General features: G+C 41.6%; 3 protein-coding genes and 1 pseudogene across 3 annotated transcripts; all 4 read right to left on the bottom strand.

The window, feature by feature from the left end:
* Window positions 1-35,729: 35,729 nt before the first annotated feature.
* LOC127131503 (putative calcium-transporting ATPase 11, plasma membrane-type) lies at window positions 35,730-36,727 on the bottom strand. Its single transcript, XM_051060419.1, has 2 exons — window positions 36,611-36,727; window positions 35,730-36,479 (listed from the first exon to the last, which is right to left on the bottom strand). Exons 1-2 carry the CDS (start codon window positions 36,725-36,727, stop codon window positions 35,730-35,732), a joined length of 867 nt encoding a protein of 288 aa, XP_050916376.1.
* An 81-nt stretch (window positions 36,728-36,808) lies between these two features.
* LOC127131501 (calpain-type cysteine protease DEK1-like) lies at window positions 36,809-37,897 on the bottom strand (annotated as a pseudogene).
* A 19,172-nt stretch (window positions 37,898-57,069) lies between these two features.
* LOC127131500 (putative calcium-transporting ATPase 11, plasma membrane-type) lies at window positions 57,070-58,067 on the bottom strand. The gene is made up of 2 exons (XM_051060418.1): window positions 57,951-58,067; window positions 57,070-57,819 (listed from the first exon to the last, which is right to left on the bottom strand). Exons 1-2 carry the CDS (start codon window positions 58,065-58,067, stop codon window positions 57,070-57,072), a joined length of 867 nt encoding a protein of 288 aa, XP_050916375.1.
* An 81-nt stretch (window positions 58,068-58,148) lies between these two features.
* LOC127131499 (calpain-type cysteine protease DEK1-like) lies at window positions 58,149-59,266 on the bottom strand. Its single transcript, XM_051060417.1, has one exon. The coding sequence runs from the start codon at window positions 59,235-59,237 to the stop codon at window positions 58,149-58,151; it is 1,089 nt and encodes a 362-aa protein (XP_050916374.1). The 5' UTR covers window positions 59,238-59,266.
* Between the last annotated feature and the right edge of the window lie 12,823 nt (window positions 59,267-72,089).

Below are 72,089 nucleotides of genomic sequence, written 5' to 3'. Positions count from 1 at the left end.
AATATTCCACTTTTGGGCTTCGTACATATTCTTCGGGCTAGAACATGTTGTAACGACTCCTCAATTGGGCTTGCTGGGGAAATAAAGCTTGTAGGCGACTTCACTGGGGAATCTTCAAATTGAGCCTTAGGCTGGCTTAATGGAACACGATTCTCAGGCTGAATCTTCGAAATGAACTTCAGGTCGGATCACTGGAACACGATTCTCCGGCTGAATCTTCGAAATGACCCTTAGGCTGGATCACTGGAACACGATTCTCAGGCTGAATCTTCAAAATGAACCTCAGGCCGGATCACTGGAAAACGATTCTCAGGCTGAATCTTCGAAATAACCCTCAGGCTGGATCACTGGAAAACGATTCTCAGGCTGAATCTTCAAAATGACCCTCAGGCTGGATCACTCACGCTTGATCCTCTGGCTGGATCTCATGACCTTGGTTGTAAAGTAATTCTTCAGTCTGCTTGGAAGAACCTATTTATCAGCTTATGTGTATGCTTGATATGATATGCATGCAAATGCAAATGTTATGCATGGTGTTAAAAGAAATCTGCTTGGGGAAGCAAACTTCGGTAGGGAACAGATCGCTGTATCAATCCTTGAATGCTCTGTGGGGAATGATCCGTCTGCCGGGACCAATGAGCCACCAAAAATAAATTGGCTGCTTGAAAAGTTGACCTTGCGGGGGGAGTATCAACTATGGAAACTTTGTTCGGCGAGGCTCTGTGAGGAGAGTCTGTGGGGAAAACACTTCCTGGGGAAATGTCGTAGGAAACGACCTTTGCTGGGGATATGAACTTGCTAATCGCCCTCAAGCTGGGGATTAACAAATCTGTTAAAAATAATCTGCTGGGGAATGAGATGAACACTGGGAACACCACCCTCTCATCTGTTGGTTATGCAACCACTCCGCTGTTGCTAGGAAGATACAGTCTGACACTGTCAACTCCGCTGGGGATATATAGTCTGGATATTGTCAACTCCGCTAGGGAACATGCTCTGCTGAGGAGAGACTTTGTCAACTGCTTGGGGATGAGGATTCATGACTTGGCATCCGGTTCCTGTGACCTGTAACCAAAAATACACGTATGCCTCGGGGGAATTACTCGGTTTGAATTCACCGTCCGGGATTAAGCACATTCAAAGCAATTTTAAATGTTTTCCTGTGCAAATCATCTGCAAAAGCCACCATTATGTTCATATGCAATATGTTTTATCAAAAATTCGGACTTTTTGCAAACAAACTGATAAATGAAAAATAAAGAGGCTCTTTAACTGAATTATTCGACTCTTACTGGGGAGAAAATTTGTGCCAGGAATAGGCGAGGGTATCAGGAAGCTGATCCCTGAAAAGAGGTGATCGCTATAAAAAGAGAACTATCCTAATGGCAATGTGGAAACGGGGTCCCACTGAGTTTCGACTCTGCTATGGCTCGTATGTCCTCAAGACGCTCTGCTCATCTTGCTTTCTGAAGTGGATGATTAGTCGATCTTTAACCTTCGAAGATTGCCGGATTGAATGAAACGGTGATATAACACTGATGAACTCAGATCACAGTCATTCGCTTATTCCCTAACTTTTGCCTAGATCGCCCCCTTTTCAGGTTTTCAATCCACCGGGATACCCATTTTTGCCTGAGCCGCCCTTTTGGGTTTTCGACTCACCGGGTGTACTCTTTTTTATATCCCTAATTTTTGCCCGAACCTCTTTATTCTTTTTTTTTCTTTGGTTCGTCGGGATGCCCTTTTTTTGCCTGGACCATTCTTTTTATCGTCCAGCGGGTCTATTTTATGCGAAGTATATTTTTTTTTTAACTGCGTCTCAGTTAATAGGGGACGGGGATCCTTCGCCATCCATGGTTGTTAGCATCAAAGCTCTGCCATAGAAAATCCTTTTAACCACGTACGGACCCTCATAGTTCGGTGTCCATTTGCCCCTGTGATCTGTGTTGGGAGGAAGAAATCTTTTGAGTACCAATTCACCGACTTGATACCCCCGAGGGCGTACTTTCTGACCAAATGCTTTCTTCATTTGTCTCTGACCGAGATACGTCAATTCTGGGTACGTAGTTCCAGCATAGCACCATTTCCCGTTGGTTTGATTGATGACCAAAGCTGAATCCCCGTATACATCCAGGGTTTTAATCTGTATATTGACGGCTTCCTCAAGTCTTAGGATACAAGCTTCGTATTCGGCTTCATTGTTGGTGCAAGGAAAAGTTATTCTAGCACCAAATGGCATATGAACCCCCTTCCGGTGTGATCAACACTACACCAACTCCGCGACCATTGACGTGGACCGCCCCATCAAACATCATAACCCATTTGGATTCAGGGTCAGGCCCCTCCTCCGGGAGTGGTTCCTCTCAATCTTTCGATTTGAGAAACATGATGTCCTCATCAGGAAAGTCAAACCTCATAGGTTGGTAATCATCAATCGGTTGCTCTGCAAAATAGTCTAACAAGACACTTCCCTTGATGGCTTTTTGTGAAGTGTATTGGATGTCATACTCTGTCAGTATCATTTGTCACTTAGTAACCTTTCCGGTAAGTGCTGGCTTTTCAAAAATATACTTGACTGGATCCATTTTTGATATCAATAGAGTCGTGTGAGTCAACATATACTGTCTTAGTTGGCGAGCAACCCATGCCAAAGCGCGGCAAGTTTTCTCGAGCAATGAGTATCTTTGTTCACAGTCGGTAAACTTTTGCTAAGGTAGTATATTGCATGCTCTTTTTGACCTGACTCGTCATGCTGACCGAGCACACAACCCATTGACCTTTCTAACACAGTCAAGTACATGATCAACGGTCTTTCCTCTCGGCCTGTAGACTTGCCCCGATCTTGATCTCTTTCTTGTCGTCTGCGGTACCGATGTTGACGGTCTCAATCACCTCCTGATAAGGTGTAATAGCTCGGTCCTCCTGTTTCAACAATCTGGCTAACCCTTCAGGCAATTCATAATCTTCCTCAACCTCTTCTTCGGCTTAATAGATAGGATTGTCGAAGTCATACTTGGCCATAGCAGTGTCGTTAGTAGTGAGATCCGGGTGGTCAGCTCTGCATGATGGAGGATCATGCTTTACCTTAGAATGAGAGATTTTTTTTTTGGAAAGAAAGAAAAAACGAAAAAAGAAACATTGCCATTTTTTTTTGTAAAAGTAAAAAAAAAATTGAAAGAAAGAGAACACAAAATTGTTTGCAAAAGCCGTCCATTATTGATGATAAAAATAATTGCGAAATGTAACTAAGTGGATGGCCCTACAAATGAGCCGTTACACCTTGGGCAAAGTGTAAGACTTTATTATGCATGTAATAAAGGAAAACAATAAAAATCACTCTTTCAGTAGAGTAACCCGGACGACTTTTTCAGACGACCAATTGTTGAGCTTTTCTCCTGGGACACACGGGCGAATCCAGCTATCTAAGTCACAGTCGCTGTCAGCCTTGTCTTCATCTGCAGCATTGACGATGTGGGGAGAAACCAAACCCCCGCTGGAGAGAGTACCGGTTTCATTCTTCTGAGATCCCAGAGCATACCCCAATCCAAACTTGTCTTCTTTGATGACTGGCTCCACAAATTTGCCCCAGCCTTGGGCATTACCAGCTTTAACCACTTCGACAGCTTGCTTGTATGAAGAGATAGAAGTCCCGACCTTCTCAAACTCAGGTGAAAAGACAGCTTCGGGCGCGACCTCATTGATGTTTATGGCTTCGAAGCCCTGACACAGCATCTCGTGCATCTCGCCGTTCATCTCTACATACTTAAATGTAGACAAGTGGCTAACAAAAATATCCTCTTCACCACAGACAGTGACGACCTGACCTTCTAGTTCATATTTGAGCTTCTGGTGGAGGGTAGAAGTAACAGCACCGGCAGCGTGAATCGAGGGCCGACCTAGCAGACAGCTATAGGCAGGCTGGATATCCATCACATAAAAGGTACTCTTGAATACCTGCGGTCCAATCTTAACTGGCAACTCAACTTCGCCAAAGACAGCTCTCTTAGAGCCATCAAAAGCACTCACAACTAAGTTACTTGGCCTTAGGATGGTGTCATCGCAATCCAACTTCGTTAAGGCTTTCTTTGGAAGAACATTCAGAGAAGAGCCTGTATCAACCAAAACATGGGAAAGCACCACCCCTTTGCATTCCATTGTGATATGCAAGGCTTTGTTGTGATTCCTGCCCTCAGATGTCAGGTCATTATCGGTGAAACCTAGCCCCCGGCTAGCGTTTACATTGGAAACTACCGACTTCAGCTGGTTAACAGTTATCTCTGGTGGAACATAGGCCATACTCAGTACTTTCAACAAGGCTGCTCTGTGCGCCTCAGAGCACAGCAATAGTGAGAGAATGGAGATCTTTGAGGGTGTCTGATTTAGCTGGTCGACTACCTTGTAGTCACTTTTCTTGATAATCCTCATAAACTCATCCACTTCCTTCTCGAATGCGGTCTTAGGAGGATCTTCCTCAGTAGTAACCTCTTCGGCGGCCATCTGTTTCCCTTTAGCCTTGGCAGCTGCCTCGGCTTCAGTATTCGCGCGTAATGTTGATGGTGCAAATAGGCGTCCACTGCGAGTGAAGCCACCAACCCCTCCAACATTGTCTACAGCGGAGCTACCAATGTCAATGTCTTCTTCGTTAACTTTCTGCCCCTGGCAGTAGATATCAGCCCCATAGTGCCACGGGATAGCACTGTCTTTCTCATACGGAACGGGTCCTGGTATTGTGATGGTGATCGGACCAACCAAAGTCGGTTGAGGGCTGTCAGAGTAAATTGCAACTGGTGCTGAACTTTCGATGTTCACCGCTGCTAGTTCTGTACTTTCTGGGAAATATATTGTTGTCGGAGCGAGTCTCTCGGGAACATATATTTCTTCAGGAGTGAAATAAAACGTCACCGTCGATACATCATTCTTCACTGGACGGGCCTGATCGAACTTAAGACAACCTTCATCTATCAGTTGCTGAATACCCCTTCTCAAACTGTCACATCCGTTTTCGGCAGATTGACAATTTCTGCATTCTTCCCCACAGCCCGGGAAAATCTGTCCTTTCAGAAGTCGGTCTTTAACCACCGATAGCGAAGTCTTCACCTTAGTCACATCAGAAACCAAATTCAAAGTTTCCCCACTATCAACAGCATTAATCCTCTGCCCGCCGTGAGCCGGCATCGGGTTCTGGATAACATTAGGCACCAGAGCAAAATTGATAGCCTGGGCATCTCTCAAATCTTGTACCTTTAAATGGAGAGCCTTGCAATTATCTGTAGTATGGCCAGGTGCGTTGGAGTGAAAAGCACATCTGGCGTTGACATCATAACCTCTAGGCAAATTATTGGGATCGATTGGTAGAGCCAGAGTTCTCAATGTAACCAGATTCATGTCAATCAGCTTGGGAAGTAATACTGAATAAGGCATTGGGATTGGCTCGATGACCCGGTCCGTCTGCCTTGGACGTTGTTGATAGTGTCTCTGCTGACCCGGATTACCTCCTTGTTGTTGATTGTTGTACCTGGGTTGTTGTTGCAGATGATATTGCTGTTGAGGAACAAGTGTTGGAATAGTGACTGCGGCCACTTGATCTTGATAATAATTAGGGCGTCCTCTACCCCTGCCTCTGCCGGCATACACAACGCTTGCCTCGCCTTCTTTTCTTCGCTGACCGTTACCAGCAAACGGTCTCTTGGGACCTGATGAATTGGAAGCACTATTGTCTTGAATTCGGCCCATCTTCAACAGACTCTCGATTCTTTCTCCAGCAATTACTATCTCTGCAAAGCTGATTGACGGGCAAGCAGCCAATCTCTCAATATAATTGCCTTGAAGAGTGTTCATGAACATGTCCGCCATCTCCTTTTCAGACATAGGGGGTTGGACGGACGCAGCAATCTGTCTCCAACGCTGAGCATACTCTCTAAAGGTTTCCTTGGCAGTCTGAGACATACCTTGCAACAAGGTCTGATTTGGAGCCATGTCCAAGTTGTATTGATATTGCTTGACAAAAGCCTCTGCCAAGTCTTTCCAGCTCTTGATGGTAGTACGAGACAAATGAGAATACCATTCACGAGAAGCTCCAGTTAGGCTGTCTTCAAAATAGCACATCCACAGCTTTTCATCTTCCGTGTGAGCTCCCAACCTTCCCAGATAAGATTGGAGATGAGTGCGTGGGCAAAAAGCCCCGTTGTATTTCTTAAAAGTAGGGGGTTTGAACTTGTGAGGAATCCTTACTCCCTGAACCAGACCAAGATTTGTGACATCAAAGCCTAAGGAATTTTGAGACTCCAAAGATTTGAGCTTCTCAGCAAGCTCATCCATACGGCGAGTGGTCTCGAGGGCCTCGTCGTGCAAAGAAAATTGATCATACTGATAATCTTCAGTAACGGGGCGCCCGTTAATCCGAATTCCTTGATTCACATTGTACCTTCCGCCAATACCATTTCCAACATTCCCTGTGTTGCCAACATTACCCGGGTTTCCATCAGCATTTGTGTTACCCGTGTTACCAGTGTTCACAGGGTTATCAGCGTTCCCAGGGTTACCAGGGTTTCCCTCAGCATTTGGTATCTCCACCTCCGGATCGGGTCTCGGTTGCTCAACCAATTCCCTCAGTTTTTCCTGGCCTTCTGCCATACCAGTCATCAATGTCATGAACTGATCCATCCTTTCACGCATATCAGCCAGCTCTTTCTGTACTTGGTCCATCGCTAGCTGTGGACGATTTTCCTTTGTCGGGTACCTGTGGACTCGCTTGGGACCAATAACTTCCTGATACAGGGAACAAACATTAGACACTGCGGTGACACCTGCAAAACAGACAAGGGTTAATATGCATGGTATGTGATGCACTGCTTGTTCAATTTTAAGGCACCCCCATTTTGAAAGTGAATACCCTGAAAATGAATAAGCATGAGATGTTGGATGCAAATATGCAGATGATGTTATGCAATGCAAAGGCATGTCAATCAGAATTGATGGATCCGCTTGAACATCTGTCAGGTTGCACTGCCTGGAGAGAAATTCACTGAGGAATATAATACAAGCCAAAAACTCTGCTCCAGAAAACCGGGTTGGTTAGAGGTTAAGGTTTCCTGAATTTAGCCCGCCCCTCAGTGGTAGGTTCTAAGAACAGAACTTCGTCAGCTTCAGCCCTTCAGTCGCGAATAATACGTTTACCACTGAAGGTTTGGTATTATTACGGGACAAAAGACCTCCATTGACTCCCCTCAACAGGACATTCTAATAGCAAGTTCCCAGTCTCGGGATCCTCGAATTGAGCAGCGAGAATGCGCCTACCAGAGCTAACATACTCACGTCTCGGAGGAGAGGCCTCGACTGAGTTCTCGGGAAATGGTCACCAGAGTCGACGATTTCTAGAGGAACATCCTGCCGTTACGGAACACCCGTAAGACATAATATATCCAAAAGAAACCTCGTCTGGGTGTGGTTCTTCACGAACGACTTAACGTAGCAACACGCCATGCAAGCCTAATGATTATCCATTCTAAAACCTGTGTGTACACTGAAGCCTAGGTAATGGGCTTATCTCTCATAGAACACCCCATCCCAACAAACAAACAAACTGATCCAACAGATGCATGCAAGCAGGTAAGCAAATAAAGGTACAAAAGCATGAACAGCCAATAAACAAGAAATCACACAAGCTAGGAGGGACTCGCTTAGGGAAGATGGACCAGCAAGAGGTTAACTTCTTTCAGTCCCCAGCAGAGTCGCCAGCTGTAGCAACCTGAAAAATACAGTGCGCGAAAAAACAACTGGCGAAAGAAAATGACAGAAGAGTCGCCACCGTGCGTTATTCATCCCAAAGGAGGGAAAGGAAACGCTCGAAGTAAACCTGAAAAAGGAAAGGACAAGACGGGGTCTTGCAACCAAATCTTGGGTTCGGGAGTCAGTTATGCGAAGGGAAGGTATTAGCACCCCTACGCATCCGTAGTACTCTACGGGATCCACTTTTGTAATTCTTGTCTAAAGGGTGTGGGTTTATCTAATGTGTTATTTACTAAAAAAAGGGGGTTAAATGAAAATGACTCGTGCGGATGTCGCATCCACTGCATACGTATCTCATCTAAATATGAGAATCAGAGTCTTCGTAGCTCGGCTATCTAGGGGTTAAGGGTAATTGTGCTCGCTAAGACATCGCGTCTTATGCCTACGTATCTCATCTGGCCTGAGAATTAGAGCAAAACGTAGTTCGGCTAACTATGGGGTTATGGATTGGGTTTTGGACGAACGACGTCACTATGCAATATACCGGATGCTCGACCTTTAGAGACTTACTCGCCTGTAGTAGAAGGAGTTAACGTGTTGCTTTGGGTTTTAGGGTTTGGGATGCTCAAGGGCAAAAAGGCAGTCCTTGACGAAGGAACTGCGCTACCTGCAGGGATACGAACACATACAAAACAAACATGTATAAAGTAAATGTGCCAACAAGGGGCTCAGAAGTAAATAAACAAAAGAAAACAAATGCCTCCTATCGAGGTCTTCCAGCTAAGAAAGCGATAAAATGCGGAAAAGAGGTAAAAGTACCACACGGATAAAGATCCGAAGTAACAGCAATTAAAGGAGTAAGAAACCCAGGGATCTCCCAAGCTAATGCCATCAAAGAAAGGTGAGTCAGTACAGGTAATCGGAATGAACCTCCAGGGGGTATCCCACAAATAAAGTGGGAAAACCACGCAAACCATCTCTGCAAGAGTCTGTGAGCCCTCACAAAAACTCAACAAAAGGGTTAGTGAAACACGATAAGCATTTTTTTCATGGATAACAGTATGGTTTCAGAAACCTCAAACCCTGTGGCATACATTTCAGAAATCATGTGATTAAACATTCAAGGCATAGGTTTCACCCATTCATGCATAATTAAACCCGTGGGCAAAAACATAATGAAATTCATCCATCATACCTCTTACATTCAGATGATCCAAATTAAGAGCATAAAATCATGGGAATGAGGCAAACCTGATGGGAGAGACCGGTTGAAATCAAATGGCACGGCTGGGTTTGCAAGGCAATGTTAGGGTTTGCGTGAGATGAAAGTGTGTGAGTCAGATTGAATTTTTCAGAGCTGCCTGGGGGTTGCTCTGAGTTCTCTGTCAGGTTTCTCTCCAGGTTTTGTCAAGGGTTTTGTTTCAAGGAAACCTCAGAGTATTTTTCTTCTCTTCCTTTTTCTCAAGTGAAGCCTTGGTATTTATAGACTGAATTTCATGGTTTTGTGGGCTCAAATGAGAGAGACCCAAGTCCAAAATTTTCTATTATATTTTATTTATTTTTTATTATTATTTTTATTTATTTATTTTATTTATTTGTAAAAAAATTCTTGGATCTAATTCTGATTGACATGATGAAATGCAATATGAAATGCTAACTGAATGCATGAATGAGGAGGGCAAATTTTGGGGTGTTACACATACATGGACCATGATGTCACAATTGAGCAGTTTGATAGCATTGTTGCAAATATAACCGCTTGCAATAATTTGAGCTTCTGTGATACTGATCTTCCCGGGGAGGGAAAAGACCATAATTTGGCTTTACATATATCCATGAATTGTAAAGACGATGCCTTGTCTAATGTGTTGGTGGACACAGGGTCATCACTCAATGTATTGCCAAAATCCACTCTTGCTAAACTTTCATTTCAGAGGCCTCCCATGAGGCAGAGTGGAGTGGTGGTGAAGGTGTTTGATGGATCGCGTAAAACTGTGATCGGTGAATTAGAACTCCCGATCAAGATTGGACCTAGTGATTTCCATATCACTTTCCAGGTCATGGATATTCATCCATCTTATAGTTGTTTGCTTGGCAGACCATGGATTCATGAGGCAGGCGCCGTGACATCCACCCTGCACCAAAAGTTGAAGTTCGTGAAGAACAAGAAGTTGGTGGTGATAGGGGGAGAGAAGGCTCTTTTGGTCAATCATTTATCTTCCTTCTCCTATATTGATGCTGAGGATGGGGTTGGGACTCCGTTCCAAGCCTTGTCTATTGCTGAACCTTCGAGGAAAGGACTTTCTTCATTTGTCTCCTATAATGATTCTAAGTTGGCCATTGAGCATGGTGCAACTATTGGTTTGGGGAAAATGATCAAGTTGGAAGATAACAAGTCTCGGGCTGGCATAGGGTACTCTTATGGTGTTTCCAATGATCTTGGGTTGTTCCAGAGTGGAGGTTTCATCCACACCGTTGAAGATCAAGAAGTTACTAATTGTTGAAGATGATGAAGAGGAAGACCTTGGCAACTTTGTCATACGTGGAGGAATCTGCAATAATTGGGCCGCTGTTGATGTTCCAACAGTTATCCATAAGTCAACGTAATGTGTTCATTTTGTTCAAAAACCCTTCTCTCATGCCAAAAGGAGAAGTGAAGACATTGTTGGCATAATTTGATTAATACAATGATATTCATTCAATAATCACATGTTAAATGTTTGTTTTCCTCAAATTATTTTTCCTTTTTGCTTTTTGCATGAAATTGGTGATCACCATAAAACCCTAAAAAGAGAATAAAATCAACTTTTCATCTGCATAATGATTTTCCTTGTTTGAATTCTAAAATCTCTTTTATACTCAAAATCATTATGCAGGTTAATCAAACCCATTGAACATAATGATCCAACGCCATCTCCCAACTTTGAGTTCCCTGTATTTGAGGCAGAAAAAGATGATGTTGAAGAGATTCCTGATGAGATTAGTCGTCTGCTTGAGCACGAGGAGAAGATCATTCAACCACATCTTGAGAATCTGGAAACAGTCAACTTGGGATCTGAAGACTGCGTTCGCGAAGTGAAGATTGGGACACTCCTTGAAGAGTCTGTTAAGAAGGGGTTGATTGAGTTACTACGAGAATATGTCGACGTCTTTGCCTGGTCGTATGAAGACATGCCTAGTCTAGATACTGATATCATGCAACATTTCTTGCCATTGAAGCCTGAGTGTGTGCCTGTGAAGCATAAGCTCAAAAGAACTCATCATGATATGGCAGTGAATATTAAAGAAGAAGTTCATAAGCAAATTGATGAGGGGTTTCTGGTGACTTCTACATATCCTCAATGGGTGGCCAATATTGTGCTTGTGCCTAAGAAAGATGGAAAAGTCCTAATGTGTGTTGATTACCGTGACTTGAATAAAGCTAGTCCGAAAGATGATTTTCCTCTACCACACATTGATATGTTGGTAGACAATACAGCTAAATTCAATATCTTCTCATTTATGGACGGATTTTCCGGTTATAATCAGATTAAAATGGCACCGGAGGATATGGAGAAGACAACATTCATCACACCTTGGGGAACATTCTGTTATCGAGTGATGCCCTTCGATTTGAAGAACACCGGAGCCACGTATCAACGTGTTATGACTACCCTGTTTCATGATATGATGTACAAAGAGATCGAGGTGTATGTTGATGATATGATTGCAAAGTCGAAAACAGAAGTTGAACATGTAGAACACTTATTGAAGCTTTTCCAACATTTGAGGAAGTACAAACTCCGCTTGCATCCGAACAAGTGTACATTTGGAGTCCGTTACGGTAAGTTATTGGGCTTTATTGTCAGTGAGAGAGGTATTGAAGTTGATCCTGCCAAGGTCAAAGCAATACAAGAGATGCATGCGCCCAAAACCGAGAAGCAAGTCTGAGGTTTTCTTAGCCGCTTGAATTACATTTTGAGATTTATATCCCACATGACTGCCACATGTGCGCCTATATTCAAGCTCCTCCGGAAAGATCAGCATCATGATTGGATCGAGGATTTCCAAAAGGCCTTTTATAGTATCAAAGAGTATTTATCCGAGCCTCCGGTTCTGTCTCTGCCTGTTGAAGGGAGACCTTTGATTATGTACTTGACCGTACTTGATGATTCCATGGGTTGTGTCCTTGGTCGGCAAGATGAACCAGGAAATAAAGAATATGCAATATACTACTTGAGTAAGAAATTTACTGACTGTGAGTCTCAGTACTCAATGCTTGAGAAAACATGTTGTGCTTTGGTTTGGGCTACTAAGTGTTTGCGCCAGTATATGTTGAATCATATAACTTGGTTGATATCCAAAATGGATCCAATCAAGTATTTCTTTTAGAAGCCTGCTTTAACTAGGAGGATTGCCCGTTGGCAGATGTTGTTATCTGAGTATGATATTAAGTATCGAGCTCAAAAGGCTATTAAAGGTAGTATCTTCGCTGACCATTTGGCGCATCAACCAATTGAAGATTATCAGTCAGTGCAGTACAACTTCCCTGATGAGGAGATTATGTATTTGAAGATGAAAGATTGTGATGAGCCTACACTCGATGAAGGGCCAGAGCCTAGTTCCCGATGGGGTATGATGTTCGATGGTGCTGTCAATCAGTATGGGAATGGTATTGGGGCAGTGATTATTAATCCTCAAGGCACACATTTTCCTTTTACAGCAAGATTAACTTTCAAATGCACAAATAATATGGCGGAGTATAAGGCTTGTATTATGGGTTTGGAAGAATGTATTGATCTTAGGATCAAACATCTTGATGTTTATGGCGATTCGGCCCTTGTTGTTAATCAGATTAAGGGTGAATGGGAGACGAATCAGCCTGGCCTCATCCCATACAAAGATTATGTGAGGAGGATTTCAACTTTCTTTACTAAGATTGACTTTCATCATATTCCCCGAGATGAGAATCAGATGGCAGATGCTCTCGCTACGCTTGCTCCAATGATTGTAGTCAAGTATTGGAATGAAGTTCCAAATATTATCGTGATGCGCTTAGATAGACCAGCTCATGTGTTTGCAGTTGAGGAGGTGAAAGATGATAAGCTGTGGTATTATGATATCAAATGTTTTCTTCAGAGTTAGACTTACCCGCCTGGGGCATTTGTTAAAGATAAGAAGACTTTGAGGAGATTATCCGGCAGTTTTTACCTTAATAGTAATGTGCTTTACAAGAGAAATTTTAATATGGTTCTGCTCAGATGCGTGGATAGACACGAAGCAGACCTGTTAATAACTGAAGTCCATGAAGGTTCATTTGGTACTCATTCCAATGGACACGCTATGGCAAAGAAGATGTTGAGAGCAGGCTACTATTGGCTGACAATAGAGTCTGACTGCTGCAAGTATGTGAAGAAATGCCACAAGTGTCAGATTTATGCGGATAAGATTCATATTCCCCCGACACTTCTGAATGTTATTTCTTCACCATGGCCTTTCTCCACGTGGGGAATTGACATGATTGGCATGATTGAACCTAAGGCGTCGAACGGTCACCGTTTTATTCTCGTAGCCATTGATTACTTCACCAAGTAGGTTGAAGCGGCATCGTATGCAAATGTGACCAGGCGGGTGGTTGTGAGGTTTATCAAGAATCAACTCATATGTCGATATGGTGTGCCAGACAGGATCATTACTGATAATGGATCTAACTTGAATAATAAGATGATGAAAGAGTTGTGTAGCGAGTTCAAGATTGCACATCATAATTCTTCTCCCTATAGACCCAAGATGAATGGGGTTGTTGAAGCTGCTAACAAGAACATCAAGAAGATTATTCAGAAGATGGTTGTTACGTACAAAGACTGGCATGAGATGTTGTCATTTGCTTTGTATGACTATCGTACATCTGTCCGTACTTCAACAGGGGCAACCTCTTTCTCCCTTGTATATGGCATGGAGGTTGTGCTCCCCGTGGAGGTTGAAATCCCATCAATAAGAGTATTGATGGAAGCTAAGTTGGCTGAGGCTGAATGGGTTCAGAGTCGTTATGACCAACTAAATTTGATTGAAGAGAAGAGATTAACTGCCATGTGCCATGGTCAGTTATATCAGCAAAGGATGAAGAAAGCCTTTGATAAGAAGGTCAAACCTCGTGTGTTCCAAGAGGGTGATCTCGTGCTCAAGAAAGTCTTGTCTTTCGCGCCCGATTCCAGGGGCAAGTGGACTCCAAATTATGAAGGTCCATGCGTTGTTAAGAGAGCCTTTTCAGGCGGTGCTTTGTTGCTTACAACTATGGATGGGGAGGATTTCACTCGTCCTATGAATTCAGATGCAGTCAAGAAATACTTCACCTAAAAATAAAAATAGAATAGCTCGTTAAGTTGAAAACCCGAAAGGGCGGCTTAGGCAAAAATGAGCGTCTCGGTGGATTGAAAACCCGAAAGGGCGGTCCAGGCAAAAGTTAGAGACATGAAAAAGGTGAATATATATCCCGCTAGATTGAATACCTCACCCTGGGGCAATCTAGGCAAAAATTAGGGATTTGGCAAGTAACTGCATCCTGACAAGACGTTGTTCTACAACTGTCATCTATCGAAGATTCTCGCTCAGTCATCGTCAACTGAAGCTTCAAAAATAGTGGACTCAGAGTTGGTGGAGAAACGGTCATTATGTTCAATGTAGCCCTTTTTCCATGTATATCACCAATTTCAAATTTGTAAAGATCCATGGAGTCTCGCCATTTGCGGACTACCATTCTATTAAATAAATTTGAGCCTTATCCAATTCTTTACACCCTTATTTGTTTCTGTTTAACAAATGTTTGCATGTTTTAATTGATAAATATCATTGTTTTAAACAAATAAAGTTTTATAAAACTGTTTTAAACAAAATGAACATTCACAATGACTGAAAGGATAAGTGGAACGTCCTCAGTGCTTTCCCAAGGATAGTATGATCACCAAAGAGTAAGACATTCGTTCATATTTTGGCACTCTTATATCCTCTTCATCATTATTATGGTTGTCTCCCCAGCGAGCACAGAAAGAATGATACATCATCAGCTTCCCAGAGAGTCTGGTATGAGAGGTTCTCTTTGATGGCGGTGGACTGATCCATCTTGTTGGATTGCTTTCTCCTAACAGAGGTTGTGCATACATGCTTATTCCCCCGCGGAGTCTTAGCAATCCATGTCTGGTTGTATGGTTGATCTGTGGATGATCCTTTCTGTTCCAGTTTTTTTGCCTTGATCTTTTAGAGACGTGTATCCCTCTATGTCAGGCACTAGCATTTGTGTTTTATCAATTATATGGTTGTCACCCCTTTGAGTGGGCTGACTTAAAATCCCTTATAGATTGATAAAAGTTGATATGCTTTTCTACTCACGAGGAGGTTTGTCTTTCCCCAACATGAGTAGAAGTCCTCAGCGGAGTAAGCATGTGTTCCCTACAAAGCTATCTTTCAGACAGTTGCTTCCTCAGCAGGAAGTTGCCTAAGGCAATCGATGTAGGGCTTGTTTCCCTTTTCATCCTCGGCATGTCACGTGTTGACAAAGGATTCATTTTCGATTCCCTCAGCCAAGGCAGTTCCTTTAAGAATGCCTGCAATTTATCCCCAGTAGGGTTCCCTGATCCGAGTTTGGTAATCTGCATCCCCTCCGAGTCTAAATGTTTCTTCTAGTATTGAGAGATTATGTGGAAAATGTGTTTGTTTCTTCCCCAGTGGAGCAAATTGCTCTTTCTCCCCTTTTAGCAGAGTTTCCTCTCCAGCGGATAGAAGGGAGTGTTTTGATCGATGTGTATCTGGTTGGTGGTTGTTCCCCACAGAGTTCCATATCGTTCATTGATTAGCTTCCCCAATAGAGTTTCTTCTCTGATGGATCTTATTGATATTCAGCAGCTTGTCCCCGAGAGAATTGATGGAAAGTCCCCGGCAGGTTCTTCTGCATCTTCCTTATGTCAGGATTATTGGCCCCTGGAAGACTCCTCTTGTGTAGAAATTTGTTTCTTGCAGTTGGAAGCTGTGACTTTGCCTGTCCCCAGCTGTGATCGATGTCTTCCAGTGTTTGATCATCCTCACCAGAGCTGAGTTCTCCTGTAGGCGTTACCCTTCTTGTTGAGATGTTATGTCGGATGTCCGTTCGTGATTCTTAGACCTGTTTGTGTTAGATATGTCTGTCTGTCAGCATTAATCACACACAAATCATGCATATACATACATAATCATAGCATTCAGATATTCATGATTGCATTCTTTGCCATATATCTTTGCTTGTTATCACCTGCTATTGGTGAATTGTTCTTCCCCAAGTAGATGTTGGTGTCTGATCTCTCCATATAGAGTCATCCCCATAAGCAGAAAGTGTTTATCTTTCTTTCTTTCTTCCCCACTGAGTTATGTCCTCGTGGATGATTATTGTTCCAGTTTCCTCCCCAAGTTGTGTATTGGGATGGGAATTATTCCCCTGAGTTATATCCTCATCGGGTTGAGTCTTATTTGATTATGTCTTTCTAGTTTGTTCCTAGATTGATGTCCTTTCTTGTTATTCCTTGCAGTTCCCTGTGGTTCAGTTGTTCAATTGCTCAGTAACCAGTAATTGTTCATCTTCTTCCCCAGCGGATTTTGTGGCCTTCTACCCAGTAACCGGTAGTTGTAAGTCTTATTTCTGTGGTTTTCTACCCAGTAACCGGTAAATGTAATCCCCTATTTGTTGGTTATCTTTACCCAGTAGCCGGTATTGATATTCCTTCATTTTTGAGTATACCATCCAGTAACCGGGGATATAGCTCTTGGATAATTGCTTTTGTTAGGGAATTTATCCCTTGCGAGTCATCTTTCATTTACCACTATTTGGTAATGACTGTTTCTCCTTCCGTTTGGTCATCATTTTATACCCAGTAACCGGTATCCTGATGTCCTTTCTTTTCGGTCGATTTATCCTTCATTAACCCAGTAAGCGGTTGTGGATAATCTTCCATGCGAGTTGTTATCTACGTTATGACGGTAATAGATAATATGTCTCATGCGCTCTTCAGTTGAATTCTTTTTTGTCCTCAGTCGAGTAAGATTCGTATTTCCTTGTGGAATCGAATGTCCATCATGTAAGTCGAGTTTGCTTTTTCAGCCCTCCTTTCGGATGATGAGTGTCTTGGATTTGTTCCCAATTCATGCTTGGTTGGTCACCTATTATATGCCCAATAATCGGTATCCCTGGTGTTCCTTCCTGCTGCTCCCTATTATGACTTTTGTCCCCTGTGGAGTCAGATTTTTCCTGAGTTGAGATGTGCCTTTTGGGTCCTCCTTAGATGTTCGGATGATTGATATCTCTCACCCTTATACCGGTCTTAGATACCCTTTCTCCCTGAGCGTGTTGTTCTCTCACCCAGTAACCGGTGTTTTAATAACATGTCTCCCTGTGAGTTTATTACCCAGTAACCGGTAATATCTCGTTGTTTCCTCCTCAGCTGAGTTCTTTGTGGACATCCCCGTCTGAGTCCGAATTTTTATCCGATGTATCCTTTATGGATAGTTTTGCTGTATTGGCATATTCCCCAATACATGCATCTTTGCGTCAGCTTGAGTCTTTCCATCGATTTATTTTCGCGGAATCCCTTTGTATCTCCCAGCAAGTTTTCAAGTCGTGACCTGCTCACGCATTTTACCTTATTTCCCCCTAGAGTCTCTGTCACCCTAGTGAGTGTGTTACTCCTATGGATTTTTTCAGTTTCTTCTGATTTCTTTTCCTTCGTGGCAATCATTCACCATGAAGAGTTTATTTTACATGCATACATTTGCATCATGAGGTCTCTTAGGGACCAAAATTCGTCTCTCTGTTATTATTTAAGCCCATCCTACCTCATCGAGACGAAGATTTTAACCTTCATATCTCCGGCTAGAATGACCTTAAATAGGGGCATCTGTAAGACCCTAATTTTGACCATAAGATCCCTCATGGCATCATATCATTGCTCAGTGCATTGCCTCAAGGATCATAGCATGTTTGGCTCCTTACCCTTAGGGCTGGGACTTGTGTGAGTGGTTTGAGACCACCAAGCATGCTTGTATTATATATTATTGCTTTTATTATTTTAATTACTAACCAAAAGCACAAAAATATGTCACTAACTCTTTTTATTTTGAAGCTCAAGTGATCATGTGCTCCCATGCTTCTAGGAGGCTCCTAAGCTCAATATAATGGCTAGATGAAGATGATAAAAAGCATGACAATGGTCCACAAAGTTCTTAATCATCATATATGTATCCCAAGTATCTTAATTTTCCAATTTGATCAAGATAACCCAAAGGGCTTGAGGATTGTTTCCTAAGGAAACCCTAATTCAACTGTGCCTTACTCATGAAGCAACCTCAACCTATGATCAAATTCAATCAAGGGAAGTTCTTTCATTCATTATTTTATGCATATATGAGCCTATTTGAGGATCCTCAATTATTCATTCATCAAGATTAGAAGTTTGGCCTTGAAAAGTTGACCATTCAAGTCATCTGACTTAATAACCATATGAAAAACTTTAATGTTCATAAAAAATCAATTTGAAGCTTGGAAGGTCATCATTCATTCCAAAACATTATAGGTCATTTTGATTGAAACCCTAATTTTGGGTCAACTTCCCAAGGACATAACTTCCTTAATTTTTATGATTTTGATGTGATACCAAATTAATTGGAAAGTTTAATATGTTTACTTCAAATTTTATGTTAAATAAAACTTCATAATCCTAAAATAAATACATGTTATAATACAAAATATTATAGGTCACATTGGACCTAAGTCATTGAATTTGAAAAAGTACCCAACTTCAAATGCCCATAACTTTGTCATGAAAAATCCAAATGATGCAAAATTTGAGTCTAAGTTTATCATGTTGAAAAGCTCTACAACTTTGGTGTTGGAGGTGTTTCCGTTTGAAGCTTTCATCATGGAAACATAAGGGCTTGAATAGGCTTGCTTTTGGTGAAAATTTTCAAAGGGAGACTTAAACATGTTTTGTACCTAAACTTTCACAGCCAGCTTCCATTAATTTATAAATGCCAAATCAATTTTTGCCCAACATGACTTTTGTTCCTTATTTCAAGGGCTTTCCAACCATTACTCACTTTACTTTTTTGGACTTTCCATTGGTGAGTTTCGAAGAGCTCTTTCTTTATGTTCATTTTTGCATTTCATGTTGAAACTTAATGTGCAAGCTGATTACATCACATGTACACGTCCAATTCCATTTCAATTGAGTTCAGCTTGGTTTTTCCACTATCATTGAGCCTCACATGCGCCTGTACATGCCCATGCACCAAATTTCAAATTGCCATGCACACGAGGGAATCATGAGCTCAGCCCTCTTCAGCTATAAATAAGCACTCAATCTCATCCATTTAGCAACCTTGTGAAGACCTGAAATGCTGCAGCACTGAAATCCCAACCAATACCGAAGGAATTTTCAGATTTTTCTCTCATTTTCAAGCTTGAAATTCAACATCATTAGTTGATTTTCAAAGCTCAATTCCTTAGCCTCTCATCTCCATTACATCTCCAAAGCAAAAAGGAATTAAGATCTTGAAGAATCTGTGGCCTTAAGAGCTCCAATTCAGAGGTAGAACTTCAAACTTTTTGAATCTAGATCTTGCAATACAATGTAGTATTCTCTTGTTTGTGTGGTTTTCTGAAGTTCTCACACTTGAGGCAGGCCAGTGGTGGTCTCAATTTTTCATTTCGTGCATTTACAATTGACACACCATGATCTTCCATCTCACATTTCTCTCAAAATAGGAAAATCCATGGATACAATGGTGATGTACATCACCTGAGCTTCAATTTGATGTCCTTGTTTTTCATTTTCGTTACAAATTTTTCTCTGTAAGTGGTGGCTGGATTCTGGTATCTCACCGGAGAAGATGGTGGTTTCCACCACCATCACCACATGTGCACCTTCCCAGCCCTTGGATTGCTTGGCCACGTTATAATCTCATGTGTTCGTTATGTTTACTTATTTTAAATCATCATGCCCCGCGGTTAACTCAAGCACACCATGCGTCCTTGCATCTGATCCATCCATCCACGCCACGTCATTTAATGAAGTTCATCCTGTGGCGTTGGATTTTCCATTATTTCTATTTTTCATTTTAATTTTAGTTAATTCTTTTTATTTTCCAAAATTCATAAAAAAATTATATGAAGTCACAAAAATATGAGACCAATGCCAAAAAAATTCTTGAAAAATCTAGTTTCATATTTTGATTTTTAATTATTTTTATTTAATATTTTTTGTGAATTACTTAGTTTTTAATAGTTTTAATTTATTTTAAATTACTTTCTGATATTTGAAAAATCCAAAAATATTTTCCTAACACCCATGGATCATGATAAGTCAATGAAAAATAGTCTCATCAATTTCTTATTTGATTTGAGATTTATTTGAGATTTTAGTTCATATTGTGTTATTATTTAGTGTTTTTAATTGTTTTTAAATACTTTCTGATTTCCAAAATTGTTGAGAAAATTAGTCAAAGTTTACTTGACCATGTTAGACCTATGAGAATTTAATTGGACTTATTGAAGTTGATTTGAATTAAATTTGAGGTTCGACCTTATTTTGATTATTTTTATTTGCATTTTAATTTAATTCAAAAAAATACCAAAAAAATATGGTTGACTTGTTGACTTGTAATCTTCATTTCTCTTCTGTTTGGCATTGATTGATGATGATTTGGTTCACATTTGATCAATTGACCTTGATACTTGAATTCTCTTTCCCCCCTTTTCATCTCCATCCCGTTCTTTTCATCATTTGGCCAATGAGTTAATGTCTTATGGTTGATCTTGACAAATGAGAAGTTTAACCTTCTTTGATCCAAACCAAACTCAACTTGATCCATGATCAAGTGAGTTGTTTTGTGTCCAAGATAGGTTGCTTCTTGGTCAAGCAAATAACCTAAAGTCCATACAAGGCCCTTCCCCTTTTGTTTTGGCATTGCAAGTTTGTGGAGCTTGGCTTACTAGTCATGGTCTCTAACTTGTGTTTATTTGCTTATAATTTTATTGACCTGCCTCAGATAGGTGTGACTACTACATTAGTCCACTTGCGATTGCTTAACATAGCGCTACATTGTCTTATGACAAACTAACATAACTTCACTAATTACTAACTTTGAAATTCTGGTATCAGATATGAGATGTCGAAGGTAATGTCACGATACTAGTATCTGAGTAAAACAAATAGGATAATGATAAAGAATAGTAATACAAGAGACACAAGCAATTGTTAACCCAGTGATATTAAACAAGAATTACAATGAAAAAAAGACACTCTTCAAAGACACACACTTGATCTTACTTAGCAGCTTCAATCAAGTAGACACACACTCATGCTTAAAAGCTTTGAGTGACAAATTACAACTCACAAGTCAGACCAATTCAATCATCTATGGATGAATTGAATGGCTTACAAGTCACACGACCACACAAGACACAAACCCTTATTCTCTCTCAATATTTCGCTCTGTATTTCTTGTGTGTCAAATCAGGTTTTCCATGTTCTATTTATAGAAGCATTCAGCTGGGCTTGGATATCTTGAAACCCTAAAACTATTTTCCATTCAAATCTTCTCATGACAGTTGATTAGATCTCTTTGAAAAATAAGTAAATCTGGTTGTAATTAATGATTGAATGCGTTTGTAAATCAGATCTTCAATCAAACATAGATTTCCATTAAAAGCGCAATCATATAACACATAACATTCACACTGAATGTTCTGTGTACAGATGTCACGACATCGGGTCTGACATCCTGGAACAATCTTGCATAATTCCATTTTAAATATCCAGCAGGTACATTATATCAGATGTCATGACATCGTGTATGACATCCTGAAACAATCCTGCATAATTATATTGTTAAACTCCAGCAGGTACAAGATATCTTATGTTAAGACATCACATGCAACATCTTGTGAACACTCTTTGTTTTACCAAAATTGATGCCAACACTTAGAACCAACAAACTCCCCCTTTGGAAAATTTTGGCTAAAACATATATCTGTCCATTTTGTTCACAAGAAAAATACATCAACAGTTAAACAGCATAACAGCGTTTAAGCAGCAGCAGAAGCAAATAGAATTACTAGCTATCATAGCAACTAGTAAAACATACAAATGCACATGGGTTCTTCTTCTCCCCCTAAGTCTGTTCAATACAGATATCTCCTTTAACAATAACAGCACCTGTAATAATAGCACCTGTAATAATAGCACTTGTAACAATCAAAATATCCTTCTGACATCTCCTTCAACATCTGTAACATTCAGAATCACATTCTGACATCTCCTTTAACATCACAGAACAGAACATCATTCTATCTCCCATCAAACATCTCCTTCAACTTCAGTTGTTCTCCTGTTTAGCCTAGCTAGCTACAACAACATTGTAGATCTCCATAATCCACACATTTAACTGCAGCTCTCCACATAATCACTTCTCCCCCTTTTTAGTCAAAATAGACCAAAGGTGACCAATTAGACAAAATAAATGTCAATCAGCCTAGAAGAGAATGTCATAAGAGATGTTATAACATATAAAATGTTAAAACATAAATGTTAGGAGAAATAAACCATAATTATACACAGTTGCATCATCTGAGATAATTAGAAATCCATGGAACTCATAAAGAGCCCAAATATTACATCAAGGCATCAGTAAGGACTGCCAAAAATTACAAATATTTCAACAGAAAAACAACAAAACATTCAATCTTCCAAAACAGCCAAACCTACAGGGAAACCAGTCTTCATAACAGCACACATCATACACAGTCTTCATAACAGGGGGACCATTACCACTCAGTCTGAGGAAGTAGCATCTTCTTCACCTTCAGAATTAGAACTGTCACTAGATTGATCTTGAGAATTGGACCTATCACTTGAGGTATGGGCATCTGACTCGTTGGTTTCACCAACCTTATCCATCTCTTCCTTCTCTAAACTACTAATGAGAACCTCTAAAGCCTCTTTCCTTGCCTTGGCAACCCTAATACCAGTATCCAGCTCCTTACAAGTTTCCTTCAATTGAGCAATCAAGCCACCTTGATAGGCTGGCTCCTTCCTTGCAGATGTCACGACAACATCATTGACATGGCTTCCTTCAAACAACTTGTAGTGAATGGACAGTGGAGGCTTGTCTAACAATCTATTCAAACATAAACCTTCCAAAATCAAAGTTTAGCCTGGTTCCAATAGCATAGATGATTCTTCCAAGTTTAGCTTGTCTGTAGCCTCTAACTCCACACCTCCTTCAGTTCCTCTCCCTAGGAACTTACTGATTATGGTTGGGGAGAACCTCACACAGCTACCTCTCACAAAGACCTTGCAGAATTCCTTGCTACTCTTTTCAGAAATATCCTCTGGGATATTCACAACAAACTCTTTCACTAACCCTTCAAAACATTGGGGCAAAGCAACAACAGTTTTCATCAGACCAGCATTCTTGATCAATTCCATCACTTCCTTCACTTCTACAGCCTCCTTTTCTAGCTCCCTCTCAACAACAACTCTCCTTTGAATAACAAACTTCCACTTGGCAGCACCATCTTCCAGATGGAGAGAGATGTTGTCTAAGTGCACAGCTGCAACCTTGGCTGGAGACTTTTTAACAGTCTACCTTTTAGCATGAGAGATGTCTAGGACATCGTCTTCGACATCATCTTCAGAGTCAGAACTCTCTCTGAACTTCCTCTTCTTAACTCTACTTTACTCCATGATTTGGAGGGTCCTACACCAGCAACCTTTTTACCTTTTCTTGCTGTCATCATTTCAGCCACACTCTTCCCTTTTCTAGTCTTCAGTTTCCTTGCAACACTTGGTTTTACATGATGAATCGAGGTGTTATCTTCTTCTTCTGAACTCTCTTCCTCCATATTAATAACATTCTTGTAAAGGCAAAGAGTCAGACAACATACGATATCGCAAGTTTCGATGATGACAAATGACCACCATGCACGTCTACAAACAAATGCAACACATTACTTATCATATCCTTTCCTACTTATCTAAATCTGTTATAATTCTTAAAAACATATGTGGACAAAGTGAGATCATGACGAAATGCATGAAAATCACAAAACATAATTTTTTGTAGATTTGAAGACTTTGAGTCGACCATAAGTGTCGGCGCATAGCTCACGGGTCAGCGCATAACTCAGACAAATTTGAGTTTGGTCAGCGCATGCTTGCTTGAGTCGACCACAGGTCGGCGCATGGCATAGTGATGCTAGCCACGGGTCAGCGCATGAAACCCTTGAGTTGACCCCAGGTCGGCGCATGGCATAGTGATGCTATCCACGGGTCAGCGCATGAAACCTTTGAGTCGACCATAGGGGTCGGCGCATTTCCCACGGGTCAGCGCACGCCGACCTATGGTCGACCGCTCGTGCGAAAACTCAGTTTTGTGAGTACTTTCTACTGTTTGAAAAGCTGTTATTTTTTGTTGGTTTGCTAGTTACTATAAATAGAAGTCAAAACACTTTTATCAACTAACATTTGCAAATTTGAATTCAAGTGTTCAAGGAAACAAGAAAGAGTGAAATAGGTGTCCAAGATTCATCATCTTCATCTTCAACATCTCACAACACATCAACTACACATAACCATTTTTGATGTGCTTCATGATCGGTTAAAGGTGATTAGGTTCGAAGCTGTGATTGGAGAATCCGGTTCGGGTTGAAGCTTGTGGCAGGTTCTTTCTTGAATAAAACCGTTAGGGTTTTGTCCTCCAATATCGATTTGTGTTTGGGGGTTTTTGGACGAATTGCTTCATCAATATTCAGCTGAGCGAAGGTGATTGAGAAGAGGAAGTCTTCATCAGTCTAGTAGCAGATTCGGTGATATTGAAGTGAAGGATTCGGGTTCGATTCGTTGTGTTTGAGATCAGCCGGGCCGAGGGTTTGAAGAACGGAAGATTCTTCAACAAAGGGGCTGGAATCGGAGGTCTAGCAAAAACGATCGAAGGTCTTGATTCATCTTGAATCAAGGAGCAAGGATAGGAAGCATCATTCAACACATTGGAAGTTCTGTTGTTTACTTGCTTTGCAATCCTTGTATAAACGGTTAAAATTTCACAGGTGATATCTAATTAATCATCTCAATTCTAATTTTAGAATTGAGGGCAGACGTACCCCGAAGCGAGGACGGCGGGGGAACTGCCTCATCAAATCTCTGTCTTCTTTAATTTTCTGCATAAGTGATTTTTAGCTTAAAAATTAAGTGATTTTAGTTTAAGCAATTTTACCAAACATTGATATAAGTTGAGTAAGAGATTAAAACTCCTGTTTGAATAACAAAGTACAATAGCATATTGTACTAGGTCAATTTGAATTACTTACTCAACTCAAATATCACTTTGAGTGTTTTTGCACACCAAGTGTTTGTTAATTTGCATAAACCAAAATTGTCTTAAGTGTGCATCTAGTTTAATTTGGTATTTTGGATCATTGGAACTAGGCTTGCTAGTAAGTGAAACATATCATTGATTGTGCAATTGGTGTAGTGATTTGTATTTCACTTTATCTCTAATCCATTAGCTTAACGCATATTCGGTTTTCCAATAACGGTTTGTTTTAGACTAAAATTTTCCTCGGCCGCTTCCGCACTTAAAACAAATTTTCAAAACCAATCCTTAAATTGGTAGCGCCGACTCAAGTTTTTAATTGGGATCTATTCAACCCCCCCTTCTAGATCCGTGCCATAGTCTAACAAGTGGTATCAGGAGCTCCGGTTCACTCCGTGCTTCAAAATATAACTTTGATAGAAAATGGCTAACGAACCTAAAGGGGCTTATAATAGAGCTCCCGTTTTCAATGGTGAAAATTATAGTTATTGGAAAGACTGTATGCGGGTGCATATAAATTCCATAGATAGAAAAATATGGAATGTCATTCTCAATGGTCCAATTCAAATAACCATGACCAATGAGAACAACGAATTGGTGCCTAAGCCCGAAGCACAATGGACCGATGATGATGAAAAGAAATACAATTATGATTGGAAAGCCAAAAATATCCTAATCTCCTCATTAGGTGTAGATGAATACTATCGTGTATCCCATTGTCCTACTGCTAAGGCTATGTGGGATTCACTACAAATTGCTCATGAGGGGACGAATGATGTTAAATTGGCTAGAATCAATACACTAACACAAGAGTTTGATCTCTTTTTCATGGAGCAAGGGGAAACCATTGCTGACATGCAAAAGAGATTCACTCATCTCATCAATCGATTGCATTCACTTGGTAGGCCTGTTTCCAATGATATTGCTACTAATAAAATCTTAAGATGTCTTAACAGGGAATGGCAGACGAAAGTGACCGCCATCAAAGAGGCAAATGATCTTACCACATTGGACTTGACAACATTGTTTGGTAAACTACAAGAGCACGAACAAGTTCTCTTGAGCCTGGAACAACACGAAAAGAAAGATAAGAAGGAAAAAGCAAAGGTGAGTGAAAAGAAATCAATAGCTCTAAAGACTTTCTCCTCAAAGTCTCAAGCAAAAGAGAAAATTGATTATTCATCGAGCGACGAAGAAGAAGAGGACAAGAGTGAAGATATGGGGCTGTTCGTTAAACGCTACAACCGTTACGTGAGAAAGAACGGCATCCAACATTCCGAGAAGAACTTGGTAAACTTCCGGAAGCAATCTAGGTACTCTAAAAATGATGACTCAAAAGGAAAAGTAACTAGAGGGCCGTGCTATAAGTGTGGAAAGCCGGGTCACTACAAACCGGACTGTCCGATGAACAAGAAGACAAAAGAAAAAGAATCATACAAATCACACAAGAAACCATCAAAGCCAAGGAGAGCATACATAGCTTGGGAAAGCGATAGCGACTCCTCCGATGATGAAAGCTCTAGTGATGAAGATGAAAACGCAAACCTATGTCTCTCTGCTCATCAAAAGAACAAAAAGAAATAGGTACGACATGCTAAATATGAAAAATCCTCTAGTATGTCTCATCATGAATTGCAAACTGCTTTTGATACTTTACACTATGAAGCGAAAGAGGCCTTTAAAAGGCTTGCCTCAAATAAGAAAAAAAAATCACATTTGGAACATAAAATTCAACAATCCGAAAGGAAACTTGAGGCACTTAAAGCTTCTATAGTGGAAAGCACAAAAACAAGTTATGAGGACCTTAGAAGTAGAATGATGAACTTTGGGTGTGATACTTGTTACATTTGGCAAGGTGAAGTAAGAAACCTAAAGGCCAAACTTGACAAGGCTCTTGAGCCCAAGATTACTTTTGCTATCGACAAATCAAACTTTCGAAAAAGTATGGTTAATCCATATCAAAAATATAAATATGTTATAAAGGATGAAGATAGCAAAAGCAATCTAAATGCAAATTTCTCTTGTCTCTATTGTTGCAAGAAAGGCCACTCCATTTCTAAATGTAGATTTAGGAGATTTTTAGTTCCTAAAGGCATTTATCAATGGATGCCCAAATGCAACCATTTCGTTCCTCACCACTCAGGACCCAATAAGCAATTGGGTACCTTCTCTTGTTAATTATCTTGTCACAGGTACAATGCCTCGAGACTACCGAGAGAAGATGGGTTCTCGACAGTGGATGCTCAAGGCACATGTCAGGTGACATATCTCTCTTCATTGACTTTGTGGCTAAGAAGAAGGGATATGTAACTTATGGTGACAACAACCGTGGAGCAATACTTGGTAAAGGTAGTGTAGGTAACCCCTCTTCCACTACTATTTCTGATGTATTGCTTGTCGAAGGTCTTAAACACAATCTACTTAGCATCAGTCAATCATGTGACAAAGGATACAATGTATCGTTTTCAAAAGATTGTTGCAAAATTGTACATAATGATGATAAGAAGAGTATGTTTAATGGCCTGCGTGTGAACAATGTCTATATGCTTGACTTAAATGAAGTATCGTTAACAAGTGACAAATGCCTTGTAACAATGAGTGAAGATTCGTGGTTATGGCATAGGCGTTTAGCACATGTTAACTTTGACTTACTAAACAAAGTAGTCTCAAAAGATCTAGTCCTAGGTCTCCCCAAAATTAAATTCACCAAGGATCACCTTTGTGATGCTTGTCAAAAGGGGAAGCAAACGAGGATCTCATTTAAATCCAAAAATATCGTTTCAACAACGAGACCTCTCGAGCTTCTTCATATGGATTTATTTGGGCCATCTAGGATTAAAAGTCTAGGAGGAAACTATTACGGTTTTGTAATAGTGGACGACTTTTCTCGATTTTGTTGGACTATCTTCTTAGTAAGTAAGAGCGATACGTTCGCCGCCTTTGAAAGATTTGCTAAGCTTTCCCAAAATAAACTAAATACAAACATTGTTGCAATTAGAAGCGATCATGGGGGTGAGTTTGAAAATCACTTATTTGAAGAATATTGCGGTAATCATGGTATTGATCATAACTTCTCCGCTCCACGTACTCCTCAACAAAATGGGGTTGTGGAGCGTAAAAATCGAATTTTGGAAGAATTGGGAAGAACAATGATCAATGAAAGTGGCTTACCGAAATATTTTTGGGCCGACGCCATTAGTACGGCTTGTTATGTTCTGAATAGGGTGCTCATTTGCCCCATTCTAAATAAAACACCGTATGAACTTTTAAAAGGGCGAAAGCCAAATGTTTCTCACTTACATGTCTTTGGCTGTAAATGTTTTGTATTGAACAATGGAAAGGAAAACTTAGGGAAATTCGATTCCAAGGCCGACGAAGGTATCTTCCTCGGATACTCTCAATCTAGCAAAGCATATAGAATATACAACAAACGATTACTTGCTGTAGAAGAGTCTGTACATGTCATTTTTGATGAATCCAATCCGAGAAACGTCGGAAAGGGTAGTGTTGTTCATGGTGCAGGTACATCTACCGAAGACATACTCAAAGGTGGCGAGCCGGGGATTGATCAACCCGACATAGTCAAAATTGAGGAGGACAAAGATGTACACCATGAGGAAACCGAGGTAGTTCATCCGCCTTCAAACGATGATCTCCCTCAAGCTTGGAAGTCTTCCAAAGACCATCCAATCGACAACATTCTCGGAGATATCTTAAAGGGTGTAACAACTCGATCTAAGCTAAGTAATTTCTGTTATCACTTCGCTTTCGTTTCGCAGATGGAACCTAAAAACCCTAAAGAATCCTTACTCGATGAACACTGGTTTTTATCAATGCAGGAGGAACTTAATCAGTTCACCAGAAATGAGGTTTGGGACCTTGTCCCTCCTCCGCGAGATCATCGAGTAATCGGCACCCGATGGGTGTTTAGGAACAAGCTGGACGAAAACGGGGTAATAACCCGTAATAAGGCGCGTTTAGTCGCGCAAGGGTATAACCAAGAGGAAGGCATCGACTATGAGGAAACTTATGCGCCGGTTGCCCGACTCGAGGCTATACGCCTTCTTCTTGCTTTCGCTTGTGCGAAAGACTTTAAGCTATTTCAAATGGATGTCAAGAGTGCGTTCCTTAACGGTCACATAAATGAAGAGGTTTATGTCGCACAACCTCCGGGTTTCGAATCCCATGAGTATCCTGATCATGTCTATAAACTAAAAAGGGCTTTGTATGGTCTCAAACAAGCTCCTAGAGCTTGGTATGAGAGACTAAGCAAATTCTTACTCGATCAAGGCTACTCAAGAGGAAAGGTTGACACAACCCTCTTCATTAAACGTCAAGGAAAGCACTTGATATTAGTGCAAATTTATGTAGATGATATCATTTTTGGGTCTACTAACATGAATCTTGTAAGAGAATTTCAGACCTTATATAGGGCGAATTCGAGATGAGTATGATGGGGGAGCTCACATACTTTCTCGGTTTGCAAATTAAACAGCTCAAAGAAGGAACTTTCGTGAGCCAGACAAAGTACTGTTTGGACCTTATCAAGAGGTTTGACATGGCAAAAGCTAAAGCCATAGACACCCCCATGCCTACTTGTACAAACTTGGACAAAGATGAAGACGGTAAGGAAGTAGATGTAAAACGGTATAGAGGTATGATTGGTTCACTCCTTTATCTTACTGCTTCTCGTCCTGATATTATGTTTAGCGTATGCATGTGCGCAAGATATCAATCATGTCCCAAGGAATCCCATTTAAAAGCCGTCAAACGAATACTTCGATACCTATCTGGTACTCCGAAGTATCGACTATGGTATTCCAAAGGTAATGATTGTTCATTGGTAGGCTTCTCCGATTCCGATTTTGCCGGTTGCAAATCGGATAGGAAACGCACCAGTGGCACTTGTCACTTATTTTCAAACTCTTTGGTCAGTTGGCATAGCAAGAAACAGGTTTCAGTTGCTTTGTCAACCGCCGAAGCGGAATACGTTGCCGCCGGTAGCTGTTGTGCTCAAATCCTATGGATTAAGCAACAACTATTGGACTTTAACCTCAAACTTGAACGTATTCCCATTTTTTGTGACAATACAAGTGCCATTAACCTTACCAAGAACCCTGTGCTGCATTCACGCACTAAACACATCGAAATTCGACACCACTTTCTTCGGGATCATGTAGAGAAAGGTGACATTGTTTTTGAACATGTTAATACTGAAAATCAACTAGCGGACATTTTCACAAAGCCGCTAGCCACTGAACCTTTCTTTCATATCCGCCGAGAACTTGGCATTCTCGATATTTCGGAACGGGCACTATAATCTGCTGTTTTACCTTATTGCATATAAGACTTTAATCTTGTACTTCTAACATATCAATATTATTGCAAGCACAAGTTTACCGTTCACCAAGTCACTCCGACATCGAGGTGATACTGTTCCTCTCTTTCTCTCTCTGCAAAGCCTCATGATTAAAATAGTTATACCTCATAATGATGTTGTTTATATATATATACATGATATCTCTCTTTGGATGTTTATTGTTGTATGTAGTGTTATTTATGCATCAAACTTGTCAACGCATGTGCAAAACTATGAAAAAATTGAAATTCTGACTGTATGAGTCGACCGCAGCAGGGCTATGGTCGACGCACGCTTAATAATTTCTGTATTTTCTCAAAAATCAAACAGTATGCGTCGACGCATACAGAGGTACGGTCGATGCATCGCTTGAAAATTTTGTTTTTCTGCAGAAAAATTTAAATCGTTTCATGTATCTCCATTCAAAAATCATCATTAAGTGTGCATTTACATTCCATCACCTTTCAAACTACCCACTACCTTGTAACCTGCATCTACCTAGTGGCTATTGTTCCTTGATTTTCCATCTTCCCAAAACCCTAACCTTTCCTCTATAAATAGGGAAAAACCTCTCTCTAGCAGAATCACTCTCAAAACCCTTCACAAACCTTCACTCTATACCCAAACACTTAGTTTCAAACCTGCTCAAATGGCTTCCACATCACGCAGACCTTCCGGCAAGAGATCCCGAGAATCATCTGCCGCATCTCTACCCATTTCTGCTGTATCACTTGTTCCACAAGCTCGCGTCGACTTCTTCAACAACGATATCAGCAAGAGAGGAGTTGTTCAACAACATGCGTTCTACAAGCTTACCGCAGAACGCATGCACCTCGCAGAAATCATGGCTCTGCTACAACACCAAGGCTTTGTCAACTTTTTGGAATGCAACACCAAATACAGCGAAGACTTAGTCCGCGTGTTCTACGCTGGCATTCATGATAAGTTTCGCGGGCACAAGTTCTACTCCAGGATCGGAACGACAAAGGTATCACTTAAGTCGAACGTTTGGAACAAATATTTTGATGTGTCATTGGTTGATTCTGAAACTCCTCTAGCTGAGGTAACCGACTCTCACCAAATAGAAGGTTACGAGTTTAGGAGTGCGTTGAACGACATGCTAAAACGACCATATCCTGATCATATTGTGAATAGTGACTCGTTCCCACGAACTGTCACTGCCGGCAAACTGAAAACAGGAGAAAGGATTCTTCAGTGGATTGTTTCACGCATTCTGCGACCAAAGAAGGGTGGTCTCTCCAGAGTTGAACAGGCTGAAGTTCATCTCATCTACATTCTGAAGAATAAGCTGAAAATCAACTGGCCCTACTACATTGTGTCGCAACCCGAAAAATACGGTCTGCGAAAAAAAACAACTGGCGAAAGAAAATGACAGAAGAGTCGCCACCGTGCGTTATTTATCCCAAAGGTGGGAAAGGAAACGCTCGAAGTAAACCTGAAGAGAAGGAAAGGAAAAGACAAGGTCTCGCAACCAAATCTTGGGTTCGGGAGTCGATTATGCGAAGGGAAGGTATTAGCACCCCTACGCATCCGTAGTACTCTACGGGATCCACTCTTGTTGTTTCTTGTCTAAAGGGTGTATGTTTATCTAATGTACTATTTACTAAAAGAAAGGGGTCAAAGAAATGACTCGCACGGATGTCGCATCCACTGCATACGTATCTCGTCTGAATATGAGAATCAGAGTCTTCGTAGCTCGGCTACCTATGGGTTAAAGAGGAGTGTGCTCGCTAAGACATCGCGTCTTATGCCTACGTATCTCATCGGGAATGAGAATCAGAGCAAAACGTAGTTCAGCTAACTACGGGAATAAGGGTCTCGATTGCAACTAGGGCAAGAGAAAGGAAAGGTCTCGATCGCAACGAGGGCGAGAGAAAGGATCGCAACGAGGGCGAAAGCAAACAAGGATTAGTTGTTAGTTGTTAGTCAAACTCGGTAAGACATCGCATCTTGTGCCTACGTATCTCATCTGAACATGAGAATCAGAGTTGCCGTAGTTCGGCTCACGCACGCCAAACAAAACAAGACACCTACACACAAAAAGGTGGCAAACATGGAGCCCGACTGCCAATCACTGGACTTACATCAGCATCCGAACCAAAACACACACAAAAGGGCAAACGTGGAGCCCGACTGCCATTCACTGGACTTACATCAGCATCCGAACCGAAACACACACAAAAGGGCAAACCTGGAGCCCGACTGCCAATCACTGGACTTACATCAGCATCCGAACCGAAACACGCACAAAAAGAAAAAAGAAAGGTGCCCGGAGTGGTCTCGCACGACCACCTGCCTACATACCTCGTCTGGAACAAGGATCAGGGCGATGTAGTTCCCCTTCACAGGGGTTGCCATCTGAATATGGACTTACAAAGGAGGACACCAGTTGTGTCAAAGGAGAGTGGGCGATGTGTTCACGTCCTAGAAGTAGGTGTCGCAGCTCGCTGAATCGAGTCTTAGGCAGTTACCTCTTTGCAATAGGACGGACTACATGCCACAAGATCGAAGACGCTCGGAAAGGTCTAAAAGAAAAGGGAAGCTCTGCCCTAGAGTTGTCATGCAATATGTACTTAAGTGTTTAGGATTTACAAATGGGGATATCTACCTAATGTTAGCATGCAAAGAATATGGGAATTCTACCTATGTTATCATGCAAAAGGATATGGGAATCCTACCTATGTTATCATGCAAAGGGTTCTATCTAATGGGTGCTACCTAATCGGAACAAGAATCGACGAATGGAGCAAGGAGAAGTGTTAGGGATTAGGGTAGATGGCGATGCATGAAGCAATCGACTTACAAGGTTGATGGCGATGCATAAAGCAATCGGCTTACAAGGTTGATGGCGATGCATAAAGCAATCGACTTACAAAAGGGTGGATGAATACGTGCTGGTTCTGTTAGGTTTTGAAAAAAATGATTACTCGACGTTGGATCGAGGTTTTGATCTTGTTTTGAAATGGTTATCGAATGTTCATTTTAATTCTTGTATTAACAGATGAATAAAGAAATGAAAGAATATTATACATTTCATGGGAGAGGGATACATTTGTTATGAATGGGGGTTGACATGGCAATCAAGCAATATGAATATATGCCTCATACACCATACAAGTAGGCCACAGTTAATCACACAAGTAAGATATAAACAAGTATATAATCGAATCAAATAATCAAAGAATGAAATAATAAAACATTAAACAATGCATGAGTGTAAGTGCAAAGGAACCGGCTCATTGTAAGAAAGCCCAAGAGTAAGCTATGTGAGGTTGACGGCGATGTTTAAAAAGCAATCGACTTACGAGGGTGTGAAAAAAGGGGCTCGATATTAAATCGAGAAAAGTATGATTTTTATAGTTTAAAAAAATGGTTTTTAACTAAACTAAAATACAACAACTATGCATTATTAACAAATGAAATCATGAGTATAATAAACATAAAAAAGATATTAATCAACATACTAAAAGAATAAAAAATGCTAAAGGAAGATAAAATCAAATAACAAGCAAAAAATACCACACATGAGTATTGAACCCTCCCCACCTAATATTATGCAACTGCCATCTCTCCACTAGGGCACTCAACAATATTTGCTACTGAGATGCTATCATAAATATATGAACTGGGCTAACGGATTTAAAATAAATAAAAAAACAAAACAAACATTTTTATGGGTTTTTTATTATCTCTGTTAAAAACAAAATAAGCTAAATAATAAAATAAATAAATAATAATAATAAAAGAAAATAAGAACATATACATTTCTGATTTTTTTTGTGTTGAAAATGAAATAAATTAAATAATAAAAAAAATTAGTTAAAAAAAGAAAGAAAAGAAAAAAAAATGGACACAGCAGAGGCTCGTCTCCACCATTATCGTCTCCCTCACTCTCTCTCACCTTATGAGCTCAAACCTTCATCTCTCAATCTCCATCATTCAAACATTCCTCGCTGATACATTCATATAAAACCTCTCTATCAAAGAAAAACAATTTTCCTCACCCTAACCGATACTCAACCTCAAAAAGAACAGTGATTCACAGTTAAGAAAGAAAAAGGGAGATATACACACATTTACGAAACCGAAAATGAGATGAAGAAAGAGCGAGAAATGTACCGGATTGGGAAGTTTTGGGAGCAAGTCAATAGGATAAGTGCTTCTCGAACCTTCTTTTGTTCCTCGCAGTCACGGCTCCCTTGGTTATCGTGGCATTTGTGGTGTTTGTGAGGAAACGATTTTGATGGAGCTCAAAGCTTGTTCAGAAATTCACAATGAATCCCAGTGGCTTCGTAACAGAAACTTGGTATGAGTCTCCTTTTCAAATCTCTAGGGTTTCTTTTTTGAAGTTTTTTTTTCGCCGCTCAATCCTCTCCTCTCTACTGATTCCTCCTTCTCGCTATTTATCCTCCACGCATTTTAGGGTTTTGACATCAAAAGAGGTCTCTGCAGAATCCCTTTTGATGTGCTCAGTCAGGATTGGCCTTACTTGATGCTAAATCAGAACCGGTAAACTGCACTCATGCTTTCTCTTCGTTTTTTGTCTGGATGCCAAATTGGGAACCCTTGAATTCTAAGCTTTACTGGCTATTATGTGTTACTGCAGTGAATTTCTATTGCCACTACACTCGGTTGGTTTGTGAATGAATGAAAAGGATTTTGACTGGCCGTTGTAGGTTAGGCTTTTAAGTGGAACTGGTTTATTGGCCTAAGTGATGACCTGTTGAACAGGTTTTTCTTCTTAATACCAACTTGGTCAATGAATTGAATTTTGTGAATGAGTTTGGTGAGGTTCTAAAATGTGAATTGCCATTACATGGAATTAGGTTAGTCACCTATTGAAACTGTTACAGGTTATGACAATTTGTAGGTTTAGATTGATGGCTTGTCAAATCCCAATTCTGCTTAACATAATGCTTGTGATTACTTGTGATGTCCATTGTTGTTAGCACATTTGATCTGCTTCTGTTCATGTTGATGCAGGTTTGGACATTACAATGATTTTGCTGGCAGGATTTAGTCAAGTGGTCGTGTGCACTGCAGGTTTTAAGGTTGAATTGTGGAACTCATCTTGACTTACTCAGGTTTACCATACAGCCAAAGGTTTCAGGTATGTGTAGCATAACATCATGGTTTGGGTTCAAGTTTATATTGTTATTTGGATTGTTCATGCTACATGTGCAAGGGATTGGAATGGTAGGTCATGAAATTGGAACTGATTATTGTATGTTGTTGCTTGCAGGATTTGATGTTACATGATGTTGCTCATGATGTGAATGCAGGGTTTGTTAAGGTTTGCTTGATGTTTTAGGTTTTCAACTGGTATGCATTTGAGTATAACAGCTAGAGGCATGCTAAATACACCCAATAACACACTGAGTAACCTGAATTGCCAGGTTAGAGGAACTGTGCTGGCAAATGTTCCAAGGAACTCAACTATGATTACTTGAAATACCGCTGTGGCGAGAATAACACTTAGAAATATCCAGCTGTCAAACATGCTTTTGAATATGTTTATCTTTTCAATTTCTCTGCTGTTTATCTCATTGAACACCTGGCAAAGTACAAAGGAGTTGAATATCAAAGTGTTGAGTACTGCAGTTGAATCTGGGCCACTTAGTTCCAATAGCCTCTTCCCCTCAAAATTTAGAACTCCAAGGACAATTAGTTGATAGAAATTCTGACCAAAGATATTCCTCCACATTGGTTTGGTAATAAAACTTACTTTCCTTCCAACTGGCTGTCGATCCATAAGTCCGTCATTAGGAGGTTCCGTAGTCAAGGCCAATGCACCAAGGGTGTCCATAATCAAGTTAACCCAAAGCAACTGGAAAGCCGTTAATGGAGCAGCTCCAGTGATGCTTGCAGAAACGAAGTTAGCAATTAGAGCAACAACATTGACAGTTAACTGAAACTGCACAAATTTTTGAATGTTTATGTATATGGCCTGTCCCCATTTGGCAACTTTGACAATGGTAGTGAAGTTGTCATGATGAAGAAGCTATGGCAAGTGAACCCTTCTTCTTCTTCTTCAATTGCCACAAACACAGCTGCAAAACACTCTTTGCATCTCTCTCTCTAAAAAGTGCTTTTTTCTGTGAGTAACTTTTTTAACTTTGTTTTAGCATTTACGCGGAAAGTGAGCTTTTCTTTTCTGCAGGATTTATACATGTTGGACTCAGTTGTGCAGGTTGATTCTGTTGATGGATTGCTGCAAGCAAATTTTTCCCTGGCTTGGATAAGTACCATCTATATCTTTCCTCATGGCCTGCCTTCATTTGGGATTCATAACAATGCTGCCAACTGGTTTTGCAGGCTTGGTTATAGTTTCTACAACAAGAGGAATGAACTTGAGGTGCTTTGTAAGGCATCTCTCCTTGCAGCTAATGGATTTGTAACCGATAAATGGCGAGAAACAGCAGCTCCTAAAAGTACAGAAGCCATAACAGCATAACTGATACAGTGCCCCAAATACCAGTATTGCACTCCAAAACAAATAAGAAACACCCGTGATGTTCCAGCAATGAACAATACGGCAACACGACTATTAAGAAGTTGAAAACCATACATGCAAGCTCCCATATTCCAGTCAAGAATAATGACAGCAACAGATGTGATTGCACCCAGCCAATTTTCCTCCTTTGCCGTCAGACCATACAAGATGGAGTAAACTAACAGAACAGATAATGAGCCAAGATAGAGAAGAACAAGATGGGAAGCTCTTCTAGATTGCCGAGGATATAGTTCATTTGGGTCTGGTGGTTCGGGTAAACATGCCACAGCACCCACCTCAACACTCTCAGAATAAGCAAATTTGTAAGCCTTTCGCACATATTCATCCACTTCTAGGCCATTTCCATTAAATACCATTATGCAAATAAATAGCATGTTGATTGCTAAAGCAACTGCTGAAACTCCAAAAAAGAAACCAGAAGGAGAATATCGGTCAGATGCCCGTGATCCTGTTGTAACATATACTGCACAAAGCTCATATGCACAAAGGAGAGCAACAGCCAGAAGAAGCAGATTTGCAACAGCGCTTGAACTTTGCCACTGGGTTCTCCACCACAGCATAATTGAATAAAATGCCAATAAGAGAGCCGTTCCGGCCATAATTACAGCCAAACCAATCAGGTGTCGATCCAGTATTACAACCAACCAGGATCCCCAAATGATAAGCACGATAATTGGAGAAACTACAACAGACCATGTTGAAAGATTCAGAAAACCACAGAGTAAATGGAGTTGAGGACCTTGCAAGATATTTGGCCACTTCCGAGCAAAGATCCAGCTATAAATTCTCTAGGGTCTCCAATTAACAACCCAAAGTATGGAGAAGGAAGAGAACCCCAAAACGGAGAGGAGAGTTCCACAAATCGCACAAGAGAGGAGAATCCCACGATCAGTCCCTTCTTCCATACCTAATCTCCTCTCAAACAGTACGCATGCACTTGCAAATGAAGTAATCAAGAAAATCATTAACAAACATGAAGATTGGATGACACAATGAAACAAAAGGGCCAGGCGAAGTTTGGATAGTCGAGAGCAAGTGAGGGTTGACTTTGGTCAAAGTTGACCAAAAAGTCAACCGTTGACCAAAGTCAACAATTGGTCAAAAATGCATTTTTTGTATCTTCTTTGTAAATGGAAAATGAATTATTGGTTAGGATGAAATTTAGGGTTTAAAGAAATTGGGTTGACTTTGGTCAAAGTTGACCAAAAAGTCAACTGTTGACCAAAGTCAACAGTTGGTCCAAGATTCCAAATTTTGTATTTTCTTGTATTGACTCACATGTAATGGTTTACAATGACATGAAATAGATTGAAATGGATTAACAAATGGTTTGAAGCTAGTTTCCAAATTGTTTTGTTTATGACTTGAGTGCTTGACTTTTGAAAAATAACTTGACTGATAATGCACATGAACAAGGCCATGAAATAAGACCATAAGGTTATAGTATCCATGAACCAATAACATGACTGGCAAGTGGTTAGAAACACAAGAAACTTGGTTGTTCAGATGACCCAGACCATAGAGGTATCCACAATCACAACACCATGACTTTGAATCAAAACCAAACCTCATGTAAAACCAAAGTTAGGTTAGGCCAAGCATGCCAAACAAACATAAAAAACTCAGGAGCAAAATCGGGGTATGACAGTTGCCCCTATTTAAGCGTCTTCAACTAGAGAATATGAAGCAGGATGTTCTTCACATGATCGTAGTGGGAGATGGTTAAATACTAAGAAGACCCGGATTTTGATCATGAATCCCTATGGAACAATGCCTGTCAGCATCGTCAAAGAAGCAATCTCAAAAGAAGAATCCATCTGGTACGGTGAAAATCGGTCTGAGTACCGAAACAGGAAGTTGACCTGAATACCAAAATAAATGGTAACACAGGAATACCCATGGCCTGAACGCCGCACTAAGCATCGGAATATGAGAGTATCAATGTTGGTCTAATCACCGGAAATCTGGTCTGAACACCACTTTGATCTGGATATCGAAAAAAAACTGGCCTGAATGCCACTTCGGTCTGGATACCGGGAACTGGCCTGGACGCCACTTCGGTCTGGATACCGGGAACACTGGCCTGGATGCCACTTCGGTCTGGATACCGAGAACTCTGGCCTGAACGCCACTTCGGTCTGGATACCGGGAACAGGCCTGAATGCCACTTCGGTCTGGATACCGGAAACTTCCTCGATCTGAAAATCGGAAATTGGCCTGAACGTCACTTCGGTCTGAATACCGGGAAAACTGGCCTGAATGCCACTTCGGTCTGGATACCGGAAAAACTGGCCTGAATGCCACTTCGGTCTGGATACCGGGAACTCTGGCCTGAACGCCACTTCGGTCTGGATACCGGGAACACTGGCCTGGATGCCACTTCGGTCTGGATACCGGGAACTCTGGCCTGAACGCCACTTCGGTCTGGATACCGGGAACACTGGCCTGGATGCCACTTCGGTCTGGATACCGGGAACTCTGGCCTGAACGCCACTTCGGTCTGGATACCGGGAACAGGCCTGAATGCCACTTCGGTCTGGATACCGGAAACTTCCTCGATCTGAAAATCGGAAATTGGCCTGAACGCCACTTCGGTCTGAATACCGGGAAAACTGGCCTGAATGCCACTTCGGTCTGGATACCAGAAAAACTGGCCTGAATGCCACTTCGGTCTGGATACCGGGAACTCTGGCCTGAACGCCACTTCGGTCTGGATACCGGGAACACTGGCCTGGATGCCACTTCGGTCTGGATACCGGGAACTCTGGCCTGAACGCCACTTCGGTCTGGATACCGGGAACACTGGCTTAGATGCCACTTCGGTCTGGATACCGGGAACTCTGGCCTGAAGGCCACTTCGGTCTGGATACCGGGAACACTGGCCTGGATGCCACTTCGGTCTGGATACCGGGAACTCTGGCCTGAACGCCACTTCGGTCTGGATACCGGGAACAGGCCTGAATGCCACTTCGGTCTGGATACCGGAAACTTCCTCGATCTGAAAATCGGAAATTGGCCTGAACGCCACTTCGGTCTGAATACCGCCTCGGTCTGAACACCGGAAAATTCTTCATGTCTATCAGCATCGGCGAAGATAACAAAACAGTGATACGTGAGCCGGCACGCATGCCAAAGATGCAAGCTGGGGATAACAATCGAAAGATTGACCAAAGAGTGCATGAGATATATTATCTGTAGCCGTCAAAATGTAGATAATACACTCGCATGGAAGATTATCCATAACCGGGTTGTAGGTTGTTAAATGAATAATCGACCGAAAAGAAAGGCATCAGGGTACCAGGACCAGGCATGCAAAAGATGACCAATCAAAAGAGGATAAAGTTGCTAACTCGGAGCAAATACCCAAAAGAAAGGGGAAGACCCACTGGGGACAATACTGTTTGATCAGGGCAAGTATCCAAAGGGGACAAGACTATCAATACCACAAAGAGGGGATTACATCTACCGGTTAGTAGGCAGAAAACCACGGAAAAGTAACCAGTCATCGATAGGATGAGCACACAGGGTTAACTCCACCAAGGGGATGAAAGTGGGATTTTACAGCTACCAGTTAATAGGTAAAAAACCACAAAGATAGGACTTACAACTACCGGTTTGTAGGTAGAAGCCACAAATTCCGCTGAGGATGAGATGAATGAGTGCCGGTTAGTGAGCGACTATTCATTTATGCCCCAGGGAAGCACGGGAGACAGCCAACAGGAAGCCGATTTAGGATCGATCCAAAAAGGCAGACTGAAACAGGACTCATCCTAATGAGGAAAGAACTCAATAGGGAAAACCTATCCCGTTAGGGAGGGAACGGAAGCAACCGTCATCCACGAGGATGTATCTCGGTGGGGAGCGCAGAAGGAATGGTGGACATTTTCTGCTTAAGGGGTCGACTCTATATGGAGAGATCAGACACGCCCACATGTGCTAGGGGAAATGAACCAAGCTTGCAAAATAATGCCAACTTCGGGGAGTAACACTGCTGGGGATACCCACTCAACTAAGGAGTCACTTGTTGGGAAAACAACAACTTCTCAACCATGCTGATGAACCCAATTCTGAAGCCGATCCAATGGCGCGAAGCTAAACTCTTTCCAACAACCCAAACTCGGCTGGTCACCACGGCCTAGGGCTAATGGATATGTTTGCAATGTTGATGCATGAGTTTTTTTTCTTGTTTTACACAATGCCCCATGATCATGGAAATGCTATGCACTAATGATGCAATATGCTATGCTTATCTAAATGATGAATGCATAAACACACGTCTCCTCCAGAGACAAACACCGGGGAACTCCAGGAACTGTGCTGAGGATCCTATAACCATGCCAACTTCCACCCTGCTGGGGAAAGACAAACCTTGCTGAGGATGCACTCCATCGAATCCGAACTGCTTGGAGATTACCCTGCTAGGGGAGGCAACCCATTCTTATCTCTACTGGGGATGATTTTCTCCAAACCCGATCCGCTTGGGGATAATAAGTCATGAACAAACTTCAGTCTGAGCACTGGAAACAAACTTCTGGCTTGTCACTTGGGATACCGAGAATGTTTTATGCTTGCATGCGTATGTTTGAATTTTACGATGGCGTAATGCTCCGTGAAAACGGAAATGCTACGCGATTTGGGAGGATGCAATGCAATATGATTCTACATGCAGGGATGCGAAATGCTGGGGAAAATGCCAAGCTGAAGCAAGGAATCCCGTTGGGGAAATGATTATAATCTTCCGGACCCTGGCACTACTATTGGAGATGCACAGCATAATGAACTATGTGGGGAGATGACCGGCCGCGCGGTGTTCTAGTAATGGCGAGATACCGAGGCTCTGACTGGGGAGAGAACGGCGCTGTAAAACTGTTGTTGGGGAATCAAAAGTGGTTCTGGCAACCATAATCTACGGGAGATGACTCAGCAGGGGGAGGCAAACACCGATACGGTACCGAGGTTATGCTTCCAGGAAAGAAATCATCGATCTGGGATTGAAAACATCGATCTGGCATCGAACTCTGAGGAACAGCTGCTTCTGCTAGGAAGCTACAGTCTGGTACTGTCAACTTCGCTGGGGATATACAGTCTGGCACTGTTAACTCTACTAGGGAGTGTATAGTCTAAAACAACCGCTTGGGGGGTACAGTAGTGAGAACCTGCTGGGAATCTTAAGGAAATGCCCCGAGTGTACCTTTACAGCAATTTTAAATGTTCATTGAGCATGTACCTGTAAAGCTCTTATGTTTCATGATGCAATGTTTATCAAAAATTCGGACGTCATTTTTGCAAACAAAACAGTAATATGAAAATGAACACAGAGATGTACTGAATAACATGATTTTATTGATTGAATGGCCTCTGAATAGGCATTTACATCAGGAAGCAATCCCTGGGAAGAGGTAATTGCACAAAAGATAAAATATAAATTAATCTAATGGCAATGTGAAATGGATTTCTATTGGGTTCCAATTCTGCTATGACCCGCTCGTCTTCAAGATCTTCCAGATGATCAGCCTTCTGAAAAGGTGATTAGATTGTTTTCTTCCTTTTGAAAGTTTCCAGTCATCGACACAAGATGAGATTCAGAACTAACTCAGAACGCAGTCATTCGCTTAATCCCTAACTTTTGCCTGGATCGCCCTTTCGGGTTTTCAATCCACCGGGATACCCATTTTTGCCTAAGTTGCCTTTTCAGGTTTTCAACTTACCGGGTGTACTATCTTTTTTATTTTTAATCCCTAATTTTTGCCCGAACCTTTTTCATTTTCTTGGTTCGTCGGGATGCCCATTTTTTGCCTGGACTGTTCCTTTTACTGTCCAGCGGGTCTATTTTATGCGAAGTATTTTTTAACTGCGTCTGAGTTTATCGGGGAAGTGAAGTCTTCACCATCCATCGTTGCAAGCATTAAGGCCCCTCCATCAAAAACCTTGGTGATAACATAAGGTCCCTCATAGTTAGGAGTCCACTTGCCCCTGTGATCTGTCAGAGGAGGAAGGATCCTTTTCAACACTAAATCTCCGACTTGGAAACAACGAGGACGCACTTTCTGATCAAAGGCTCTCTTCATCCGACTCTGATACAACTGCCCATGACAAATGGCTGCCATTCGCTTCTCTTCGATAAGACTCAACTCGTTGAACCTTGTCCGAATCCATTCAGCTTCGTCTAGCTTGACATCCAACAGGACTCTTAGAGAAGGAATCTCCACTTCAACAGGTAGGACTGCTTCCATACCATACACAAGGGAGTAAGGGGTTGCCCCGGTCGATGTACGTACTGAAGTGCGGTACCCATGCAAGGCGAAGGGTAGCATCTCATGCCAATCTCTGTACGTAACGACCATCTTCTGCACAATCTTCTTTATGTTCTTATTCGCTGCCTCAACAGCACCATTCATCTTAGGACGGTAAGGGGAAGAATTGTGGTGCTGAACGTTGAGGTTCTGGCACAACTCCTTCATCATTTTGTTATTGAGATTGGAACCATTATCAGTAATGATTCTTTCAGGAACCCCATAACGACAAATGATTTCTTTCTTGATGAAACGGGCAACCACATGTCTGGTGACATTCGCGAATGACGCTGCTTCGACCCACTTGGTGAAATAGTCGATGGCAACAAGGATGAAGCGATGCCCATTGGAAGCAGTCGGCTCAATCTTTCCAATCATGTCAATGCCCCACATAGCAAACGGCCACGGCGAAGACATCACATTCAGAGGATTCGGCGGTACATGCACCTTATCAGCATAAATCTGGCATTTATGACACTTCCGCGCATATTTGAAACAATCTGATTCCATGGTCATCCAATAATAACCCGCTCTCAACAATTTCTTAGCCATTGCATGTCCGCCGGCGTGAGTACCGAAGGAGCCTTCATGAACTTCCTGCATTAACATGTCCGCTTCGTGTCTGTCCACGCATCTGAGCAGAACCATGTCGAAGTTCCTCTTATACAGCACATCGTCTTTGTTCAAGAAGAAGCTGCCTGCCAATCTTCTCAAAGTCTTTCTGTCATTGTTGGATGCCCCTACAGGGTACTCTTGATTCTTCAGAAAGCATTTGATGTCGTGATACCAGGGCTTGTCATCGACTACCAGTTCGGCAGCAAACACATACGCGGCCCTATCAAGGCGCATAACATCGATCCTAGGAGCATGATTCCACCGAACCACCTTGATCATGGAGGATAGAGTAGCAAGAGCATCTGCCATCTGGTTCTCATCACGAGGTATATGATACAGCTTTACTGTTGTGAAGAAAGTCAACAGTCTTCTCGTGTAATCTATGTAGGGGACCAGAGTGGGCTGGAGCGTATTCCAATCACCATTCACTTGATTAATCACCAAAGCTGAATCTCCGAAGATGTCCAGAGTCTTGATTCTCATATCAATGGCTTGCTCAATTCCCAAGATACAAGCCTCGTACTCAGCTTCATTATTGGTGCACTCAAAAGTCAGACGAGCGGTGAAAGGCATGTGGGCACCTTTCGGAGTTGTAATGACAGCACCAATTCCACTTCCTCTGGCATTGACGGCCCCATCAAACGTTAAAGTCCACTTTTCATCTGGATCAGGTCCCTCCCCAACAACTGGCTCTTCACAGTCTTTCATCTTGAGGAACATGATGTCTTCATCTGGAAAATCAAACTTCATTGGCTCGTAGTCTTCAATCGGTTGTTGAGCAAGATAGTCTGACAGAATACTCCCCTTGATGGCTTTCTGGGATGTATACTGGATATCATACTCTGTCAATACCATTTGCCAACGAGCAACCCTTCCGGTGAGAGCTGGCTTCTCGAATATATACTTGACTGGATCCATCTTGGAGATCAGTAAGGTTGTGTGAGTCAGCATGTATTGTCTCAATCGCTTAGCAGCCCATGCAAGTGCACAACATGTCTTTTCAAGCATTGAGTATCTCGACTCGCAGTCTGTGAATTTCTTACTCAAGTAGTAGATGGCATGTTCTTTCCTACCTGTCTCGTCGTGTTGACCGAGAACACAACCCATGGAATTGTCGAGTACTGTCAAGTACATAATCAGCGGTCTCCCTGGGACTGGAGGCATGAGGATAGGAGGATTCTGCAAATACTCTTTTATCTTTTCAAAAGCCCTTTGACAATCGTCGTTCCATCTGATAGCCTGATCTTTCCTCAGCAATTTGAAAATTGGCTCACACGTGGCTGTTAGGTGAGAGATGAACCTTGCAATGTAGTTCAACCTCCCTAAGAAACCACGGACTTGCTTCTTCGTTCTTGGCTCAGGCATTTCCTGTATTGCTTTCACTTTGTCAGGATCCACCTCAATCCCTTTTCCGCTAACAATAAAACCCAGCAATTTTCCAGATCTCACCCCGAAAGTGCACTTGTTCGGATTAAGCCTCAGCTTGAATTTCCTTAAACGCTCGAACAGTTTCTGCAGATTCACCAGATGTTCTTCTTCTGTCTGAGATTTGGCAATCATATCGTCCACATAAACCTCGATTTCATGATGAATCATATCATGGAACAGAGTCACCATTGCTCGTTGATATGTTGCCCCAGCGTTTTTCAGACCAAACGGCATCACCTTGTAGCAGAAGGTGCCCCATGGGGTTATGAAAGTTGTTTTCTCCATGTCTTCTGGTGCCATCTTGATTTGGTTATAGCCAGAAAAGCCATCCATGAAGGAGAATACCGAGAACTGAGCTGTGTTATCCACCAAAACGTCGATGTGAGGTAATGGGAAATCATCTTTAGGGCTAGCTCTGTTCAGATCCCGGTAGTCGACACACATCCGTACCTTTCCATCCTTCTTAGGTACGGGAACGATGTTCGTGACCCATGGCGGATAATTGGTAACCGCTAGGAACCCTGCATCCAACTGTTTCTGCACTTCTTCCTTTATCTTTACAGCCATCTCTGGTCTTGTTCTTCTGAGCTTCTGCTTGACCGGAGGACAACCTTCTTTGAGAGGCAAGCGGTGTACCACAATGTCTGTGTCAAGCCCTGGCATATCCTGATAAGACCAAGCGAAGACGTCAACATACTCTTGCAACAGTTCAATCAACCCCTTCTTCACATCATCTTCCAAAGCAGCCCCTATCTTGATTTCTTTCTTGACGTCCTCGGTGCCAAGATTTATCACTTCAGTAGACTCTTGATGCGGTTGAATGACCCTTTCCTCCTGTTGTAAAAGCCTGGCAAGTTCTTCAGGGAGTTCACAGTCTTCATCATCCTCTTCCTCGGCTTGGAAGATTGGATTGTTGAAGTCGAAGCGAGCCATAGCAGAACTGTTATCAATAGGATCCGGTGATGTGCATCTGCATGAGTGATGGTATGTGCTTATGAGTGTGAACAGTGAGTGAAAACTAAACAAAGTCATTGCCAAATATTTTTATTCTTTTGAAATTTTGAAAACTGTAAAAATAGAAAGACAGGGAACGAAATATTTGAATGCAAAAAGACGTCCTTTATTTTTGATAAAAAATGCAAGTGTCACATAGATGAGCCCTACAATGAGTCATTACGCCCTGGGCGGAACGTAAGACTTGGACATGCATGAATAAACAAAGAAAAATTACTCCTCTAGAAGAGTGACTTGGACAATTTCCTCGGAAGACCAATTGTTGATGACTTCACCCGGGATCCTCGGACGCACCCAGTTGTCGATGTCGCAATCACTATCCCCATCTTCATCGTTGATTGCAGAGATCTGGCCATATTGGATGACGCCAGCACTGGAAAAAGTAATCGGCCCCTGACGAATCTGAAGTGCTGAAGTTGTAGGAGTCAGCGCTGGTTGATACCCAATCCCGAACTTGTCGACTTTCATTGGTAACTCCAGCAGACGTCCCCAACCGGGAGCAATACCTGAATCCACCAAAGCTCGCGCCTGCTTGAAAGATGAGATAGGGGCGCCTGCTTTAACCTCTTCTACCGGAGCTGCATCCTTGATCTGAATTGACTCGAAGGCCTGACAGAGAGTCTCATGAATTTCACCTTCTACCTCTACATACTTGAATGTAGCCAGGTTACTGACCAGGATGTCCTCCTCACCACAGACAGTGATAATTCGTCCGTTGACCGGGAACTTGATTTTCTGATGCAGTGTTGAAGAGACTGCCCCAGCATTGTGAATCCAAGGACGACCCAGCAGGCAACTATACGAGGGACTGATATCCATCACATAGAAAACGGTGTTGAAGGTTTGTGATCCAATCTGAATTGGCAATTCTACCTCTCCAAACACCGACCTCTTAGAACCATCGAAGGCTCTCACCATGAGATCGGAAGGTTTCAAGATCAAACCTTCTACTTCCAACCTTGATAGGGCTCTCTTGGGTAGCACATTGAGAGAGGAACCTGTATCCACCAGAACATGAGATAACACGGTGTCTTTGCATTCCATTGAGATATGCAAAGCCTTGTTATGGTTGCGTCCAGCTGGTGTTAAATCAGAATCAGTAAAGCCCAGCCCATTGCTCGCATGAACATTTGCAATGATCCCTTCTAGCTGGTTTACTGAGATCTCCTGAGGCACGTATGCAGCATTAAGGACCTTCAGAAGTGCCTCCCTGTGTGCCTCTGAACACAACAGAAGTGAGAGAATGGATATCTTACACGGCGTCTGAATCAACTGATCGACTACCATGTAGTCGCTTTTCTTTATAATTCTTAAAAGCTCGTCCACATCCTTCGAGAAAGTAGGCTCTGAGCCAGTCTGGGGTGCAGAAGTGCCCTCATTTACAACTTGTTTGCCTTTGGCCTTAGCCGCGGCATCAGCACTATCAGCTTGGGTAACGGGTGGCGAGAATAGTCTGCCACTCCTGGTGAATCGCCCGATTCCACCAACATTGTCCACTGCGGGACCTTCAACTTCGAGTTCAGACTTTTGACCCTCTTCTACCTTCAAAGGTCGCTCCACCCCACGATTGTGTGTGTATACACTCCCCCCATAATGCCACGGAATGGCCCTTTCACTGGTGAAAGGTAAAGGACCAGGGGTTGTGATTGTCATAGCGACCGATCGCACTGGTGGCACTAGTTGTGCTTCTGGCACACTGATCTGATTAGTCGGGTAAAAGATGGTGATAGTAGCGACATCATAGTCATACTCGGGAACCTCATTCATTGAAACAAAAACATCCGGAACACCGGAATCAAGTTCAGTTACATCAAATTCAGGCACATTGTTTGGTATATCATCAACAACATTTGGAAAATTAAATACATCAATGGGAAATACACAATCAGCAGGAACAACATTTGTGAATTCTTCAACAACGTCTTCAAATACCTCTTCAACTACCCCTTCAGCAAACTCTTCGACAGTCAAGTCTTCAACTTGGAGGGTACCATTGTTAAGCAAGACCTGGATACCCTGCTGCAGCTTCAAGCAATCCTTACCCTGTGTAGTGCATTCCGAACAACCTTTCCCACAACCGGGGAAGACATCGGCCTTCAACAAGCATTCCTTAATTTCCCACAACGGGGTCTTCAACTTCAACACATCCTTAACAGACTTGGCTTCTCCCTCTAGCATATTAACGTTTGCACCACCATGCTGTGGCATGGGATTGTTGACAACATTAGGAGCCGGTGCAAGGCTGATAGCCTTTGAATCAATCAGGTCCTGAACTACGTGCTTAAAAGCTTTGCAGTTCTCAATATTGTGGCCAGGTGCCCCAGAGTGGAAGCTACACCTAGCGTTGGCATCGTAACCCACCGGAAGTCTACCAACAGGAGGGGCCAGAGTGCGTAGCTGCACCAGTTGTAGCTGTTGAAGATTGGCAAGCAGTTGAGCGCACGACATTGGAAGAGTGTCGAAACGCCGGTCCATCATTCTCTGCCTCTATTGATAGGTGGGTCTGTTACCTGGTTGTTGTTGTTGTTGATACTGAGCTTGCTGACGTTGTGGTTGCTGTTGTTGGTATTGATTCTGTTGACGCTGTGGTTGTTGTTGTTGTTGTAGTGGTGCTGCAGCCGGAATAGTCACAGCCGCAACATACGGTTGCTGATGATAGTTTTGAAAATTATTCCTCCTATTTTGATATGAAGACGCTGAATTCACACCCCCTTCCCTCTGCTTCTGTCCTCCCATAAATGGCTTCTTTACCCCAGATGAAGATCCACCTCCATTGTGGCTCTTGTAGGTCTTCAGGTAATTCTCTACCCTCTCTCCGGTAGCGACCACATCAGCGAAGTTGGAGGCATTGCAACCCACCAGACGCTCCAGATAAGGTCCAGGCAACGTATTCATGAACATGTTGGCCATCTCCTTTTCCAACATGGGAGGTTGAACACGGGAAGCTGTCTCCCTCCAGCGTTGAGCGTATTCTCTGAAGCACTCATTGCTTTTAAGAGACAGGTTCTGGAGTTGAGTTCTGTCTGGGGCCATGTCTGCATTATACTGGTATTGCTTCACAAAAGCCTCCGCCAAATCCCTCCAGCAACGGATATGGGCCCTATCCAATCTCATGTACCATTCCAGGGATGCCCCAGCTAGGCTGTCCTGGAAGAAATACATGAGTAGCTTCTCGTCATCAGAGTACGCAACCATCTTCCGGAAGTAGGCTTGCACGTGGGTCTTCGGGCAAGAGCTACCATTGTACTTGTCAAAGATTGGGACTTTGAACTTCGGTGGGACCCTCACGCCTGGGACCAATCCCAAGTCAGAAACATCTACCCCCAGAGGGTTTTGTCCTTCTACCGCCTTCAGCCTCTCCTCTAGTCTCCTGAACATGGGATCCATGCCATGACCCATGCCAAAGTCTTCTGGCAGCAAGAACTGATCATCTTGATCATCGTGGATGGGTTGTTGATCAGGATTGTTATGTGGGATCGGGACAGGCCCCGGTCCATTAACCTCTGCATTTGGAGGATCAGTCACGACCTCTGGTTGAGTAGTTGCGGGATTTCTTTGTATCATTTGTCTAATCTCCTGCTGTCCCTGCGCTACTCCCTGGACCACGTCCATGAACTGGTTCATGCGGACCCTCATCTCTGCGAGCTCTGCTTGTAGATTCTCCATTGCTCTTTGCTGGTTTCTGCGGGTACTGTACCGGTGAATTCCTGAATCGGCTATCCTGCTGATGGAACACCAAATAATATGAGAACACCGCGGCGACACCTGTTATGCAAGAATATGCAAAAATGAAATGTTAATGCAATGACATGTTTATCACTTCAAAAAGGTATTCTACCCCCTTGATTCCAGTCTCACGAGAAAATCGAGCCATAAACTTCGGAGATCCAGATGCAATAGAGAGAAGGTCTTCATATAGATAAAATCAAAGAGAATGGCCTTAGCCGATAGTACATCAAAAGAGGATTTCCACAACAAGCCTGTGGATCATCACTACACAGCAATAAAGCAAAAGTAAAGGGAGGAACAAAAATCAGGACTCAGCCTCCTGTGTACAAACCATAAGGACTGCTCCTCACTTCAGCCAGTAATGCTATCGTGTCGGGATGATCTGGAGATTCTGTCAAACGCCGGATAAGCAGATTCCTCTGGTGAATAACTCCATCCATCTCGTTGATGTGCTCTCTGTAGTAATTCCCATCATCTTCTCCGAATACCTCTTCAAGTCTGGATTTCTTCAAACCTGCCAACACCTTAAGTTCTTCAATCTGTCCTCGAGCCTCATTGAGTTGATCGGTGATGTAACCATTGGTAGAATGAGCACACAGAAGCTCATGGTTCTTCTCTTTCAACAAAGTCTTCAATTTCTCCATCTGACCAGTCAATTCGGTCACCATCTCCTCCTCCTTTGCCTTCCGAGAATTTGAAAATGCATCCCATCGCTCTTGCCACCCTGCCAATTTACCATGAGCATCCATTAATTGTTGCTTGACTCGCTTCAACTCAGAACTGGATGATCCCAAGGCCTTGTCTGTCTTCCTGAAGAAGTCCACCTCCACAGCTAACTTCCCTTCCGCTTCCCCTTGCAATCTGACGGCTTCCCCCTTCTGATATTCTGCCTCATGGAATTGATGCATACAGTCTTGCAACTTCGCACTTAACTCTGAGTTCTCGGTTTGAAGTCCCTCCATGGCATTCTTCAATTTGCCATACTCCTCTCGGCTCACCATTGCTGACTGCGCAGGAGTAGGTGGATACAAAGGTTCTTCTATAGGAAATGGCAGACCAAACTCTTCAACTCTTCCTTGAAGCCACTCTTCATACAGAGGATAAGTCCTACAATCTCCTTTTCCAAGCACAACTCTTCCTCTCTTGATCACCTTGAGCCAGGCCTCAGCTGCCTTACGGGATACAGTCAAATCAGGCGAAGAATGGAAAAACAGTGATTCTTCCACGTCCTTTTCCAAAGGCGGAGTTCTTAAAGCATTTCCAAACTGTCTAACTGCTAGAGAAGGATTATAGTTGATTCCTCCTCTTCTTCCTACCAACGTACATTTGGGAAATTCCCACAACTGTGAATAATATCTGCCCGGAGCAAACTCCTGTCAGACCACCAAGAAATATCTTCAGCCCTCAACCCCATCAATCTCTTCGACCAACTCAACGAATCCTCGACATCAATGAACGCTCCTGATTTGGGTAGGTGAGAACTGAACCACTTATAAAACAAAGGCGCACAACAATTCAACAATCCTCCTTTTCTATTCTCATTCCTGTGGTGCACTGAATGAAAGAAATCTCCTAGCAAGGTCGGCACTGGATTTCCCAACACGAAGAGGCGTATTGCGTCCATGTCCACGAATTTTGCAACATTAGGGAACAGGACAATCCCATACACACAGAGAGCCAACACAGCATTGAAACCCCTCTGGTCACCATCTTCAAGCTTCTTCTTTGCCTCTCCCAGTAAGAAACTCAAATGAAAACCACTGACTCCTCCCTTCTGACACATATTAGCCTTCAAGACTGATTTCCCCAAATATGTGGCCGAAGCAACCATGCTGAGATCGGGTAGAAGCTCAGAACTGTAGAATAACAATTGTGACTTAATAGGAACTCTGAGAAAACTGGAAATCTCCTCCAAAGTAGGGACCAAAATATAATCCGGGAATGTGAAACACCTCAATGGAGGGTCATAGAACTGCAGCAGTGTAAAGAGAGCATCCTGTTGATCTTTGGAGAGAACCGTGACGAAGCTTAGAATCAAACCGTAATCCTTCCGGAATCCCCCTAGAGAATCGTGATCCATTAACTTCATCAGTTGTTGAATAGGCTCCAAACAAACCACTGGAAACTTGTAAGCGACGTGTCTCTTCCTGCCAATATCCATCTCAGGAGAACCAGAAAACCCCGACCGGAATCAAGAAGAAGATGTAAACCCCCTAGAAATGGATAAACATGTGTTAAATGATATGAATGCAAAATGATGTGATGCAATGTAATGACATGGAAACCAGGACTGCTGTATCCGCTTGAACATCTGTCGGGTTGCACTGTCTGAAGAGAAACCCACTGAGGAATATAATACAAGACCAAAACTCTGCTCCAGAAAACCGGGTTGGTTGGAGGTTAAGGTTTCCTGAATTTAGCCCGCCCCTCACTGGTAGGTTCTAAGAACAGAAGTTTGTCAGTTTCAGCCCTTCAGTCGAGAATAATACGTTTACCACTGAAGGTTTGGCATTATTACGGGATAAAAGACCTCTGCTGACTCCCCTCAACAGGATATCCTAAAGCAAGTTCCCAGTCTCGGGGTCCTCGGATTGAGCAGCGAGAATGCGCCCACCAGAGCTAACATAATCACGTCTCGGAGGAGAGGCCTCGACTGAGTTCTCGGGAAATGGTCACCAGAGTCGACGATTTCTAGAGGAATATCTGTCGTTATGGAACACCCATAGGACAAAATATATCCAACAGAAACCTCGTCTGGAATGTGGGTCTCATGAACGACTTAACGTAGCAACATGCCACGCAAGCCTCATGACTATCCACTCTAACACCTATGTGTACACTCAAGCCTGGGTAGTGGGCTTATCTCTCATAAAACATCCCACCCCAACAAACAAACAACCCACAGATACAGCAAGCATATGTACATGAATGCAATAAGGTAAAGCAGGTAAATGCTGAAAACAAATAACTGTACAAAAGAATAAACACCCAACAAACAAGAAAACTACAAAAGCTAGGAGGGACTCGCTTAGGGAAACCGCATCCCCAGCAGAGTCGCCAGCTGTCGCAACCCGAAAAATACGGTCTGCGAAAAAAAACAATCGACGAAAGAAAATGACAGAAGAGTCGCCACCGTGCGTTATTTATCCCAAAGGTGGGAAAGGAAACGCTCGAAGTAAACCTGAAGAGAAGGAAAGGAAAAGACAAGGTCTCGCAACCAAATCTTGGGTTCGGGAGTCGATTATGCGAAGGGAAGGTATTAGCACCCCTACGCATCCGTAGTACTCTACGGGATCCACTCTTGTTGTTTCTTGTCTAAAGGGTGTATGTTTATCTAATGTACTATTTACTAAAAGAAAGGGGTCAAAGAAATGACTCGCACGGATGTCGCATCCACTGCATACGTATCTCGTCTGAATATGAGAATCAGAGTCTTCGTAGCTCGGCTACCTATGGGTTAAAGAGGAGTGTGCTCGCTAAGACATCGCGTCTTATGCCTACGTATCTCATCGGGAATGAGAATCAGAGCAAAACGTAGTTCAGCTAACTACGGGAATAAGGGTCTCGATTGCAACTAGGGCAAGAGAAAGGAAAGGTCTCGATCGCAACGAGGGCGAGAGAAAGGATCGCAACGAGGGCGAAAGCAAACAAGGATTAGTTGTTAGTTGTTAGTCAAACTCGGTAAGACATCGCATCTTGTGCCTACGTATCTCATCTGAACATGAGAATCAGAGTTGCCGTAGTTCGGCTCACGCACGCCAAACAAAACAAGACACCTACACACAAAAAGGTGGCAAACATGGAGCCCGACTGCCAATCACTGGACTTACATCAGCATCCGAACCAAAACACACACAAAAGGGCAAACGTGGAGCCCGACTGCCATTCACTGGACTTACATCAGCATCCGAACCGAAACACACACAAAAGGGCAAACGTGGAGCCCGACTGCCAATCACTGGACTTACATCAGCATCCGAACCGAAACACGCACAAAAAGAAAAAAGAAAGGTGCCCGGAGTGGTCTCGCACGACCACCTGCCTACATACCTCGTCTGGAACAAGGATCAGGGCGATGTAGTTCCCCTTCACAGGGGTTGCCATCTGAATATGGACTTACAAAGGAGGACACCAGTTGTGTCAAAGGAGAGTGGGCGATGTGTTCACGTCCTAGAAGTAGGTGTCGCAGCTCGCTGAATCGAGTCTTAGGCAGTTACCTCTTTGCAATAGGACGGACTACATGCCACAAGATCGAAGACGCTCGGAAAGGTCTAAAAGAAAAGGGAAGCTCTGCCCTAGAGTTGTCATGCAATATGTACTTAAGTGTTTAGGATTTACAAATGGGGATATCTACCTAATGTTAGCATGCAAAGAATATGGGAATTCTACCTATGTTATCATGCAAAAGGATATGGGAATCCTACCTATGTTATCATGCAAAGGGTTCTATCTAATGGGTGCTACCTAATCGGAACAAGAATCGACGAATGGAGCAAGGAGAAGTGTTAGGGATTAGGGTAGATGGCGATGCATGAAGCAATCGACTTACAAGGTTGATGGCGATGCATAAAGCAATCGGCTTACAAGGTTGATGGCGATGCATAAAGCAATCGACTTACAAAAGGGTGGATGAATACGTGCTGGTTCTGTTAGGTTTTGAAAAAAATGATTACTCGACGTTGGATCGAGGTTTTGATCTTGTTTTGAAATGGTTATCGAATGTTCATTTTAATTCTTGTATTAACAGATGAATAAAGAAATGAAAGAATATTATACATTTCATGGGAGAGGGATACATTTGTTATGAATGGGGGTTGACATGGCAATCAAGCAATATGAATATATGCCTCATACACCATACAAGTAGGCCACAGTTAATCACACAAGTAAGATATAAACAAGTATATAATCGAATCAAATAATCAAAGAATGAAATAATAAAACATTAAACAATGCATGAGTGTAAGTGCAAAGGAACCGGCTCATTGTAAGAAAGCCCAAGAGTAAGCTATGTGAGGTTGACGGCGATGCTTAAAAAGCAATCGACTTACGAGGGTGTGAAAAAAGGGGCTCGATATTAAATCGAGAAAAGTATGATTTTTATAGTTTAAAAAAATGGTTTTTAACTAAACTAAAATACAACAACTATGCATTATTAACAAATGAAATCATGAGTATAATAAACATAAAAAAGATATTAATCAACATACTAAAAGAATAAAAAATGCTAAAGGAAGATAAAATCAAATAACAAGCAAAAAATACCACACATGAGTATTGAACCCTCCCCACCTAATATTATGCAACTGCCATCTCTCCACTAGGGCACTCAACAATATTTGCTACTGAGATGCTATCATAAATATATGAACTGGGCTAACGGATTTAAAATAAATAAAAAAACAAAACAAACATTTTTATGGGTTTTTTATTATCTCTGTTAAAAACAAAATAAGCTAAATAATAAAATAAATAAATAATAATAATAAAAGAAAATAAGAACATATACATTTCTGATTTTTTTTTGTGTTGAAAATGAAATAAATTAAATAATAAAAAAAATTAGTTAAAAAAAGAAAGAAAAGAAAAAAAAATGGACACAGCAGAGGCTCGTCTCCACCATTATCGTCTCCCTCACTCTCTCTCACCTTATGAGCTCAAACCTTCATCTCTCAATCTCCATCATTCAAACATTCCTCGCTGATACATTCATATAAAACCTCTCTATCAAAGAAAAACAATTTTCCTCACCCTAACCGATACTCAACCTCAAAAAGAACAGTGATTCACAGTTAAGAAAGAAAAAGGGAGATATACACACATTTACGAAACCGAAAATGAGATGAAGAAAGAGCGAGAAATGTACCGGATTGGGAAGTTTTGGGAGCAAGTCAATAGGATAAGTGCTTCTCGAACCTTCTTTTGTTCCTCGCAGTCACGGCTCCCTTGGTTATCGTGGCGTTTGTGGTGTTTGTGAGGAAACGATTTTGATGGAGCTCAAAGCTTGTTCAGAAATTCACAATGAATCCCAGTGGCTTCGTAACAGAAACTTGGTATGAGTCTCCTTTTCAAATCTCTAGGGTTTCTTTTTTGAAGTTTTTTTTTCGCCGCTCAATCCTCTCCTCTCTACTGATTCCTCCTTCTCGCTATTTATCCTCCACGCATTTTAGGGTTTTGACATCAAAAGAGGTCTCTGCAGAATCCCTTTTGATGTGCTCAGTCAGGATTGGCCTTACTTGATGCTAAATCAGAACCGGTAAACTGCACTCATGCTTTCTCTTCGTTTTTTGTCTGGATGCCAAATTGGGAACCCTTGAATTCTAAGCTTTACTGGCTATTATGTGTTACTGCAGTGAATTTCTATTGCCACTACACTCGGTTGGTTTGTGAATGAATGAAAAGGATTTTGACTGGCCGTTGTAGGTTAGGCTTTTAAGTGGAACTGGTTTATTGGCCTAAGTGATGACCTGTTGAACAGGTTTTTCTTCTTAATACCAACTTGGTCAATGAATTGAATTTTGTGAATGAGTTTGGTGAGGTTCTAAAATGTGAATTGCCATTACATGGAATTAGGTTAGTCACCTATTGAAACTGTTACAGGTTATGACAATTTGTAGGTTTAGATTGATGGCTTATCAAATCCCAATTCTGCTTAACATAATGCTTGTGATTACTTGTGATGTCCATTGTTGTTAGCACATTTGATCTGCTTCTGTTCATGTTGATGCAGGTTTGGACATTACAATGATTTTGCTGGCAGGATTTAGTCAAGTGGTCGTGTGCACTGCAGGTTTTAAGGTTGAATTGTGGAACTCATCTTGACTTACTCAGGTTTATCATATAGCCAAAGGTTTCAGGTATGTGTAGCATAACATCATGGTTTGGGTTCAAGTTTATATTGTTATTTGGATTGTTCATGCTACATGTGCAAGGGATTGGAATGGTAGGTCATGAAATTGGAACTGATTATTGTATGTTGTTGCTTGCAGGATTTGATGTTACATGATGTTGCTCATGATGTGAATGCAGGGTTTGTTAAGGTTTGCTTGATGTTTTAGGTTTTCAACTGGTATGCATTTGAGTATAACAGCTAGAGGCATGCTAAATACACCCAATAACACACTGAGTAACCTGAATTGCCAGGTTAGAGGAACTGTGCTGGCAAATGTTCCAAGGAACTCAACTATGATTACTTGAAATACCGCTGTGGCGAGAATAACACTTAGAAATATCCAGTTGTCAAACATGCTTTTGAATATGTTTATCTTTTCAATTTCTCTGCTGTTTATCTCATTGAACACCTGGCAAAGTACAAAGGAGTTGAATATCAAAGTGTTGAGTACTGCAGTTGAATCTGGGCCACTTAGTTCCAATAGCCTCTTCCCCTCAAAATTTAGAACTCCAAGGACAATTAGTTGATAGAAATTCTGACCAAAGATATTCCTCCACATTGGTTTGGTAATAAAACTTACTTTCCTTCCAACTGGCTGTCGATCCATAAGTCCGTCATTAGGAGGTTCCGTAGTCAAGGCCAATGCACCAAGGGTGTCCATAATCAAGTTAACCCAAAGCAACTGGAAAGCCGTTAATGGAGCAGCTCCAGTGATGCTTGCAGAAACGAAGTTAGCAATTAGAGCAACAACATTGACAGTTAACTGAAACTGCACAAATTTTTGAATGTTTATGTATATGGCCTGTCCCCATTTGGCAACTTTGACAATGGTAGTGAAGTTGTCATGATGAAGAAGCTATGGCAAGTGAACCCTTCTTCTTCTTCTTCAATTGCCACAAACACAGCTGCAAAACACTCTTTGCATCTCTCTCTCTAAAAAGTGCTTTTTTCTGTGAGTAACTTTTTTAACTTTGTTTTAGCATTTACGCGGAAAGTGAGCTTTTCTTTTCTGCAGGATTTATACATGTTGGACTCAGTTGTGCAGGTTGATTCTGTTGATGGATTGCTGCAAGCAAATTTTTCCCTGGCTTGGATAAGTACCATCTATATCTTTCCTCATGGCCTGCCTTCATTTGGGATTCATAACAATGCTGCCAACTGGTTTTGCAGGCTTGGTTATAGTTTCTACAACAAGAGGAATGAACTTGAGGTGCTTTGTAAGGCATCTCTCCTTGCAGCTAATGGATTTGTAACCGATAAATGGCGAGAAACAGCAGCTCCTAAAAGTACAGAAGCCATAACAGCATAACTGATACAGTGCCCCAAATACCAGTATTGCACTCCAAAACAAATAAGAAACACCCGTGATGTTCCAGCAATGAACAATACGGCAACACGACTATTAAGAAGTTGAAAACCATACATGCAAGCTCCCATATTCCAGTCAAGAATAATGACAGCAACAGATGTGATTGCACCCAGCCAATTTTCCTCCTTTGCCGTCAGACCATACAAGATGGAGTAAACTAACAGAACAGATAATGAGCCAAGATAGAGAAGAACAAGATGGGAAGCTCTTCTAGATTGCCGAGGATATAGTTCATTTGGGTCTGGTGGTTCGGGTAAACATGCCACATGACCCACCTCAACACCCTCAGAATAAGCAAATTTGTAAGCCTTTCGCACATATTCATCCACTTCTAGGCCATTTCCATTAAATACCATTATGCAAATAAATAGCATGTTGATTGCTAAAGCAACTGCTGAAACTCCAAAAAAGAAACCAGAAGGAGAATATCGGTCAGATGCCCGTGATCCCGTTGTAACATATACTGCACAAAGCTCATATGCACAAAGGAGAGCAACAGCCAGAAGAAGCAGATTTGCAACAGCGCTTGAACTTTGCCACTGGGTTCTCCACCACAGCATAATTGAATAAAATGCCAATAAGAGAGCCGTTCCGGCCATAATTACAGCCAAACCAATCAGGTGTCGATCCAGTATTACAACCAACCAGGATCCCCAAATGATAAGCACGATAATTGGAGAAACTACAACAGACCATGCTGAAAGATTCAGAAAACCACAGAGTAAATGGAGTTCAGGACCTTGCAAGATATTTGGCCACTTCCGAGCAAAGATCCAGCTATAAATTCGCCAGGGTCTCCAGTTAACAACCCAAAGTATGGAGAAGGAAGAGAACCCCAAAACGGAGAGGAGAGTTCCACAAATCGCACAAGAGAGGAGAATCCCACGATCAGTCCCTTCTTCCATACCTAATCTCCTCTCAAACAGTACGCATGCACTTGCAAATGAAGTAATCAAGAAAATCATTAACAAACATGAAGATTGGATGACACAATGAAACAAAAGGGCCAGGCGAAGTTTGGATAGTCGAGAGCAAGTGAGGGTTGACTTTGGTCAAAGTTGACCAAAAAGTCAACCGTTGACCAAAGTCAACAATTGGTCAAAAATGCATTTTTTGTATCTTCTTTGTAAATGGAAAATGAATTATTGGTTAGGATGAAATTTAGGGTTTAAAGAAATTGGGTTGACTTTGGTCAAAGTTAACCAAAAAGTCAACTGTTGACCAAAGTCAACAGTTGGTCCAAGATTCCAAATTTTGTATTTTCTTGTATTGACTCACATGTAATGGTTTACAATGACATGAAATAGATTGAAATGGATTAACAAATGGTTTGAAGCTGGTTTCCAAATTGTTTTGTTTATGACTTGAGTGCTTGACTTTTGAAAAATAACTTGACTGATAATGCACATGAACAAGGCCATGAAATAAGACCATAAGGTTATAGTATCCATGAACCAATAACATGACTGGCAAGTGGTTAGAAACACAAGAAACTTGGTTGTTCAGATGACCCAGACCATAGAGGTATCCATAATCACAACACCATGACTTTGAATCAAAACCAAACCTCATGTAAAACCAAAGTTAGGTTAGGCCAAGCATGCCAAACAAACATAAAAAACTCAGGAGCAAAATCGGGGTATGACACATTGCCAGTAGGATGTTCAGTCTACGTGATTCCGGACGAGGAACGGCCCTAGCCTACGGATCCTTCATTCAAGAGGTCCTTACTGCAGCCAACGTTAATCATCCGTCTTTACCGTACACTTCCATCTCATCTGACAAAGAGTTCAGCCCAAAAACTTTGTCCATGATGGGATATTTTTGGTGTGATGAGCGAAGGATGTACAAGTTCGTTCATAGAGGGAATTTTCCTCCGTCTGCTGCAGCAGATGATGACAGTGATGAAAGTGAAGAAGAAGAAGATGAAGAGGAAAATGAAGAAGAGGAAGCCGGACAAGCCTTTGATCACCATGGTGGAGGTAATAATCCCCCACGTGTTGATACTCACGACTACTCCGACTCCGCTTGGGTTCAGCAGTCACATTCAACGGAAGAAGATGTTCCCGTCTGGGGTGGCTGGGGTGAATGGCAACATACGGGCTGGTCAACTCAACGTCAATTCTACCAGCCGTATCACCAGAATGATGAAGAATCTCCTCCGTCTCCTCCACAGCATGCAAACTCTTCCGAGTTGTTGGATATGATGCGAAACATGCAGCTAGCTCAACAATCCTTCATGCAAACCCAGGATGACCGCTATGCTCATATTAGCAGTCAAATTCAAGCCCAAAATGTGCGGCTCGACACCCTATCTACAAGCTTAAATGAACGGTATGCAAACTTGGATCGGTCGGTCGACGGGAGCCTCAAGCATCTGAGCGGTGTTGCTGAATACCTATCAACTCTGGCTGACCCCAGCAGAAACCCAGGCATCTGCTACCATCCAGGACACCGTCATTAGGACATAGACCTTCATTTGCACATTGCATGTTGCTTGTTATTTTGAATGTATTCATGTTTGTTTTCGTTGTTTTGCCTGTTTGTGCAACAGTAATTTTAATGTGTTTCTTCCTTTAATTAATGACTATTGCTCAGAAATGATATAAGTGTGATATTATTATCTGTGCTATTTCCTGTGAATTTTCGTTGTTATGTTGAATAATCCTTTTGTACTCTGTGTCTCTTTTTGATGTTGTCAAAGGGGGAGAAAGTGTACAAAAGCAGGCAGCCAAAACGTTCACCACAACTAACAGACTAACAGTCATTTTGTTTTGGCCTTAGGTTACAAAAGAAAGGGGGAGTGTGCATAATGTGTCAACACTGCATGTTGTTTATCTCGTTGGTTTTTGCACAGGTTGTCATCATCAAAAAGGGGGAGTATGTAAAGGCAAAGAGTCAGACAACATACGATATCGCAAGTTTCGATGATGACAAATGACCACCATGCACGTCTACAAACAAATGCAACACATTACTTATCATATCCTTTCCTACTTATCTAAATCTGTTATAATTCTTAAAAACATATGTGGACAAAGTGCGATCATGACGAAATGCATGAAAATCACAAAACACAACTTTTTGTAGATTTGAAGACTTTGAGTCGACCATAAGTGTCGGCGCATAGCTCACGGGTCAGCACATAACTCAGACAAATTTGAGTTTGGTCAGCGCATGCTTGCTTGAGTCGACCACAGGTCGGCGCATGGCATAGTGATGCTAGCCATGGGTCAGCGCATGAAACCCTTGAGTCGACCCCAGGTCGGCGCATGGCATAGTGATGCTATCCACGGGTCAGCGCATGAAACCTTTGAGTCGACCATAGGGGTCGGCGCATTTCCCACGGGTCAGCGCACGCCGACCTATGGTCGACCGCTCGTGCGAAAACTCAGTTTTCTGAGTACTTTCTACTGTTTGAAAAGCTGTTATTTTTGGTTGGTTTGCTAGTTACTATAAATAGAAGTCAAAACACTTTTATCAACTAACATTTGCAAATTTGAATTCAAGTGTTCAAGGAAACAAGAAAGAGTGAAATAGGTGTCCAAGATTCATCATCTTCATCTTCAACATCTCACAACATATCAACTACACACAACCATTTTTGATGTGCTTCGTGATCGGTTAAAGGTGATAAGGTTCGAAGCTGTGATTGGAGAATCCGGTTCGGGTTGAAGCTTGTGGCAGGTTCTTTCTTGAATAAAACCGTTAGGGTTTTGTCCTCCAATATCGATTTGTGTTTGGGGTTTTTTGGACGAATTGCTTCATCAATATTCAGCTGAGCGAAGGTGATTGAGAAGAGGAAGTCTTCATCAGTCTAGTAGCGGATTCGGTGATATTGAAGTGAAGGATTCGGGTTCGATTCGTTGTGTTTGAGATCAGTCGGGCCGAGGGTTTGAAGAACGGAAGATTCTTCAACAAAGGGGCTGGAATCGGAGGTCTAGCAAAAACGATCGAAGGTCTTGATTCATCTTGAATCAAGGAGCAAGGATAGGAAGCATCATTCAACACATTGGAAGTTCTGTTGTTTACTTGCTTTGCAATCCTTGTATAAACGGTTAAAATTTCACAGGTGATATCTAATTAATCATCTCAATTCTAATTTTAGAATTGAGGGCAGACGTACCCCGAAGCGAGGACGGCGGGGGAACTGCCTCATCAAATCTCTGTCTTCTTTAATTTTCTGCATAAGTGATTTTCAGCTTAAAAATTAAGTGATTTTAGTTTAAGCAATTTTACCAAACATTGATATAAGTTGAGTAAGAGATTAAAACTCCTGTTTGAATAACAAAGTACAATAGCATATTGTACTAGGTCAATTTGAATTACTTACTCAACTCAAATATCACTTGGAGTGTTTTTGCACACCAAGTGTTTGTTAATTTGCATAAACCAAAATTGTCTTAAGTGTGCATCTAGTTTAATTTGGTATTTTGGATCATTGGAACTAGGCTTGCTAGTAAGTGAAACATATCATTGATTGTGCAATTGGTGTAGTGATTTGTATTTCACTTTATCTCTAATCCATTAGCTTAACGCATATCCGGTTTTCCAATAACGGTTCGTTTTAGACTAAAATTTTCCTCGGCCGCTTCCGCACTTAAAACAAATTTTCAAAATCAATCCTTAAATTGGTAGCGCCGACTCAAGTTTTTAATTGGGATCTATTCAACCCCCCCTTCTAGATCCGTGCCATAGTCTAACAATTATCGGCAGTCTCATGAGAAACATCTACTGGTTTCTTACTATATAAGGTTTTACCTAGAGAGCATAGTCCCTCAGCAGCCATGTTTTTCTCTGATCTAGATGAATCATCATATTTCTCAATTTGGGGTTCCACCTCAGGTGAAGGGTCCCTTCTAGACAGAGGGGTAGAAACACCCTTGACTGCATGCCCCTCGTTTAGAATCCTAGTTACTAGGTTCCTAATGGCATGATCTGTAAAGTGCATGTCATCCTTATGAGGAGGTTTATCAGGAATGTTACCTTGATTACTTCCATTCGTGGAAGAAGGGCCAGGGACATCGCCTGGAATAACAGAGAGGGGAATAACCTCCAAAATATCTTCATCCAGAAACTCCATGGAGGGAGTCCTTGCTTTGTAAGTGGGTTTTGATCCTGAGGATGAGGGATGTTGTGACATTTTGTTGAAATTTTGATAAGAATATTTTTGCCCTAGGAGAGGTTGTCTGAGAAGTTGGATGAAGATGGAAATGGTTGTGTTGAGGTAGCGTGTGGAAATGGCATAGATACTAGTTCCAATACTAGGTAATGATTTATCATAAATGTGGCACTTTCTTTTAAGTGGATAGACAATATTTTTATTACCTTCTCCACTCCACTTTAATTGCTATAACTTCTCATGAATACAAATCCCCAATTTCCCTCTTAAACATTCAAACTGATTAGCATCCAAAACCCTTGCAAATTTGTCAGCTAATTACATTTCATGCTTTAGAGCTATGATTTTGTCTTCCACAAACTCTCTAATAAAGTGATGACAAAAATCAATGTGCTTAGTCCAGCTGTGCTGAATAGGATTTTTGGACATAGTTGTGGGACTCAGGTTGTCATAATACAATGTCATGACATCGTGTGTGACATTGTATTCAGTCAACATTAGTTTCAACCAACCCTGTTGAGAACAGCTACTTCCAGCTGCTATGTATTCAGCTTGATATATAGCATAAACACCATTTTCATCTTTGAATCCTTTTGAATGTGTAGGAGCAGGAGTCCTTGCACTCTCCATGCCAATCTTCTTAACATTGTTCTTGGCATATTTGCTTTGAGATAGAAAAATAGACTCTTCTATCTGCTTGACTTGTAGCCCAAGTCCAACAAAGCTCTTTCCAACTTCAGATTGCATTTGACTAGCAACATGTTCTACCATCTAATCTAACCTCCTACCAAACCCAATATCATCCATATCTATTTGAGCCACCATGAGCTTTTCTCCTGGAGGTTTCAGACAAAAATCTTTGAAGAGTTCAACCACATCAGATTTGTTTTTGGTTCAGGTGTATCTGGAGAAGTCATCCACCAATGCGTACTTCTTTCCACCAAGGCTTTCCACCTGCATGGATCCCGTCAAATCCATATGGAGGAGTTTCAAACCTTTGGAAGTGATGTCATGTCTGAGTTTCTGGTGTGACATCCTTGTCTGACATTTCCCACAGACTTTTCTTTCATCAATCTTCAATTTGGGAGTTCCTCTAGCAGATATAATCATCTTCATCCCTTTAAGATGCAGGTGGCTCAAACATTGATGCCATGTCTTCACTTCTTCTTCTTCTTTGACTAAGGTACACATTGAGGAATAACCAATTTGAGAGCTCCACATGTAACAGTTGTCTTTGGTCCTGACTCCTTTCATGATCACTTCACTTTCTTTCTTAGTAATCAGACATTCAGTTTTAGTGAAGTTAACATTTAGACCTTGGTCACATAGTTGACTGATGCTTATTAGATTTGCAGTCAAGCCTTAACAAGTAGGACCTTTTTAAGTTCAGGAACTCCAGGGCAATCAAGCTTACCTATCCCCTTGATTGCACCCTTTGCTCCATCACCAAAGGTTACATAGCTCATGGCATGAGGATGAAGGCCAGTTAGCAGGTCTTTGTTTCCAGTCATGTGTCTGGAGCACCCACTATCAAAATACCAATCTTCTTTGGCTGAAACTCTGAAGGAAGTGTGAGCTATTAGACTTGTAACATTAGTCTTAGGGACCCATTGCTTCTTGTTGACAGGCCTGTGATGTTTGGGTCTAGGTTGATAGTGAGTCTGATGATGAACAGGGCTAGGATAACCATACATCTTATAGCAGAAGGGCTTCAGGTGGCCAAATTTTCCACAGTAATGGCATCTCCATCTTTGGTGTTTCCCTTTCTGCTGTCTTCCCTTCTGATGTTGTGACATATGATGTGACATCTCAGGTTTGCTTTTAATATGGCTGCACTTAGGTTTGGATTTAGGTTTGCCACCAGTGTAACTGCACTCACGCTTAGAATCATTAAACCCAATGCCAAATTCGTGTCCTGTTATTTGTCCAGTCTGGAGAATCTTGTCTAAGGAGTCAGATCCATTGTTTAACATTCTTACATACTTGGTCATCTCTTCCAGTTTAGAATTCAAGAACACAGCTTTAGTTTTTAACTTGGAGATGGTTTCCACATGTTCTGCCTTCTCATTCTCCAGTTGTACTATGACTTTCTTCTGGATTTCAACTTGTTGACTTTCATCTAGCTTGGCATTCAGAACCACTGCTTCTATTTTTAATTTGGAGATGGTTTCCAAGTGTTCTACCTTCTCATTCTCAAGTTGAGTTATTACCTTCTTCTGGCTTTCAACCTGTTTACACACCTCTGCACTTTTGTGACACAACTTTCTGTAGGTAGTGGCCAACTCTTCAAAGGTTACTTCATCATCACTTGAGTCTTCATCAGAACCCCATCTTCCAGTCAAGGCAGTCACCAGATTTGCAGACTCTTCTGTTTCACTCTCATCAGACCAAGTGGCAGCAAGACTCATCTTTTGTTTCTTGAGGTAGGTTCCACATTCAGTTCTAATGTGTCCATACCCATCACATTCATGACATTGTACTCCTTTTCCTTCTTTGGGCTTATCATCTGACCTTGTTCTTCTTCCAACATTGTTGGATTTACTGATGTCAGATGAGATGTTCTTGACATTAGCCTTAGATCTTACATCCATCTTTTTCAACAGTCTGTTGAATTGTCTTTCCAGCATTGCTACATCATTTGTAAGATCTTCACCATCATCCTGACCATTTTCCTCCTCTGTGTTTGACATGAAGGCTATGCTTTTGGTTTTCTTTTCAAATCCATCACATATTCCCATCTCAAATGTTTGGAGGGAACCAATTAGCTCATCAACTCTCATATTAGAGATGTCTTGAGACTCTTCTATGGTTGTCACCTTCATAGCAAATCTCTTAGGGAGTGACCTGAGTATTTTTCTTACTAATTTTTCATCTGACATCTTCTCACCCAGGGCTTCTGAGGCATTAGCAATTTCAAGGATACTCATATGAAATTCATTAATATTTTCATTTTCTTTCATCCTTAAATTTTCAAACTTGGTGGTGAGCAGCTGTAGTCTAGACATCTTCACTCTAGAGGTGCCTTCATGAGTGGTTTTGAGAATGTCCCAAGCATCTTTAGCCACCTCACAGTTGTTTACCAATCTGAAGGTATTCTTGTCTACCCCATTGAATATGGCATTCAATGCTTTAGAATTTCCAAGGGCTAGATCATCCTCCTCCTTGGACCATTGTTCTTCAGGCTTCTTATCAGTAGTGGCTTCTCCTTCCTTAGTAATTACTGGATGTTCCCAGCCAGTTAACACAGCCTTCCAAGCCTTATTATCAAGAGATTTTAGGAAGGCTACAATTCGAGGTTTCCAATAGTCATAGTTAGGTCCATCCAAAATTGGTGGCCTGTGAACAGATCCTCCATCTCTCTCCATAGTACCAGAAAGTATTGTCTCTAGATCTCACCCAGAACCAGAGCAGGATGCCTGTTCTAATACCAATTGAAATTATGGTATCAGATATGAGATGTCGAAGGTAATGTCATGACACTAATATCTGAGTAAAACAAACAGGATAAAGATAAAGAATAGTAATGCAAGAGACACAAGCAATTGTCAACCCAGTTCAGTGCAACTCACCTACGTCTGGGGGCTACCAAGCCAGGAAGGAAATCCACTAAATAGAATCAGTTCAAAGACTCTCAGTACACTCCACAAGTTACATTCTTTTTCACCTAATCTCTACCCGTATGATTTCTACCTAAGAACTCTTAGATATGAGATCCCACTCACTCCCCCTCAATCACACCAGTGATATTAAACAAGAATTACAATGAAAAGAAGACACTCTTCAAAGACACACACTTGATCTTACTTAGCAGCTTCAATCAAGTAGACACACACTCATGCTTAAAAGCATTGAGTGACAAATTACAACTCACAAATTGGACCAATTCAATCATCTATGGATGAATTGAATGGCTTACAAGTCACACGACCACACAAGACACAAACCCTTATTCTTTCTCAATATTTCGCTCTCTATTTCTTTTATGTCAAATCAGGTTTTCCATGGTTTATTTATAGAAGCATTCAGTTGGGCTTGGATATCTTGAAACCCTAAAACTATTTTCCATTCAAATCTTCTCATGACAGCTGATTAGATCTCTTTGAAAAATAAGTAAATCTGTTTGTAATTAATGATTGAATGCGTTTGTAAATAAGATCTTCAATCAAACATAGATTGCCATTAAAAGCGCAATCATATAACACATAACATTCACACTGAATGTTCTGTGTACAGATGTCATGACATCGGGTCTGACATCCTGGAACAATCCTGCATAATTCCATTTTAAATATCCAGCAGGTACATTAAATCTGATGTCATGACATCGTGTATGACATCCTGAAATAATCCTGCATAATTATATTGTTAAACTCCAGCAGGTACAAGATATCTTATGTTAAGACATCACATGCAACATCTTGTGAACACTCTTTGTTTTACCAAAATTGATGCCAACACTTAGAACCAACAAACTCCCCCTTTGGAAAATTTTGGCTAAAACATATATCTGTCCATTTTGTTCACAAGAAAAATACATCAACAGTTAAACAGCATAACAGCGTTTAAGCAGCAGCAGAAGCAAATAGAATTACTAGCTATCATAGCAACTAGTAAAACATACAAATGCACATGGGTTCTTCTTCTCCCCCTAAGTCTGTTCAATACAGATATCTCCTTTAACAATAACAGCACCTGTAATAATAGCACCTGTAATAATAGCACCTGTAACAATCAAAATATCCTTCTGACATCTCCTTCAACATCTGTAACATTCAGAATCACATTCTGACATCTCCTTTAACATCACAGAACAGAACATCATTCTATCTCCCATCAAACATCTCCTTCAACTTCAGTTGTTCTCCTGTTTAGCCTAGCTAGCTACAACAACATTGTAGATCTCCATAATCCACACATTTAACTGCAGCTCTCCACATAATCACTTCTCCCCCTTTTTAGTCAAAATAGACCAAAGGTGACCAATTAGACAAAATAAATGTCAATCAGCCTAGCAGAGAATGTCACAAGAGATGTTATAACGTATAAAATGTTAAAACATAAATGTTAGGAGAAATAAACCATAATTATACACAGCTGCAATATCTGAGATAATTAGAAATCCATGGAACTCATAAAGAGCCCAAATATTACATCAAGGCATCAGTAAGGACTGCCAAAAATTACAAATATTTCAACAGAAAAACAACAAAACATCCAATCTTCCAAAACAGCCAAACCTACAGGGAAACCAGTCTTCATAACAGCACACATCATACACAGTCTTCATAACAGGGGGACCATTACCACTCAGTCTGAGGAAGTAGCATCTTCTTCACCTTAAGAATTAGAACTGTCACTAGATTGATCTTGAGAATTGGACCTCTCACTTGAGGTATGGGCATCTGACTCCTTGGTCTCACCAACCTTATCCATCTCTTCCTTCTCTAAACTACTAATGAGAACCTCTAAAGCCTCTTTCCTTGCCTTGGCAAGCCTAATACCAGTATCCAGCTCCTTACAAGTTTCCTTCAATTGAGCAATCAAGCCACCTTGAGAGGCTGGCTCCTTCCTTACAGATGTCATGAAAACATCATTGACATGGCTTCCTTCAAACAACTTGTAGTGAATGGACAGTGAAGGCTTGTCTAACAATCTATTCAAACATAAACCTTCCAAAATCAAAGTTTATCCTGGTTCCAATAGCATAGATGATTCTTCCAAGACCATTAGAGATGGTTGAGATATGGTTTGTTGGCACCCAGTTGGCTGAACCAATCTTATGCAAGATGGCATATTTAACAGTTAACTTGCTAGCTGATAAATGCTTCTTACTAGGCCATTCCTTGACTTCGCCAGCAGTAATAGTCCTACGGACTTCATTGTCTGTAGCCTCTAACTCCACACCTCCTTCAGTTCCTCTCCCTAGGAACTTATTGATTATGGTTGGGGAGAACCTCACACATCTACCTCTCACAAAGACCTTGCAGAATTCCTTGCTACTCTTTTCAGAAATATCCTCTAGGATATTCACAACAAACTCTTTCACTAACCCTTCAAAACATTGGGGCAAAGCAACAACAGTTTTCATTAGACCAGCATTCTTGATCAATTCCATCACTTCCTTCACTTCTACAGCCTCCTTTTCTAGCTCCCTCTCAACAACAACTCTCCTTTGAATAACAAACTTCCACTTGGCAGCACCATCTTCCAGATGGAAAGAGATGTTGTCTAAGTGCACAGCTGCAACCTTGGCTGGAGACTTTTTAACAGTCTACCTTTTAGCATGAGAGATGTCTGGGACATCGTCTTCGACATCATCTTCAGAGTCAGAACTCTCTCTGACCTTCCTCTTCTTAACTCTACTTTACTCCATGATTTGGAGGGTCCTACACCAGCAACCTTTTTACCTTTTCTTGCTGTCATCATTTCAGCCACGGTCTTCCCTTTTCTGGTCTTCAGTTTCCTTACAACGCTTGGTTTTACATGATGAATCGAGGTGTTATCTTCTTCTTCTGAACTCTCTTCCTCCATATTAATAACATTCTCAGCAGTCTCATGAGAAACATCTACTAGTTTCTTATTAGGCAAGGTTTTACCTAGAGAGCATAGTCCCTCAGCAACCATGTTTTTCTCTGATCTAGATGAATCATCATCTTTCTCAATTTAGGGTTCCACCTCAGGTGAAGGGTCCCTTCTAGACAGAGGGGTAGAAACACCCTTGACTGCATGCCCCTCGTTTAGAATCCTAGTTACTAGGTTCCTAATGGCATGATCTGTAAAGTGCATGTCATCCTTATGAGGAGGTTTATCAGGAATGTTACCTTGATTACTTTCATTCGTGGAAGAAGGGCCAGGGACATCGCCTGGAATAACAGAGAGGGGAATAACCTCCAAAATATCTTCATCCAGAAACTCCATGGAGGGAGTCCTTGCTTTGTGAGTGGGTTTTGATCCTGAGGATTAGGGATGTTGTGACATTTTGTTAAAATTTTGATAAGAATATTTTTGCCCTAGCAGAGGTTGTCTGAGAAGTTAGATGAAGATGGAAATGGTTGTGTTGAGGTAGCATGTGGAAATGGCATAGATACTAGTTCCAATACTAGGTAATGATTTATCATAAATGTGGCACTTTCTTTTAAGTGGGTAGACAATATTTTTATTACCTTCTCCACTCCACTTTAATTGCTATAACTTCTCATGAATACAAATCCCCAATTTCCCTCTTAAACATTCAAACTGATTAGCATCCAAAACCCTTGCAAATTTGTCAGCTAATTGCATTTCATGCTTTAGAGCTATGATTTTGTCTTTCACAAACTCTCTAATAAAGTGATGACAAAAATCAATGTGCTTAGTCCAACTGTGCTGAATAGGGTTTTTGGACATAGTTGTGGCACTCAGGTTGTCATAGTACAATGTCATGACATCGTGTGTGACATTGTATTCAGTCAACATTAGTTTCAACCAACCCTGTTGAGAACAGCTACTTCCAGCTACTATGTATTCAGCTTGATATATAGCACAAACACCATTTTCATCTTTGAATCCTTTCGAATGTGTAGGAGCAGGAGTCCTTGCACTCTCCATGCCAATCTTCTTAACATTGTTCTTGGCATATTTGCTTTGAGATAGAAAAATAGACTCTTCTATCTGCTTGACTTGTAGCCTAAGTCCAACAAAGCTCTTTCCAACTTCAGACTGCATTTGACTAGCAACATGTTCTACCTTCTGATCAAACCTCCTACCAAACCCAATATTATCCATATCTATTTGAGCCACCATGAGCTTTTCTCCTGGAGGTTTCAGACAAAAATCTTTGAAGATTTCAACCACATCAGATTTGTTTTTGGTCCAGGTGTATCTGGAGAAGTCATCCACCAATGCGTACTTCTTTCCACCAAGGCTTTCCACCTGCATGGATCCCGTCAAATCCATATGGAGGAGTTTCAAACCTTTGGAAGTGATGTCATGTCTGAGTTTCTGGTGTGGCATCCTTGTTAGACATTTCCCACAGACTTATCTTTCATCAATCTTCAATTTAGGAGTTCCTCTAGCAGATATAATCATCTTCATCCCTTTAAGATGCAGGTGGCTCAAACATTGATGCCATGTCTTCACTTCTTCTTCTTTGACTAAGGTACACTTTGAGGAATAACCAATTTGAGAGCTCCACGTGTAACAGTTGTCTTTGGTCCTGACTCCTTTCATGATCACTTCACTTTCTTTGTTAGTAATCAGACATTCAGTTTTAGTGATGTTAACATTTAGACCTTGGTCACATAGTTGACTGATGCTTATTAGATTTGCAGTCAAGCCCTTAACAAGTAGGACCTTTTTAAGTTCAGGAACTCCAGGGCAATCAAGCTTACCTATCCCCTTGATTGCACCCTTTGCTCCATCACCAAAGGTTACATAGCTCATGGCATGAGGATGAAGGCCAGTTAGCAGGTCTTTGTTTCCAGTCATGTGTCAGGAGCACCTACTGTCAAAATACCAATCTTCTTTGGCTGAAACTCTGAAGGAAGTGTGAGCTATTAGACTTGTAACATTAGTCTTAGGGACCCATTGCTTCTTGTTGACAGGCCTGTGATGTTTGGGTCTAGGTTGATAGTGAGTCTGATGATGAACAGGGCTA

Source organism: Lathyrus oleraceus, chromosome 3 (genome assembly GCF_024323335.1).
Source record: "Lathyrus oleraceus cultivar Zhongwan6 chromosome 3, CAAS_Psat_ZW6_1.0, whole genome shotgun sequence".
Taxonomy (NCBI): Eukaryota; Viridiplantae; Streptophyta; class Magnoliopsida; order Fabales; family Fabaceae; genus Lathyrus; species Lathyrus oleraceus.
Note: the sequence above shows the minus strand (reverse complement) of the source record. Positions and strands in the feature narration are given on the sequence as shown.

Bases quoted from the DNA above. Each gene is read 5' to 3' on its own strand.
- LOC127131503 (XM_051060419.1), bottom strand. From the start codon at position 36,727: ATGGTACTTATCCAAGCCAGGGAAAAATTTGCTTGCAGCAATCCATCA. The intron at 36,480-36,610 runs GTAAATGCTAAA...CACTTGCCATAG, and splicing joins AAGAAAAGCTCACTTTCCGC to CTTCTTCATCATGACAACTT.
- LOC127131499 (XM_051060417.1), bottom strand. From the start codon at position 59,237: ATGGAAGAAGGGACTGATCGTGGGATTCTCCTCTCTTGTGCGATTTGT.
- LOC127131500 (XM_051060418.1), bottom strand. From the start codon at position 58,067: ATGGTACTTATCCAAGCCAGGGAAAAATTTGCTTGCAGCAATCCATCA. The intron at 57,820-57,950 runs GTAAATGCTAAA...CACTTGCCATAG, and splicing joins AAGAAAAGCTCACTTTCCGC to CTTCTTCATCATGACAACTT.